Genomic DNA, 50483 nt, shown 5'->3' with positions numbered 1-50483 from the left:
CAGGCTGTTGCGCTACGCTATGTGTAGTTATGAGATAACAATACATTTCACATTTTTGACCAGCTATTTGATAGTATATATGGGCTATGTGATTGACTTTATAGTATAGTATATTAGCCTACATTACAGTCATTTAGCCGACGCTTTTATTCAAAGCGACTTACAATAATTGCATTTAACGTAGGAGTGTACTGCTTTTTTAAGGCAAAATGAAGAATAGCAAACAAAAAATACAATAGGTGCTTAACAGGGAGGATCCTGGTAGTAGGCCTACTTCTTGAAGAAGTGAGTTTTGAGCCTGCGTTAAAAGATATAAGGGCTATTGATTGCCTTTATAGTATGCGCTATGCCATTTGAAGTCTGGCTGCTGCGTTACTCGCATGATTATTTTTTTAATAGCTCACTGCCTACCCAGCCAATGACCTCACTGCACGTTACTGAGTGTAGGCCTACCTTATTGATCAGGTTACCAAATGACTGAACTGAACAGGGAACAACAAGGGGTCATTGCACTGTGCTCGCCTTGCAGATATTGCGTAAGCAGTGCCAACTTTGAAACATTAACAAGATTGTGTAAGGATGTGGTGTCGTCGGTAGAAAATGGAACATGCGTTGTTTGGATACAATTATGAGTCACTACATAGAACATTTAGTCAAAAACACTGATTTATTGACAAGAGGATAGGAAAATGGGCTATTGTACAGTATCAGAAAATATTTTCTTTTGGCTACTTTGTATGAGGTGGATTGCCATTACAAAGGCTATTCCTACACCTTATGTGACAGTTCTACATATATTAATCATGCAATGAATCCTTATTTTATTGCTGAACCAAACATGTCAAAATGGCTTTTTAATGACAATGGGGGCTTATGTAAATTACATTACTAGAAACAACATTCAGGAATTCTCTTTTATTGCAAATGTTCTTTGTAGATCAAGGACACACTCGGGGTGAAGTTGGAGGTGATGAAAGACTGTTGTTGGAAAAAAAAGGAAATGGACTTGATGTGAAATCCATATCTTATCAGTGTTGTTATACTAACACGGCACAGGTGTGGCCTTGTTGTTTTGGGAGTGGAAAATTTAAGGAAACAGCTTGTTCAATTTAGGTTTTATTCAATGGAAATGACATGACAGTGTCTGATTCACACTTAGATCAGCCCATCTTCGCTGAAGGAAGGGTGGGTGGGAAAATATTTGCCTTCCAGGAAGAGTATGTCCCACTGCGTATACAAACACCAACCACGGACCAGCGTTGAAGGTCTCGCCTGACCACTGACCAGAACAGCAGAGGAAAGGCAGGGCAATGTTAAGGCAGCATTGTCCCACAAACTGAAACCATCACCCTTCACTCTCAAACATTGAACATCTAACAATTCTGTTATTAGGCCTCTCTGGGTTTTAAAGATGACCTCACCGCACCCTCTCACACCTCTGGAGAGGGACTTCCTCAAAACCTTCCCCTCAATACAGCTCTTTGTTCTGGAGTTATGGGTGTATTTAAAAACAAATTTTTTGATGCACATAAAGTAGTTAGTCATCTAGTTATTTTATATACTGCGGCATCCACACATGCACGCGCACACACAGACACACATAACCATGCCCCCCCCTCTCTCCCTTCACACATAGGTTAGTTGACTTTGTTTTGATTTATTTTATCTTCTTTACTGTCTTTGCCGTTCTCATGTATTGTTTTGTGTTGACCCGGTGTATTTCTGTTTATATGTTTGTATTTATTGTTGCCGGGGCCTCTTGGCCAGATCATCATTGTAAATGAGAATTTGTTCTCAATTGATTTTATCTGGTAAAATAAAAAATACATGAAAGTATTGCTTTTATCACACATCATCTCTGGAAGAGCTGTACAACACACGCTGCCTCAGGAAGGCCTCCAAGATCTCCAGGGACCCATCCCACCCTGGGTACGAACACTTTGCTCGGCTGCCCTCGAACAGGCGGTTCAGGACCATGTTCGCAAGGACAAACAGCTTCTACCCCAGGGCCATTCAGGCCCTGAACACAGCAAAGACCTAGGTTCTGGGCCCTGGACAGTCTGGACGGATTGATGGCAGCTGCTGGATTGAAATCAGGTGTAGTGCTGAGGCACAAATGTGTACATTTCAAGCCTGCAAACTGCGACGCTTTAAATGAATGTGCAATAACACTATGTGCAATATGACAACCCTAGGGTACATAAGGTTGCAGAGAATAGGAAATGTTAGAATAGGTATAGCATAGCATAGAGTACAGCACAGTGTTTTATTTGTATAGTATAGTATAGTGGATAGTGTACATAGCCTTTATTTATGTAAACCAGCTCCTTTCCCTTCTTGTTTTTTTAGTTTTTTTCTTTCCTAGCACCAGGGGAGCCCCCCCTCCCAAATTTCGTTGTTTGGTACCTGTACTATATCAGACCAAAGACCATTCATTCATTCATTCATCATAACTTTGTGGCTTCCTTATAGATGTTGGAACAAAGAAACGTCTTTAGAGGTCTGTCCACACTAATATGCAATTTAGTCCCACTTTCCTACTTTTTTTTGTGGATAAGTTAAGGAACTTCTTTGTCCAAGATAACATCCTTATTGTGGTTAATGTATGGGTTTTGGTGACGTGCTGTGTCTTGAGTCAGGCCCCATCCCCTGAGGGAAGGTTTTGTTATCAGCGTCCCATGATCATCACCCCATTTAAGGGATTGTTAAAGCCCCCTGGGTTGTTGTGTAAATTAATAAGTGTATTGTTATAATGGAGACTGTGTATCCCTTTAGGGTAATTCAAGGGTTCTGCATTTATTTTCCTCATCAATGCACATTGCACAACTTTTGTTCAACCCAATTTATCAACCATAACAAAAAATAGATAAGAATTAGACTGGATTTTAGGGAAGCGAGATCTCTTTAAAAAAGGAAATAACTGTGCTATTTTCAACACTGCCGGAAACAAGGGTGTGTAGTCAAATATTTTGGGTAAATGTTTTAAAACACTTTTTAACCACCTACACCGGCACTCCCAAACTTGTGCGCTTTGCCTGGTCTTGTCCTTCTCTGGAGTGGGTCACGTGCGTTGGTGACAGTCTGTCAGAGTCAACGACGGAATATGATTGGTTCTCAGATTTAAGACACGGCCCTCCCATAGGCTGTCCGTGTGACGTGCCTCTGATCAGCTGTTAGAGCTCCACAACAATAACAAAGGGAACAGTCGGGACCTCGGAAAGGCTCGGAAAGTAACGAACTGTGCAGCTGAACTGATAGATAGATAGGTCCTTAAACGTTTAATTTCTTCTGCGAAGAAAACTTACTTTTTTCTATTTTGGGAAAAAAACAATCTACCTCAAAGTCTTAATAAGGATTTATCATCACTACAACATCCGTCCTTGACTGTTAACACATTTCCTTGCCGCAGGTGAGTTCTTTGGGGCTCTTTCTTTGTTGTCTCTTGTTCAAGAACATAAAGTTCTCTTGTGCAATAATAGTGTTGTTGATGGTTTTTTCAATATATTTTTTTTACAATAATGATTTAACACATACATGTATGGCTGCTGATATGTTGATTTTATGCACCAACAAAGGATTTTTCCGCTGAAAAAAAGATCTCAAGCGTAGCTATTATTTACTGCTGAGTTGAAGTGGAGGAAAGCAGCCGGACATTAGTTACATGGTCCAGTTGCCCAACTTCTACTGAACTGGCTTTCTGACGCTTATAGCTTATATTGGACAAAACGGAATATGACATTTATCCGCAATGTTGTCAGTAGTTGGCCGTTTGGAGATGTGGCCCACCCCAGTGGTGTAGGGTTACCCTCGGAACACCCTCCCTGTCCCCTTGTAATCAACAAACCCTCCATACATAACATCCTATGTTATTGCCTCTTGTCAGTCACTGTCTTAAGAGGCTCAAGGGTGCAGGAATCTTACAGTGACTGAGCACTTATTTTATATACTTTTCTGTGATTAGTTTGCGTTTTCAAAGCGCCATACCCTAACCCTAACCCTAAGTAAGATATTAGGGCCCAATCTTGGTAAGAACAAAATGACAAGAGAATATAGTACATATGACGTCACCTATGCGGCTGGAGTGCCTAGTAGTGTACCTGTCGACGGCAGGCCGCGATTTTAGCCTCATCATATTGAAACCCTCAGATCGACCGGTCCAATATAACATTTAGACCAGACGACGGTGTTCTGTTGTGCTGGGCCAGTACGTTGTCATATTTCATATTCTGCTTTAACTCGACGCCTCAGCCTCTTCCTTGTTTGTTGTCTGAACGGAGCCCGGGGGCGAATTTGCGGAACCTAGGATGGTAGGGGAAGGTCCCTGCTTCGCCAACCAATCAGGTAGCGGTATTGCCCTACCTTCCCCTACCATCCTAGGTATTGCACTACCTTCCCCTACCATCCTAGGTATTGCCCTACATTACCCTACCATCCTAGGTATTGCCCTCCTAGGTATTGTCCTACCTCCCCCTACCATCCTAGGTATTGTCCTACCTTCCCCTGCCATCCTAGGTATTGTTCTATCTTCCCCTACCATCCTAGGTATTGCCCTACCTTCCCCTACCATCCTAGGTATTGCCTACCTTCCCCTGCCATCCTAGGTATTGCCCTACCTTCCACTACCATCCTAGGTTCCGCAAATTCGCAGCCTGGGGCCTCGATAGAGACACACAATGCACCGAGGAAGGACAGGTGCAGGAGATCACTGCCTCTGGCCGGTCATCGAACCGGTGGCCAACTATGGATGAAACCACCGGCCCAGACAGATGCTGCCAGAGAGAAAAGCCCCTCAGTCTCTCGACCTCATTGACCAGCTGCTCCTGCTTTGTTGTCCACTAGAACAGATAAGAGGAATAAGAGATAGCAGGAATACTCTCCTTGTTGTATCAACAGTGATCTGATGAACGCCAGTAACCCAAAGACGCGTCTGTTATATTTGTATTCGCCTCTAACAACCGACACCAACCAACGACCATGTTTAAGATGATCTGATTGGGCTTTAAAACATATACAACCAACTATAATGATAGTGTGTGTGTATTGGTTATGCGTTTATCATTACACACTGTGTCTGTGTCTGTGTCTGTGTCTGTGTCTGTGTCTGTGTGTGTGTGTGTGTGTGTGTGTGTGTGTGTGTGTGCGTGTCTGTGTGTGTGTGTGTGTGCGTGTCTGTGTGTGTGTGTGCGTGTGCGTGTGCGTGTGTGTGTGTGTGTGTGTGTGTGTGTGTGTGTGTGTGTGTGTGCTTAATTTACCAGTATTCTCTTTTCTGCTTGCGCCACCTTGTCCTCTTTGAACCTTCTTGAAAAACTGCTGCCTCGTAGGAAACTCGCCATTACATGTAATCTTAACAACACATTTAGGCTAACACATAAAATGTCTATAACATCTTAATACTTTTTAGTAGTATGTATATCATCCAATTCAAGTTAAAGGGATCCATAGAACAGTGCAGGGCTATGTTGAAGTTACGGTCGCTAGCCATTCAGACCCCTAAAACACAGATTAATAATAGGCAGATTAAGCACGATAGTGTGTATTCTGTTAGGTTCTCCTTTTTAATCAATAGACAGACATATTGTTGTATACCATCATAATATAGGGTACAGGCTTAAAGAGATTTGGCAGCTAGGTGATGATGGGTCTATTTTCATAATTGCCCTTATGTGGGATGTCTGGTTGATAGGCAAATGATACCCACTACCTACCACCACGTCTGTCAACATTTGACCTTGGAGTTGGACGGATGATGCCTCTTAGAAAGTCTCTGAGGCACCTCTTTGATGTGGGTGCTTGCACTGGCTATGGCGGAGACATTAATGGGCAAAGAGCTCTACAGTTTGTCCTCTACATGTCTCACATAGTTACACAACATCACAACTGGCATTAGGCCTAATAATGACTCTTTTTCCTCCCACCCTCTCTTTCCCTCTCACAGGGCTTTTGTATTTTTGCACACGTTGTCCGGGACATCCAACTTCGAGCTATGACCGGCCTTTGCCCAGCTCTCCTCAGATGATAGAAGACTGTACCTCTTGGATGCACTTTAACACCTTTCCAGAGCCTTCCCCACACGGCCCCCGCAACTGATGACCAAAGTGCTTGTACCCCACCCTCACCCTCGGCCCCAGCCTTGCGCCGCCCCCCTTGGCCCCCCCACCACCCTCCAAAGATGTTCCAGAGGTTCGCCAGCGTCCTGTTTGGAGACGACATGGAGGAGGTGAGCAGACGCGGGCCTGGAGAGCAGGGTTTTGTCCAGAAGGAGGAGGAGGAGGAGGAGGATGAAGAGTGGATCTTGGTGGATTATCTCGGTGAGTGTCACTTATAGATTCAGTATGCGCAGAGGTAGTAGTTGGGAGTGCACTCGTTACTATAGACTAATTTAGCCAGGCAGTAGCTGGTAACCAGCCTCAGCAGTCCAGATTTTAACATATTTCACTAGAACAACATGTTTTCACTTCGTTTTAAAGGGGAAATCATAAAGTAGGCCTATATGATGGATAGAGCTTTCAAATCGAGATGTGTGACTGGCTCCTTACAACTGCACCAACTGTACATTCACTGTCTCATTACAGCGAAAATAAAGTGGACAAACTCATTAGCTGAACTGTGAACACAGCTAGCAAGCCGGCTATGTTCTTTGCTTAATCTCAGACAAAAAGTCTTCATTTGAGCCGCGGTGTGAGTATCCGTATCCGCGGCGTGAGTAAGTGGAATGCGATTACGTTAAAAATAAAGTAAACGTCAGGAGTGGATTTCTCCAAACCAGTGTTCAGTACTCTGTAACGGACTCTTTCTTGCTCACTATTGGGAGTTGAGACAAAAATATATATATATATTTTTTTTTTATGTTTGTCACGCATTTCATTTATTTATACATCTCAATAATGTCAGCACAATGATTATAAGAATAAACACCGGGTTTGCGGGCACACAAAATTGGTATTGCCACACATGCCTGTGTAAAGAAAAGAAGAATTTGAGCATGCATGCTTCACCTCCACTTCTACCACCTAAGCCTTATTTTGAGCCAGGAAAAACCCTGGGTAAATATATTTTTTCATAGGCTGAAATGTGGTCATGATTTTGGATACTGTAAAAAAATTAAGTAATACTACAACATACGCTGTCCTCACACGTGGTCACATGTAGACTGATTCAGTCAAAGACATTTTGGAAATGTCGTAGACGACAGACGAAATGTACATACCTGTACATACTGTATACAGACAAAACCTACATAGTGTGTAGGGTATAAACGCAGACTTCTTATTAGACAGACTAATAAGACACACAGACAAAAGTTACACACTCACGATATAAACACACCCACAAATGCAAAGCATTCACACACAGAACAGCAACATGTACCACATAAAAAGGAATAGACACGCATGTTCACGCAAATATGCACCTCACAGCCTATCCTCCAGCTATCCATGTACTCAAAGGTGTAGCGTTTCAGTTCAGAGAGTTCGACAACACAGTATATTTGCATACAGTGCATCCTGGCACTCACCTGCCTTATGGCATCAAAAACCAGTGCCATGAAATTCACTCTTACAAATGCAGACTCACCAGGATGTGAGATACTGTACGTTCTGGCTAAGGCCCCAGTATTTATCTATATACAGGCAAAAACACACACACACACACACTCACTCACTACCAGTGTCCCCCTTGCCTGGCTCTGAGACAGACCTGGCACACACTTGCACTTTGGGGGTTGAGGGGGGCATAGCCAACCGCTTACCCTATCCGTAGGTCCATCCATCTGTCCCTAAAGTCTCTTATTTCACCGGTGTGTGAATATTTCAGGTGTGAGAGAGGCCGGCTGGCACAGTTATGCCCAGGGGGGCAATGAGGGCATGTGGCAGTTTATGGGCAACAAAGTCAAACAACAAAAGCGTCTGAGGTTTGGGAGGGGGCGAGGGGATAAAAATAGTCTATGATAGAGTTACCGTTCTGGGGCTGAGTTGGGGTGTGAGACGTGTGGGCACGTAGCCCAGTAGAGTAACAGTCAGTGGAACAAGTCCATGAGCCGCGCAGGGCCACCTGTGTGTGAGGCGTCCTTCTATCTCTCCCTAATGAGACTTGCACAGAAGCATTCGCAATCTCTTGCGTATAAAATCTGAAATGTTGTTTTCAAACAACCATTGTGAGTGCATTATGGTCCTGGATGTGTTCATAATGCATTTCTCAGAGGTTGTGTAGAGACTAGAGAGCATTATACACCTTTGCTATCAGCATTTGTAGAGTGGTACTATAGCTCCTTCAAAACATTCGAACACACCGTAGGCTAATAACTAATTACCTGGTTAGAATTTGACATGATACATACATGTATGTATGTATTACAGGTGTATTAGTCTAAACTCTCTCTGTCATAATGCAGTAAAGATGATTCATTGTGAAAAGTGATTTCAACCAGGAACAATAACAGCAAACAATGGCCAAATCAGTTCACGTTGTTCATAATGAATTGTTTCCATGTACTTTCCATGCACCAGTTTTTTTTTTTGTTCCCTTTCCTAACACCAGGGGAGCCACCCCTCCTAAATTTCGTTGTTTGGTACCTGTACTGTAGCAATGACAATAAAGTCCATTCATTCATTCATTAGATAGTATGATATGATAGTACACTTGATAGCACTCCTCTGCTGCAGTTGCTAGTCTACCAATGATATCATCAACCCCCAAACTGATTCCCATTCACAGTGATGAACACACACACACACACACACACACACACACATACAAACACATGTTCGACAGTGAGAGAGGATTACAGGCTAATTAGCTTTACTGGGACAGTGATGAGGGGTGTGTAAGCCATGCTGAGGTCCTGCTGCCTTGCTTAGCAGTTAAGCGTGCTGCAGATTGCCCAAAAGATTTTGTGTCAGCACAGAGGAGATTTGTCTTGTGTTTTCTGTAAACAACAACACAACAGTGACACTGTGTTGACATGAGAATGATGAGGATTGAATGGAAACTGAAGTGGCCTTGAGAGTGGGTATTTTCTTGTTACACGTAGATGAGCACACACACACACACACACACACACACACACACACACACACACACAGTTTTGATCCAAAGACAGGCAGGCAGACAGACACAGTGTCACCTCTGCCCTTTGGCCAGGACATCCCTATTAGATTTCAGTTCTGTTCTGGCCTGCAGGACTATTTTTAGAGTCCAAACACAGTCTGCTGGCAATCATGGCCAGTCCAGTCTCACGTTGCTTTTTCCGTCATACTTATAATGTCAGTGAATTATTATGATTTAGTAGTGCAGTGCTGACGGTAAGACTACCAAAGTCTCAAAACAGGATGTGTTTTAGCCCCAGGCTGTGGTTTTCTTCAGCTAAGCCACCAGATTCAACTTGATTTGATTTATTATATTTTGAGAAAGTGTTTCCCCCCAAGACCATATTAGTAAGATCAAGAGGTAAGAGAGCTAGCTAGTTGGATAATGTGTTTTGGTGCTTTTGTGGAACAGGGCAAAGACTCACAGCCGCATGTGAGTGGGTTAAAGGTACTTAAAAAAATAAAAAAATAAATGTGAGTGACAGGTTTTGCACTTTTGCTCACTCAGACAGACAGACAGACAGACAGACAGAGACAGACACACACACACACACACACACACACACACACACACGGAGAGAGAGAGAGACACAAACTGTGGGTATTTTGGGTCAGGCATGCTATGCTGACTTGTTCGCAACAGGGTTGCATGCCTCTGTGGCTTTGACACTTCGGTGTCAGAGGGAGACATTGTTTTGTTTTGATCACTGGATCTGTTCTGTCAAACTTGAACCACAGCGCCCCCTCATGTCAGAGTATTGCATATGCATGGTCATCCAATTTCGGGCTCAAAGCACCATACATTTACTACTATAGAGGGGTTGTATCAGCATTCCAAATATTATGATTAAACATTACAATTTATAGATGTATTAAAAATGAATGTATCTATAGATGAACGTGATTTAATTATTTGTTAGTATACGTAACATTGTAGTGCAATGGTTTTAAAATGCTGTATGAATTTAAAACAAAATACATTAAGAAATGCTACTGCTTTTTTTTTGTAAAAAGCTGAATTTATTAGCTGTAATTGTATTTGTAAGTATCCCAAAGGTTGATGTATTAGTAAATGTATCCAATCCCCTCCCTCTTTACAGCCGAGGCCTGCTCCAGCCTGCATGGTGATGGCCACTCCGGGGTGGACCTCACCCCTGAGGAGGAGGAGGAGGACCTTGTGATGGTCCCCTCCCCCATCGCCAGCCCTGTCCGCTACGCCTCCTCCACCTCCCTCAACTCCACTGCCGACACCGACCAGGATGGGGGTCCTGAGGAAGATGAGGAGGACGAAGAGAAAGAGGAGGATGAAGGGGGCTTCCTTCGTCTGGAGGCCTGCTCCATGGAGGAGAGCTGGTTCGTCACCCCCCCGCCCTGCTTCACAGGGGGCCGGGGGAGCCGGCCACTGCTCCTGGAGACCAGCCCTCTGGAGAACCTGCTGATCGAGCACCCCAGCATGTCGGTGTACATCAGCAGCCCCCCGCGCCTCTCCCTCAACCTCAGTCTCAGTCTCCCGCCTGCTAGCGCCAACGCCACCGGCGCCGTCACTACGGTGGGCAAGGAGGCAGCCCCACGTCACAGCAGGTAGGAATCACAGTGGAAATCTCCTGCAAAATAAAAGCCTGACTAGGATTTTTTAAATGTATTTATTAATTGGCCATATTAAATAATGAACCCAAATGATGATTATTTTGATTTTAGCAAGTGCAAATTCCGGTAGTATCCCATAACCACTAAGGTAGACAATACCTCTACTTACTGTATGTTTATTAGACTAAGCGTTTTGTTCCCCACCTCCCTCTGTCTCCCCCTACAGGCCAGAGGTGGCAGTAGTCCAACGCAGAGCCAGCCTCCACTCTGGCTGCTACGCTGCTGCCCTCTGTGCCCGTGCTGGCCTCCTCGACCCGGCCCAGCAGCATGGGCGCCTGGCCCAGCGGGTCCGTGATGCCGCCCAGCGCCAGCCCCTCTCCTCTCGTAACGCCCTGCGGCGCCTCAACCTGTTGCCCCGCCATACCGGGGGCACCAAGCAGGCCAAGACCACCGCTGCATACCTGCACCAGCCTGGCCAGAGGCACCTCAACTACTGAGGCTGATCTGACCCTCTTCTCCTCTCCTCCCCCCTCCTCCTCCGTCACTTCTCCCTATCCCGCTCCCTCTTATCTCATCATCAGTCCATCCCTCCTTTCCTCTCTTCCTCCCTCTGTTCAGATGACTCCCTCTCTCTGTCCACTCATCCATCCATCTGTTCATCCCTCTCACTCTCTGTGTCTGCGGGAGGAGAAGGGGTGAAGAGGTCCCCCTGTACTGTGCTCTCTCTCTTCCTCTCCTCCCTCCATCCATCCGTTTTTTCCCATCTGTTGGGACGTTATCTCCACACTGGGAGACAGTGGTGTCGTGAAGACATCTTCTTCACAGACTCCCATTAGAATCAATGCCGTAGGTCACTTTACTCCACCACAGGTTCAACCACCACCCACCATCTCCATGGCAACCTGGAGAGACTGGTTCAATCAGACATTATACCTGTGGCAATGCTGTGTGATGTCATAGAATGGTTGTATTCTGTCATAGAGCGATTGTGTGATGTCATAGAATGGTTGTGCCTGTTCAAAGAGTGAGTGTGTGACGTCATAGAGTGATTGTTTCATAGATACTATGTATATGGGTTGTTTGCTATCACAGAGTGATTGTGTGATATCATAGAGTGGCTTGTGCTGTCATAGAGTGGTTGTACCCTGTCATAGTGTTGTTGTGTGGCGTAAATATAATGGCTATGTGATGTCATAGAGTAGGAGAGGGCATTTACAAAAAGAGCCATACAGCCTAGAATGAAGCCTATCTCGGTTGAATAAGCCTGCAGTCAGACAGATTAAACTGTCTCAACAAACCCCTCCTGTTAGAGGCTGCCTGTCTTTCAAGTGTTGAAGTGGAGATGCTAGGCTACGTCATACTCTGTGACAAACTAATGTAATTTCTCAGATGGCTACAACTTACTCATTGAAATCAGCAATCCCCTTTCCCTTAGCTGGCTCTGGGTGAACTTGCCTTTGACTTTGTAATTCAGTACTTTTCACAATATTTTTTGAAAAAAAATGATGGTAAAATACTGGGTTAAATATCACTAAACGCCTTGTTTTAATATTAGATTATTAAATGAAAAGAAATGAAAGAAATGAATGAAAAAATAAATAAATGTAAAATGTATTTAAAAAAACTTCCAAAATATTTTTAAAAGAAAAAAATGTATATTACATATCAGTATGAAGTTGGTATATGAGTGTATGTTATCTGCGTAGGTATGTTTGTAAGCAGAGGTTTGACTATGTTAGTGTGTGACTTGTTGCATGGTTGTATAGTGCTAGTCTCCAGATGGTGAAAAAAACAGAAAAAAAGTGTTTGTTATTTTATATCTCGTTGTTATCTTTCATGTTTGTTCTAAATCTGCAGTCCACTTCTCAGGGTCAAAACCAATCACCTTTACACTTTACTAAAATGCAGATTACTTGATGGCTGATAATTGTCTTTGTTCATACTGGATACCTTCCAAAATTGTCAATAGTGTGCTTTGCCTTGTGGAAATGTGTGTGAGCCATGATTGAATTTTTTCAAGAATTGTGTGTGTCTCGAGATATTTGAATCGTAACATTTGCTTGTCCGAGGACTGTGAAAATGAACTCTTACTCTCTCGATCGACTGTTAAAACCAAGATAGAGTGAAACTGTTAGTCTTTTATTATTTAGTTATATATTTGTTCAGTGTGCTTTCCATGGTTGTGAATGTTAGTTTTTTTTTTGCCTTGCATGTATTTTATTTGCTTAGTTACATATAACTTTTGTTATATTTGTTAAACTGTTAAATACATTTTAACCAAAAAGTAGCAGCAAACTTGACCTTGCAGTAGTAGATATTACTGTTGTTCTTTTGCTTTTGTATTTCTTTACTTTTCTTTTTAACAATGTTTGTAAAATGGAGACTTGTGACGTATTCTGACACAATTGAGTTAGTGACAAGATGAGTCTGTGTGCTTTAGTGGTCAGAAAGCACAGACACAACTCGAGAACACTGAAGTATTTAAGACTCACTCAAGGAAGTTGTCAAGTTCCTCTAATTGACTCAAGTCAAGTCTCCACAGGCAAGCTTAATAATTTATAATATTACCTAATTTGATCTATTTCTTTGTACTTATTGGGGAAAATACACAGTAATACTCTGTATTTAGCATGGTAGCATCAAAATGCACTAACAACATCTTGTTAGGCACCAGTATGGTTTTGTGTATATAGTTTTAAACTTATTATAGTGAAGTGATTGAAGCCTAGCAGTTGTGTGTGTTTATCTTTTTTTATTCTTAAATGACTCAGCTCAAAAAAGTGCATCTTTTGATGAGTCGATTTGTATTTTGTACTGCATTGTTGTGACACGGGCAACAGGACGAAGGGAATGGAGGAGATGGCAGGGTCTCCTGATTTTCGATGTGCGAAAGCTGGAAGGAGCCATTTTGTTTTTCATTTTGTGTCCTCAGCTGTCTCTCAGCTCTTGATGATGATAATAACAGGGATTTGTATTTTTGTTTCATGCCTTGAATTTGTTGTTGTGGATCACGTGCCTTCCAGGTTAAACAGTATAATGACAATGCATTGATGAAGAACTTGAACTCTTGTCCAAAGGGACATAAACACAAACAAAAGCAAATCAACTATGCACCATAGGAGCTATCTTATTTTTTCTCTGTGAACCATCCAGCCCATGTACAGCTTTTATACACAAATGTAGCAAAACGTTTTTCTCCTGTTTTCAAAGTGTGAAGAATATTTCGTGGCATTTTTTTTCCACCAAGTGTTAGAACTTTGCTTTTCATTTAGTTTACTGGAATAATACAGCACTTTGCCAAAAAGGTGTAGGAATTTTAGCATTAACTGTTATTTATCAACTTAACCAATCTCATTATTTGAATTTTAGACATAAGACAGATCAATTCACTCTGTTTCTATGGTCAGCAAAATGTGCAAATGAGAATGTGGTAGTTTGTTTTGAAACTGTAATACATATAGCATTATATGTTGTCATGATATGTAAGCCACAGTCTACAATAATAAATGTTTTCATACACATACTCTTTATTTTCTGTCTAAAATGTTCTCTACGTAATTACGTCAGTAACAGGTTTGTCTTTTCAAAAGGTCTACTATAGTTGCAGAATCTCAGTTTTCATAGTAGCAAGTGGTGTAAGACAGCTTTGAAAAATCCTGACATACAGTATAAACTTAGTGTCGGGAGCTCCACATTATCCATAGTAATAATGAGAATAAGGCAGCTCTGCAAAGCAATCTAAAAGCCTGATAAAACCGTTATAACGTGTTTGTTATGTCACGATAATCTACAGATGGGTTAGAAGATGTCATATGCGTAGAATTATTTACACACTTTTCTCAATTTAAAACGTATAACTTCCGTTCCATTATTATGGGCCACTTCATTTGCCCAAGGCTATGACATGTTTACGAAAAACAAATCTGGCGAAATAGGTACAATGTTGGGATGCACCCATTATGAATGTGATGGACAAAACAAGCCTCCCCATGTGTCTGCTGCGGTAATGTCCGACTGAAAAGGACAAATGCGACAACCACTGAATCGATGTAAATGTTTTACCATTCGTCTCTGTGTTTAAGTTGCCTATGAAACAAGTTCTCATATAAACCTTCTGGTGTTGACAGGAGCTCCACGTTGTCTTCTCGGTTTGTTGACATTCTGAGGAAAGGCCATGCTGTTTCTCCTGGCCTCCCGCTCATTGGCTTAGCGCGGGTGAAACCCCTCCCCTCGGTGGACCTGTAAATACGGAAGTGTTTCTCTTGGAGCGAAAAAGAGAGAAAAATAGCCCATAAATCGTAGGGTATAATTATGTGACCACCTGGAAATACTACCTGAATGACTACTCTACCGTTTAAGATTGACCGGAAGTTAAAGAAAGCACCAATTATTTCAAAAAACGATCAAATAAACCCTCTTAGCTCAATGTGGATCCGTCATGCAAGCCAGTCGATGAACAAAAGCCACCATAAATGGTCGAAGACATCTAAGTATAATGTGTCCTCGTTATGGTAAGTAATCCAGCGTGTAGTCTTACTTATTTTACATTAAATAGAATTCAGATTTGAACATTTTAGCGCGTTTAAATGAAGCAGGGATACACATGCGCACTCGCCGTAGAACGGTCAGATATAAAGATTGGCGCCGGCGCGCGCCAGCTGATTCATTCATTCTTCTCTGAGGGTAAGGAGCTGTGGAGGAGCTGTCTGTTCAAGTCGCTATTTTATACGAACATTTTCAAGTTTAACGTTGGTTTTTCCCGGAGTTATGGCAGAGACAACGTAGTTTATGGTGTAATCTGTTTCATAGGTGTTCTAAAGTTTGGTTTGACTGTCTGGAAAGGGAAGCAGGATCTTTAGCAAATTCAAATTGGTTGGTTTCGAACTTGCTGCAACATTTGGGCTAGCTAGCTTTGCTTTGAGAGAATTTCAAAATCTTCAACTCGTCATATGTATTTAATAATATGACTAGTTGCTTCCTCACATTGTTAGCTGGATGCTTTGTTTATTGTCGACATTGCTTGATATGTAAAGCAGCTCTGGGTGGGACGTGGTGTAAGGATAGCAACTTCGCTAGCATCGCTTTATCTGGCATATTATTACATATTTAAAGTGTCACGACACAAAATAGCCTGGTTTGTATGTCTATAGCTACGTTTTTGGGTTCCATGTCATTTAAATAACTTGTTTTTTTAGTTAAATTGGAATAGTTTGGCGGTCTGCTTTGACCAGCCATGGCTCCAAAATCCTCCCGCTTAGAGAAATTGGCGCGTAGTTGGGTTTCACAAACCTTCACATAGAATGGTCGTATGGTTGCTTTTATGAGCAATAACAATGCCTGTTACTACATAGAGTTGTACTCGTCCATTGTATTCGTGGGTTTTGTCATATTTGATCAAGTTGGGCCATGATATTTTGGTGGAAACGAGGAAGCGACGCGTCACCCCCTCACTCAGTTTAGCTTGCTAGCCATTTTTTACCGCCTGAAATAAACATCAGCCCATTATCAGTGATTACTATTGTCAACGTTTTTTAAATATTGCTTCTAGGATGTGTACATGATGCCTACGTCTGTTTCTGACGATGTTTGTGTGTTTTCTCTTCCAGTGGAACTCTGAAGCCTTCACAATCGACCATGTCTAGACGCAGGTATGGAAGGTTCTCCGTGGCTGTTAGCCGGCTTAGCTGTAGCTTGACTCAGATGCATTTGTACATTAACATGTTTACTAACTTGCGTACTTTGTTGTAACTATCGCACACTTCCCTGTCATTCCAGTGGACGCACCGCATTGCAAACAAGAGGTGAAAACATCCCAGAACAGTCTGAACAGAGCATACCAAGGAAAAGGAAATCTGAGGTTTGTCCAATGACTTGGTTACCCAGTTGGTGTTATTGAACGTTTGCCAAATGAGAAATCGATCTAATTGCAATGTCCTTGTATGTAATCCTTAAGCCATCCAAACAGATGTCACCCGCAGCGAAGACACAAAGCTACGAAATACAGGTCGGTTGGTTGCTTTTGCTTTATTGTCATAGTTAAGTGTTGCGTGCGTGTACATGTTGTTTTTGAATATAGATAGCCAAAAGGATTAATTTAATGTATAATAAACGTTGCGGCAGTATATACTTGTTGGATGTGTTGCTGTACTGGTTATCTGTGTCAGTGGCAGCGCGCGTTTTGTGTCCCTCCCTTTCCCCGCGGCCCGCCCAATCTGATTCATATCTTTGTTTGGCCCAGACGATGGAATTTAGCATTATAACCCCCCCCCCCCCCCCCCTCAAAGCTTCTGAAGTCACCGGGCATTTTTATGTTTACAGTCCTTGTTGCCATCATGTTGTATTCAATGACGGCCTCTATTTAATGAATGAAACTGACCAGAATGAACAAGTGAATTATTCGTTTTTTATTACCTTAATACCAAAAAGTGGACATTACAACATTGGGTTTGTTCTGATGGATAGGCTCTGAAATCGCTGTAATTTTACCTCTTTTAGAACCGGTGGTCCGAGGAAGGGGCCAGCCCGTGCGTCCTCATTGAAACGCCACACAAGGAGATGCAGCCGGCTGTTGACCTGTCGAGTTTCAAGCAGTTCAGATTCAAGAACCTCTTCATTAACCCCTCGCCACTGCCCTGCCTCAGGTTGTGTGTGTGTGTGTGTGTGTGTGTGTGTGTTGGTGTGTGTGTGCCTGCCTGCCCAAATGTTTTGCTTTTTTACACCTCAATAGGGTGGCAGTTCCTCCCCACTCATGCTGTTGGCCTCAGTCTTTGTCTTTAAATGCTTCCCCCACCTCACTAAGAACATGTTTTATTCTGATGGACGGTGACCTTCTTGTTGGATCACTTGCCTTGCCATTTGACAATGCACAACTGAATGTCTCTAAACCTGAGTTTACCCTCTACAGCTGGGCCAGTTCAGACGATGTATGGATTAAGATGCTGAATAAGGAGCTGAAGTATGTTCATGACAAGGGGTTCCTGCAGCAGCACCCCAAACTGCAGTCCAAGATGAGGGCCATTCTCCTGGACTGGCTGCTGGAGGTATGTGGCCATGCTCTTTCCTCAGTGGAGTTGTGTACTGAATGTAGTTCAAAGTATTTAGCATATTCACCGGATACAGGTTGTAAACGGTGCAATGAAATGCTTACTTACGAGCTGCCTGAACAGGGGCGGATTTAGGATTGTAGGAGATCCGGGGCTTAGCCCAGAGGGAGAATAAAATGTGCGCGCTCGGAAAAATTTGCCTTCAACCTTCAACTTACCACCACCTTAAAGCGGACAAAAGGCACTGGAGAACACATATACGTTCACACCCTTTAATGAAGCAAACTAATTGTGGTGGTTCTGGGCACAGAGGGAGGTCAGCACACGTAGCTCCCCCTGCAGGCCAGAACGAGCCATTGGATAGCAGCTGACCTGTATTACAAAATAGACAGTAAACACACACACACACACACGTCAGTCACCATCATTTATATTTGTATAGAATTACATAATTGATGGGCTGAGGCTAGTTATGTTACAGTATGTATATCAGGGCAGACTCTGTGCTCACCACTTATATTGTATTTAGAGTCTTGTCCTGTGTTATATGACGATATATTACATGTATTGTTGGCTTGTGTATAGTACTGTGAAATCAAATCCCCCTGGGACATTAAACAAACTTAGTTAGTTAGCGTTACATCTTAGGATAGATTTGAGTCATGTTCTGTATACATACATACTACCATAAGGGCATACTTAATGTGGTTACTCCATGTTTACTAGCTGTAACATTAACGTTACATCATTCTTTTTCACTTGTTACTCAGTCAACCAGAGTGCAGATATCAAAGACTATCAGCCTGTTATTCACTTTATTTGTACAAGTATTATCCTTTGTTTGATTTCTTACCATGTACCGTAACAGTACCTTGCTATGTTTCATTTTCATTATAACATAACGTTATGTTATGATAGCCAGCTAGCATTAGCAAACCGGAAAATTAGTGTCAGTGAGTCAGTCACCTTTCTAATAAGATTCATAAACCTGAAACATCATCTATGTCATCACTGCTGGTGATGTCATTGTTGTCAGCTGCTGATACTGATGCTGCAACAGTTCTTGGCGCTTGTTTTGTTGAAAAAAACTTTCGGATATCCATCCTTACACTTTTGCAAGTCAGGCACTGATTGAGATCACTTCTTCTTCAGGGCAGGGTAGGCTACGCAGTACGCAGGCTAATGTCGCGCAGCTGCTGCCTCTCTGTTGGACTCCGGTACTGCACGTTACTCACAAGAGTTTTTATTTTTTATTTTTTTATTAAGTAAAACATTCGGGGCTTTTCAGAAAACATCCGGGGCTTGAGCCCAAGTAGCCACCCCTTAGCCCCGCCCCTGTGCCTGAACAGTGCAATGGTATCAGAAACAAGTGTAACAAATATGCAATAAATGGGATGGAGTAATTCAAGCAAGTCAATTCTAATTATTAAAGTAGCAGTGTAACTGGTATAACTGGTAGAGAGAAGATGTGTAGGGGAAATTGCACTAGAATATATAGTGTATATATTAGAGATGCACCGATACCACCTTCTTTTTCTGACCCAGTACAAGTACTTACATGTAGGGACTTGCCGATACCAAGTACATATACGAGAACTTAATAATACCATTACAGTTCTAACAATGGCTTTGAAAAATTCCTTTTTTTTCATCAGCTCCTGTTCCTCACTTTCTGACTAACAAATGAAATATCTGGCAGTCTGCTGTTTTTACAGATTATGAAGGTGTGGATTGTAAAACTTTAAAATTGTGTCATACATTGAAATCTGAAAATAGTTGAAGAAGCTATGCTTATTTGAATGTTGGTACACTTCAAACCAAATACCGGAGAAAATCGCTCTTAATCAAAACAGAGGTGTTTGTTACCATCGCGTTGGTAACGTAACGGGAAAAGAAGAAAAACTGCTTTAAACTGCTGACATTGCACCTCCTCTGCCTACTTGCTACTAGAGGTTACGTTACCGTAAAGTGGTATCGGGAACGGATGTATCGGAGTAGTTTTACGAGTACATGAGCACAGTATCGGGTACGAGTACTGGTATCGGTGCATCTAGTATGTACTATGAAATGTGCAATGTCAGTTATATGATGGTTGTTTGAGCGAGCAGTACAAATAAATATTGTGTGGTATCTGCACATTCTCAGGTCCTTGTGTCTTTTTCTAGGCTCACTTTTTATTCCTCAGATTATTATAATTGTTTTAAAATTACTAGTTTGGTTTGGCGAAACGGCTGAGCACCTATAGGAATATAGCTTACACCTATCCCATGCTTGTAGTCATTTTACAACTGTGTGTCTTGACATTCAGAGAATGTGACGGTACAAAGTTCTAACCTGACCCTGTATGTTTCCCCTCTGTTCAGGTGAGTGAGGTGTACAGCCTGCATAGAGAAACATCCTACCTAGCTCAGGACTTCTTTGACCGCTTCATGCTGACACAGGAGGATATGGACAAAGACCAGCTGCAGCTCGTAGGAATCACCGCTCTCTTTATTGCATCCAAGATAGAGGTTTGTTCAAGCTCCTGCATTTTACTTAAGCTTATTTTATTAGTGGAGTTATTTCACTGTGCTGGTTCGTTTGACTCCTAAAGGCTGATGTGGTATACATGCCTACATGATAACATTTAGCCTGCGAGCTGCCTATTCTTCAGTCCTGCTTTCTGGAGGGTTGCTGTGTGTGGGTCTGGTTCCAGCCCAACACTAAGACAAGACCTTGAGTTCTGGCGTGTTGGGGCCAGGGCTGGCTCACAACATGCAGCCCTCCTAGAGAAAAGATCACTGACAAGTCAACCAAAACCAATTCTAGCCTCTGAGTATTTGTATACGTAGTGTGGTTTTCCTCAAGCCTAAATGTTCTCAATCCCATCTCAGGAAATCTACCCCCCAAAGTTGGGCGAGTTTGCCTACGTCACTGACGGAGCCTGCGATGAAGAAGAAATCCTGGAGATGGAAATCCTCATGTTAAAGGTTAGATTCCCATGAGGGTTTTATGCTCAAAAATGCATCCAAATGCTCTGCATGGGAGCAATACAATCCTGTTATTTACAACTTTACCCTCTTATTCAAATGGTCAACAGTGGATGCCTGGCGACTGGGAGTCCACTCGCCTGCTTTCCTCATGTGTATATCACATCGGTCAGTGATTGTAAGGTGGGACCTTGATGAAACATTTTCTCCTCAGGCGTTGGACTGGCAGCTGTGCCCTGAGACAGTCATCACATGGCTGAAGCTCTATGCTCAGGTGGAGTCCCTCAAAGACGACCCCAACTTCCTGGTACCTCAGTTCTCTCAGGACACCTATATTCAGATCACACAGGTGAGTCCACTAAGACCCCCCCCCCCCCCCCCTCAATGTCTCTCTCCCCTCTACCATTACGGGGCCTGTGGCTTTCTGGACCACTATGCCCCTCAAAGCAGACCCCTATTATATCTATGGTGCAATCTATTATATGGCAGATTTTTCCTCATGTTACCCCCCCCCCCCTCCCTCTCCCTCCAGCTATTAGATCTGTGCATATTGGACATTGCCTCACTGGACTACCAGTATGGGATACTGGCTGCTGCCGCTTTCTGCCATTTCTTCTCATTCGAGGTCGTCCACAAAGTATCAGGTAAGATGCTATGAGAATTCAGTCAGTCTATATGCTATTTACGCTATGGGCTAGAGCCCATAAAGGGTATGTTCGTGGCCTCCAGTTCAGCCCCCAGAAAATGTTTTGAACAATTATAGCCTCAACATTGTTATTGACACTCTTGGTGTTCTTTTTTGGTGTATAGGTTTGACGTGGGACAGCATCGCGCCCTGCGTTCGGTGGATGACCCCTTTCATGCGCGTGGTTAGTGCTTCACCCAGAGCGGAGCTGAAGGAATTTAAGAAAGTGACTTCAGAGGACCGACACAACATCCAGACCCACGTAGACTACCTCTCCATGCTGGTGAGTGAACTGGAGGGGGGTGGGGGAAGAAATAATGTTGAATGAATTGTTCATGGATGGCCGTGGATGGCCGGTTCATGCAGCAGTTTTGTTGGACTTATTACTGTCTCATTTGTTTTCGAAGGCTTGCTGCTATGCATTCTTTGAGTTTATGCAACTGTTCACAAATTGTTCTTAATGATCTTTTGTCTTTGTAGAGTGAAGCTCACCAGAGGCAGCAGGACAGCCAGGACCGACTATCCCCCGTCACCATTGGTGGGTTTTTGACCCCTCCCAAAAGCACAGAGAAGCCGACCAATCACTGACCCGTTAGGTCCCCTCACATGGGACCCTCTGACCAACCAGATGAAGAGTTCTCTGAACCACACCATTCCAGTTACACCGGACCAACCAGATGTTGGGAGCCGTCACGGCACCGCTGCCCTCATCCTCACTTGACCAAGCAGATGAGCCTTTGGCTAATGGATCACATTTGTGTAGCATCAAGCTCTTTTACTTTATATCAACTGCGTATCGGAGAATGCAGTACGTCTATCCAGGCATTTAGGATTTTTTGTAATTTTTTTAAGCTTTTCAAAAAGCCAAAATATTGAGATTGTAAGGACTATATAGAATATAGTTGCATGAAATGATTGCAACAAGGTCCCTAAAACGCAAACCTTAAATGTTTTTATTGAATTTTAAAAGTAGTTGACTTGCGCCAATTTACTTTTATATTTATGAATATCTGCTGCTCGTCCTTTTGTTACTTGAAGGTGATATTGCAAGGTATTGGATGTGTTTGATAGCTTTTCAGCTAAGTATTTGTTTGGTTTGCGTTGAAATGGTATCATACTGAAACAGTAAAGTGCCCCGCAACTCAATTTCTGCACATGAATGTTACGTTTTTAATCATGTTATCGGTGCTGTATAGTGTGGACCTGGATTCTCCTTGAAAAAGCTCTCTGCTAGCTGTTTGTTATGGTTACATATAATATATGCCACTTAGCTGACGCGTTTATCCAAAGTGACTTACATTGCAGTGTGCATACATTTCAATATATATGGTCCCAGTGGGAATCGAACCCACAACCTTGAGCAATGTTGGAGCAATGCTCTACCAACTGAGCCACAGAGGACCACTTATGAGCTATGGAAAGGACAGTGCAGTGTGAACAGCACTACAACTGTAAACCTCTGAACCCTGGTGTTTCTTGGACGCATCCGGTTCCTGCAACCCTCACAATGTTATGAATGACTCATTTCCACTCGTGCAACAGTGTAATGTAAAATACACTGCCACTGAACACATTCCTGAAAAACTTGACTTCAGTAGTTAGTGAAACATCTTTTTTTTAACCAACCTCCAACTGCGGAATTTCTAACATTGTATTTATTTGTTCATATAAGCCTTAGTATTAAAATGTTTGTCCACCTGTACAAAAAACTACGGCTATGAATTCAGTTGTATAACTCTGCCAAAGGCAAAATAATATTTAAGTCTCGGGAAGCATGTTATTTATGATTTTATCTGTTCAAATAAACAACCTGTGTAATGCAGTGAATGTTGCATAGTTATCCGCTAGCCTAGCTTGTCCCAGGTGCCTTAGTTAAAGTGAACTAGTACGACAAAGCAAAGATGTGAAAGACTAGAGGCTCACTTGAAAGGGCCCTTTTCCCTGTCGTCCAGCAAACTTTTGACTAAACTGTAATTGTCAGTCTTGGGGAAAATGTCCGCTGAGGCCGCAATGTACAAGGAACCATGTCAACTGTATAAAACGAAAGAGAATATGTATATGTTCATGTACATAAATGTAATGTTGAAATTCTTATATGTGAAATGGATGAACTAATAAATAAGATTGAAATAGCTTTTGTTCTGCTTTACGGCTATTGTATGTGATCTGATTGCTGAGTCATGGTATGACAGGAACATGATAACCATACCTTTATGCACAGTAACTTCCTATGGTCCATTTTTCATATACTTGCTGAGTTCTCTATTATGGGGAAAACTTGCTATAAGCTCTGGTGGCATATCTTTTGCCAGCATTAGGAAGAACACAACACAATTCTTCCTAATACTGACAGTTTATGAATTGTGTTACATGTTGGGTGTCTTGAAAATAATGTTATCCCTGCTTTTGATAGCCTTAAAAACATTTCCTAAAATATAATGTATGTCAAACATTGGTGATTATTTGATATTTATAGATGGACACACAATCACACTGAATGGCCAATAGGGTAGGAGAGTTTACAGGCTGGCTATTACCAGGAAGAAACTGATCTGACTTGAGTAACAACCAAGAAAGAAAAAGTTTCAGCCTTTCCCATGTGTTTCTTCCATCGACACAGGATCTATAGCCTACCTACCAAGCCCTCCCCCCCCACCTCCACACTGGATGGTCAATTATGTGGGGATGGAAGGAGAGAGGGAAATCTAGTGTCAAACAAGGAGGTCGTAGTCAGAGGACGGTTTTATTGTAATCCACCCATGGCACGACACAAATGGCTGGATTGGAGAGTTTGGACTCCAATGAAGGTGAGGTGTCAGCTTCACACCTGAGCTTCCTCAGCCACAGACTACAGAAGCTAATGTTCACAGGCTGAGCAGTAGTGAGTGAAGGTGAGAGAAGTAAAGGGGCTGGAGAGAGCAGGAAAGAGACTGTAATGTGTCAGCTGTCACACTTTTTAGGACAGTGAAATTTACTACAATATACAGTCTTCATGAACATCATCTCTCAAAGAAGCCTTTCTATATTTCCAGGACAACTTTAAATGTTATGTACTTGAAACTGTGCTCTATGTCTCTAAACAAAATCGGGATCAATGTTACCCTGAACATATGCAATCATTTTCACTCATTTTCAACCTACACTTGTTTCAGATAGCGTTGAAAAAGCGTAAAAAATGTGTTGTAGCTATACAAAAAGAAAAATAACAGCAAGACATTCTCTTGTGGAAAACATTTTAAATTCCTTTATTTTAGTGGCTATTGCAAAACAAGAAACAGAAAGGACTCACCAACACGTTACAGCTCAGTTTGGCCTTTCTCAGGGTGCAAACTGTAACTTTGGTTGCTACCCTGAAACACAACCCATGTTATAATGATAAGTATGTCTGCCCTAGAAGTATTATCTTCCATATTATGCACTAGAGTTCATGCTTGTGCATACAATCAGACAGTGGTGTGCCGTCAGGGCCAGCAAGGCCTTCTCTGCTGGCCTAAACATCATCAGAATATACATTTTATTTAATATATTTTTTCCACAAATATGTATTAATGATTCCCCATAGTCTATTCTCTTCATTTCATAGCTTTCCTCTTGGTTGCGCTGCTTCCAGTCTCCAATTGAGATTTGGAGGGCTGGCCTTTATGTTAGAGCTTTTATCCAATCAAAATGTGTTGCTAGGGGGCTCCCAAATCTGCCCGCCTTCACAACAGACAGTGCCGCGAATTCGACCTGTAACTTAACGTTGGAACGAGAAAACCTGTGGCGTTCCTAGTAAACCTACGTAGATGCGAGCAAAATCAACAACGGCGCCTGCTGGAAGGCTCAATCTGATGTCAGCACCCAGCACGTCTTTTGATTGGATACGCACTATTGAGATGCGTAGCAAGGTAATTTGCGTATCTTTATACCGTCTGCAATCAGCTACAATGGCGGAAGGGGGAGAAGAGGCAGATGTGGTGGCAGATCTTAAAACAACGCCATTGTCTAGAAGAACTTTCCAGGAAAAGATAGACATTATCAGAGAACGGCCAACCCCGACTCTTGCGAGCCTTTCTCAGCGGGGAAAAGGGTTTGTCCGGCACTTTCAGATCGCTAACTACGAGCGGTACCCCTGGCTCACAGGCTCCGAAAGGCACTGCAAATTGTACTGCTGGCAATGCCTGCTATTTGCAACAGATCGATCGGGTGTTTGGGAAAGAAAGGAGGATGGATTTTGTTTTCAAATGAAGTTGTTTTGGTGAGTACAAAGCATTTAATTTTTTATTTTATTTGTATATATTTTTGTCATTTTATTTCGTTATTTCATTTTATTTTCGTTTCAATATTAACGAATTAATATATAGGTAATTAAAATTCATTTTATTTTCGTTTCAATATTAACGAATTAATATATAGGTAATTAAAACGACAAATATAGGCTTATAAAATAAATGTTTGATGCGTCTGTTGCAGGTTGCAAGAGATGTGGAGATTACGTGGGTGGCGCACGTGAATCAGCTGTGCAGTAAAAGTACTCAAGGAGACTTGTTGAATTGTTTTGTCACGTTTCTTGACGATAAAAGTGCCTTTTATTTAAAAGTTTTGACAGTATCCAAGCGAAGCGATCTTAAAGATCACACTCTTCATTGTAAATGCGGATTTATTGATTAAAAATGCTTCGGAAATATTAATATAACTCTGTTGTACTTGTCTGATTATGTTAAGGTGATGCAACGCCCGGTTATACTGTGTTTCTGTCTAGTTTCTAGAGCCATGGCGTCATAATGATGGTATTAAGAGGTAGAATAATTCAGGTAGGACTGTGTCGGACATCACTGAAGGCCTAGGTGTGAAATGCACCGCCCGCCACTGCAATCAGAGTGTATGCAAACTGTATCTACTGCGGGGGCAAGAAGGTAGCTTCAACACTTCACTGAAGAATGTCATTATAATAAAAGTTTAACGATGCCTTTACCATGAGTGTGTCAGAGTCAGCTCTGGTGGGGGTGGAATCACAATTTAGTGTTAAACCCTCCAATAAGAAAACACCTCACACACTTTAAAAGAGACCAGAGCGAGAAAGAAAACAACAATTTACCATCGGCTGAATGAAACAAGGAAATGAGAATGTTAAAAATGATTTAACAATAATTTATTTTTAAAAAAACATGTGGTAAATGTGTGTAAAAAGGTACAATAAGTATGTGTGCTAGCCATTAACCTCATCTTATCCGCCTAATTTTTCTGGTTTTCTGCTCGAAATGACATGCTCACAGTGAATATAGAATATCTCCACAATCACAAGGGCCTTCATAATGATCTTGTTATCAAATGAAAGCTAACACCTGTGGGGTGGCTGTAGAAGTGTCAGAATCAAAATCTATGTTACTGTGTCAGAGCAAATAGAGCTAGAACATTATAAAACATCTCAAATTCAGTCTCCGCCTAAAAAAACAACAGCTTTTACAGTGAATATCACCTTGGAAACCTGATGAATAAGCCCAAATCATCTAGGAATCAGTACTCCAGGGTCTTATTAGTACTTGTGCCAAAGTCGATGCTAGTAATGTGAGCAAATGCAACTTTGTACCTGTTTTAGTACAGGTATGTTTAGGTGGACACCTATATGTTTAGGCCATTTCGAGATATGTTGGCACCACCTTTGACCTTTCTCATGTATCAGATTTTATTTTATTTATTTTTTTGGGGGGGGGGGATTTTTTTGGGTTGGCCGACCAATGGTATGGAAATTCGGCTTTGAAACCGGACATGACACATTCTCCAGTTGGAGAAAACTGGATGTGACTTAGGCCGTGTTTACCGTCTCTGGGAAAAAATGGTGGCATCGTATAGCATGCAAAGTTGTGAAAAAAAAGTGATATCTTTGAAGAGAATTGATCGAGGTAAACTCTTTATATCACTTTGGATGCCCATGGGGGTCCGTTGGCTCCAATGAGGTTAAACTCTGGAATTACAGTATGTATAGAAGGCAAGGCAAGGCAAAGCAAGTTTATTTGTATAGCACATTTCATACAACAGGGGCAATTCAAAGTGCTTTACATACATTATTTAAAAATACAGCAAAAGGAGCATAGTAAAGAAAAAGAAGAAAAAAGTAAATAAGTTTGTCTGTTGGATTAGATTAGCAACATCTCCCAATTTTGGACTTAGCCAAAGACTTGGGAGATATTCCACCATTGCAGTATCATCGGAACAAAAGGCTTCAGCCTCAAGCCTGGGGCAGCTGTCTCCAAGTACTACTTGACATCAGAGTACTGCAGTGCCTATCTGAGGCCCAATCACCCAGACTTATAGCTGCCCAGGATCAGAAGAGATGAGGCTGACATTCAGTCCATTATTGATATCCTGGAAAACTGGACTCAGTCTAGACCAATATGAGTTGCAGGAAATCACATGCCGCATGTATGTACCCTCTACGCACACTACAGTTGTCAACCTTCTTTTCTGCACCAGACATGGGGTCCAGCCAGCTTCCACAATGTGAGGATTGCTTATTCATGCATCCCATTCGTGCCAACTATCAGGCTGCAATCTGGAGACGGTCTCATCAAATCCAGCCATCTCTACTAAGCTCCAAGGACCACAATGCGCCGTGGACCACAGACGATGAGGGGCAGCTGGAAATCCAGTGGATGCGCACATCTTCAATCCACAACAAACACCTGTAATAAAGAAACCCGGCGTAATAATGTTAACAGTGTCTGTGTGCATCTGCAGGTGGACTTTGAGTTGGTGGACCACTTCTTCTGTCCTGAGATCATGTCTGTACTGTTCCTGTTTCTGCTTCTGATGATTTTTTTTTTTATCAAAACATAACTGAGGAATTAAAGAAGTGTGTGTTTGAAAGTGATTGTGTAGTGATTTAAAGTGTTGGGCATGCATACAGTATGTGTACCAATTCATTCATTTTGAAAGGTCTATTTGGTGAAAAGTACTTGAAAAGCATAATGTTGGTGTTTGAATGAATGAATGAATGAATGAATGAATGAATGAATGAATGAATGAATGGTCTTTATTGTCATTAATACAGTACAGGTACCATACAACGAAATTTAGGAGGGGGGGCTCCCCTGGTGCTTGGAAAAAAGACTATTGCACTATTGACCTGAATTGTTGCCTCCTTTTTCCTCTCACACTCATTACTATGGTATGGAGTAATAAAGACTGCAATCGTGAACATCTGGAACAAAATTAATCACCAATGAGGTCACAATTGTGATATTTCCTTTGAACTCTAATTTTCCACATCAACAAGTGTTTTGAGTAATTTGACATCCTCTTGGATTTTTAAATCCTATATATGAGCAATGTAGCCATGCAGCTTACTCACATCATTCATTGTCTTCGACTGACACTCTATAGTTGAGACGCAATCCCCGCTTTCACTGATCTACACTATTTTTCATCAACATCTGAAACTATTTGTTGTTTTTTCTATAATGTGATAAATTCACTCCTATGAGAGGGTACTACTGATAAGTCACAAACATGTATATTCTTGCTGTCAGCAATCGTCAAAAATGTCATCTTTCCAAAGAGCTCAGGGTAAATTCCCGCGTCAGCCTGTCCCAGATTGCACAACCCTCTCCATGACTCACTTCCAGATCTGGTCTTTAAAAGGAGTGGCTTGCTCTCCTCAGCGCTAGATTCAAACTCCAAACAGAAGGAGACGACAGAGAGTCAGAACCAGTAAGAGCTCAACCTAAGATTGGATAAGAAGACTTCCAGCAAGGCTAGTAGTGTACCTGATCAGCCAGTTACTCCAGCTCTTGTTAAACATGAAGATGAACAGCAGAACCGTAGTCAGCTCTGCCATCATGCTCCTGGCCTTCCTGACCATCTCTGAAGGTGAGTTTGACCATTTCTATCTATCTATCTATCTATCTATCTATCTATCTATCTATCTATCTATCTATCTATCTATCTATCTATCTATCTATCTATCTGTCTATCTGTCTATATCCATAGATCCATGTGTCTATATATCCATAGATCCATCTATCTCTGTGGTGTGTAATTGAGTGTGTTTCTGATGGTCACAGGGATGAGTCTGACAGGTCTCGGGGTGGACTTGCGTTGTCGCTGCATCAACACAGAGAGCCGGCGGATTGGTAAACTCATTGAAAAGGTTGAGCTGATCCCTGCCAGCTCCCACTGCAAGGACACTGAGATCATGTGAGTCCTTTCACCTAACTAGTGGCCCATTACTCTTACTAAGACTGACTTTAGAATGATAGCAATTCTAAACAGTTCTGTGTGGGCCCTGTTGTGTATCCCCTTAGCACAAATTATTTCTGGATATGTTATTGTAAGAGCTAGTTTAGTCTCTGTCTTTGTTGAGTTTGTGTCAGGGTTAATTCTGTTTTTGTGAGAATTCTATGAAGGCATAGGTGGTTGTGGTAAGATAATAGTGGCTTGGGGTAAGGTCTGCTCTTGTTCTGATAAGGTTTTAGTGAGGTTAGTTCTCAAGGCTTCGTAAAGTTATGGTAAGGTAGACTCTAGGTGTTACCCAAGAGACATGAACCGGGAACAGGAGCAGTAGCATTTAGTAGTAAAATGTTATATAGTAACTGACCAACTGCTCTTGTTCTACACCGCAAGGTAGCTGTATAAACTATGCTCTCTAGTGGCGACAATGGGTAATTGTCTTTTCAATCTCACATTACATCAGTAAGGTAGGTTCTATATGTGGCATAGATAGCCTGGTTGTGGTGAGGTTCTGACCGTGTGTCTGTGCTCCCTGTCTCTCTCTGCAGTGCCACTCTGAAGACTGGTGAGGAGCTCTGTTTGGACCCCAATGCTGCCTGGGTCAAGAAGGTCATCGAGAGGATACTGGCCAAGTAAGTAGAGGTCACTCACACACAGAGATGTAGACAGAAACAACAGAATTATGGCATGTCTGCCACTAAATAATACAAAATTATATGAATTAAAAGAATGTGATCACACAAAAAAAGAAACAACAGAACTAGACTCTGGGTTTGGGATGGAGAAAAGGTCTGATTGATAGAATTAGAAATAAACACTTACATATTGGTAATTCTTCTCACATGTGATAACCAAGTCACATGTGAACATCACCAGGTTCATCAACCACTCTTGATTGGATATTACTGTATGTTTATTGTAGTAACACCCACGTCTCTTTTCTCAGTGGCCAAAGGCGTTGAAGACAAGAAGAGAAGAGGTTTTATCCACACTCTGGGATTCTAGAATATTACAATTTACAAACCAAAACGTATTTATAAGATGATAAGCTACACAACATCATGTTTTCCTGTCAAATCTGTGAAAATATATACTTGAGAACTAGTGATAACTGAAGTTACACTTTTTAAAATGAAAAGAACCTCAACATGCACTCAGGAAATGTATGTAAGAAATATTTTGCTTTTTTATTTCTTTGATCTTGGACTCTGATCTTGGATTTCCTCCATTGTCACATAAGTTATGTCACATATATACTCTATTTATGAATGTATTTATTATGTTGCATATTTATTTATATTCAACTGTATGGTCAGGTGGATCAGATGTTTATCAATTAAAAATGAATGTGTGATAAAAGGAAATGCATTGTTTCATGTTGTTTATCTCTATATCTCTCTCTCTCTCACACACACACACACACACACACACACACACACACACACACACACACACACACACACACACACACACTCAACTTTTATGTGACCTGTTATGTGAAAGTGTTTCATAATTCCATGAACAAATTCATTACAGTTTTTTACGGTCGCTAAGTCACAGTGTTCAATACTGAAGTCACAGAGTCACAACTCTTCATGCAGTCAGCAAAGCAGAAGCCCATGTGAACAAAACTGTGACTCTTACTCTGTGATTTGTGCATTGCTTTCATACAAAATGCATTCAATGACCACGTTCTCCAAAATCCATAACACTTCTCTCATTCAAACTCCCCCACCTGTAAAACACTATGTATTTGCAACACATTTTTTCATTGTTAACATACTGTGTTCAAAACTCTGAAGAACACATTCAAAACAGAATGATTTGGTGCATTTTTGCAGTAATCATATTCCTATCATATATGACAGAAAGCTCGCAATAAACTGTTTTTTTGCACAGTGTTTGAGTGCAAAATATTGCACATGCCTCCCTTATTAGTGAGGAAAATGCAACAATGAGTCATGTCTTCACGTAGGGGTCAGCGTCATGGTAAACCATAGGAAGTCTTCACGTAGGGGTCAGCGTCATGGTAAACCATAGGAAGTCTTCACGTAGGGGTCAGCGTCATGGTAAACCATAGGAAGTCTTCACGTAGGGGTCAGCGTCATGGTAAACCATAGGAAGTCTTCACGTAGGGGTCAGCGTCATGGTAAATCATAGGAAGTCTTCACGTAGGGGTCAGCATCATGGTAAACCATAGGAAGTCTTCACGTAGGGGTCAGCGTCATGGTAAACCATAGGAAGTCTTCACGTAGGGGTCAGCGTCATGGTAAATCATAGGAAGTCTTCACGTAGGGAGCAGCGTCATGGTAAACCATAGGAAGTCTTCACGTAGGGGTCAGCGTCATGGTAAATCATAGGAAGTCTTCACGTAGGGAGCAGCGTCATGGTAAACCATAGGAAGTCTTCACGTAGGGGTCAGCGTCATGGTAAACCATAGGAAGTCTTCACGTAGGGGTCAGCATCATGGTAAACCATAGGAAGTCTTCACGTAGGGGTCAGCGTCATGGTAAATCATAGGAAGTCTTCACGTAGGGAGCAGCGTCATGGTAAACCATAGGAAGTCTTCACGTAGGGGTCAGCGTCATGGTAAACCATAGGAAGTCTTCACGTAGGGGTCAGCGTCATGGTAAACCATAGGAAGTCTTCACGTAGGGGTCAGCGTCATGGTAAACCATAGGAAGTCTTCACGTAGGGAGCAGCGTCATGGTAAACCATAGGAAGTCATAGGAAGTCTTCACGTAGGGGTCAGCGTCATGGTAAACCATAGGAAGTCTTCACGTAGGGGTCAGCATCATGGTAAACCATAGGAAGTCTTCACGTAGGGAGCAGCGTCATGGTAAACCATAGGAAGTCTTCACGTAGGGAGCAGCGTCATGGTAAACCATAGGAAGTCTTCACGTAGGGGTCAGCATCATGGTAAACCATAGGAAGTCTTCACGTAGGGGTCAGCATCATGGTAAACCATAGGAAGTCTTCACGTAGGGGTCAGCGTCATGGTAAACCATAGGAAGTCTTCACGTAGGGAGCAGCGTCATGGTAAACCATAGGAAGTCTTCACGTAGGGGTCAGCGTCATGGTAAACCATAGGAAGTCTTCACGTAGGGAGCAGCGTCATGGTAAACCATAGGAAGTCTTCACGTAGGGAGCAGCGTCATGGTAAACCATAGGAAGTCTTCACGTAGGGAGCAGCGTCATGGTAAACCATAGGAAGTCTTCACGTAGGGGTCAGCATCATGGTAAACCATAGGAAGTCTTCACGTAGGGGTCAGCGTCATGGTAAACCATAGGAAGTCTTCACGTAGGGGTCAGCGTCATGGTAAACCATAGGAAGTCTTCACGTAGGGAGCAGCGTCATGGTAAACCATAGGAAGTCTTCACGGGGAGGGTAGTGTTCCTTTAACAATGTCCTCTTCCTCCTCCTTGGTCACTGGAGCTGGCATCTCTTGCAGTCGTTGTCAGGGCTGGTGGTGTTAGATGAGTTAAGACTGTCCTCCATCACTGGGAGGCAGAGAAGACAGAGGGGGGGGGGGGGGGGCAGAGAGAGAGAGGGAGAGAGGGGTGGGGGTCAGAGAGAGGGTTGGGGGTCAGAGAGAGGGGGGGCAGTTGTAACATCCTATCATATTCCTTGTTGTAACATCCTATCATATTCCTTGTTGTATCATCCTATCATATTCCTTGTTGTATCATCCTATCATATTCCTTGTTGTAACATCCTATCATATTCCTTGTTGTAACATCCTATCATATTCCTTGTTGTAACATCCTATCATATTCCTTGTTGTAACATAATATGGGAAGATAATAATTGGGATCCATAGAGGTTGCAGGTTTTCCCTTGTTACAGTTTTTTACGGTCGCAATAGCAGTCACACCAAAAATGTCTCACTCCTGAGGGTTTTGGTCCACCCTCTGGTCTGCATCTGGTCACATCTAATGTCTTCCCTGGCAATGCATCTAGTCTATTTCATTTCATTGTATATATTCTGCTAATATTTTCTAGACATTTCAATATGATTACTGCAAATAGTGAAAATACCACCGCTCATCCGTTATCAGACTTTGTTGAGGTTCTGGAACTGAAGAGTATCAATAGAGTGCAAAATAACAGCATCTGCACACTTGTTCTGCACTCTTGTTCTTTTTCTAACATTCCCCAAGCATGATGGCTTTCCAACGCATGATTGACTCTCAGTAGCATGGAGTGAGTGATACACCTTTACGCTTCCCCTGTCTGATTTCACATTTATATCATGTTTTATATCACTATTTGCACTTCTGGTTAGATGCTAAACTGTGTTTTGTTTTCTGGTACTCTGCAATGACAATAAAGTTTAATCTAATCTAATAATGAATGTCTGAATTTGTCTTGTTTCGGTGCTTACTGTAGGTCTTACATGTCAGTGATATTACATCGGCACGGAAAGACCTGCACACAAAAATAAAATGAAAGAAAATAAATAAAACCTTCTTAGAAAATGTATCTTTTTTTTTTTTTTACAGTACTGTCTCAGTTTCAACAGGGCATCTCAAAAAAGTGTATAAAAGGCAGGTGCAGAGTACAGCAGGGTTCGTTATCTCTAGTAAAGTCATATTTGGAGAGAATTTACCTATTGACCTGAACTGTTTCCTCCTTGTACAGTAACTCATCATTGCATCTAGACAGATTCCTCTCACACTCATTATTATGGTATGGAGTCAAATAGTATAAAAACTGCAATGGTGGAGCAAAATTAATCACCAATAAAGTAATTGTTTTAGGCAGTCTGTCACAAATGTGATATTTCCTTTGAACTCTCATTTCCTGTGTGGCACAATGCATTTCTCACAGCGGCACAGAAGTTTTCCACATCAACATGGTAAAGTGTTGGGTAATTTGACGTCAGATATTCTTTCAAGTGAATTCCTCTTGAATTTTCTAATACCTGTGAGCAATGTAGCTTGTGCAGCTTACTCATATCAGTGGTAACATATGTAGATATAACATCAAGAGTCTCACACCTCAATACTTCAAAACATTGTTCACTGTAATGTTTAAGAGGAAGTCAAGAGTATACTGTAGTGCCGGAGGAAAAAGGAAAGACGTAGGCAACGTAATGATAACTGTTTAATCAAAATAACAACTTGTACACTCCGTACAGGACCAGGAAATCGATCACCAAAACTCTTGTATCTAAACAGGAAGTTGCAACGTTAATAATCCTCCCCTCTGCCCCTAGTGCCAGAACTGGTTCCCTCCCACTACACAACCAACAGTAAGAGGAGAACATGAACCCATAATGTAGTCACTACACCAGCCCCCCCAGTGTTCACCTCAATATTGGAAATCCTCACGGCGAGGAGGGCGTATGGCCCGGCCCCTACGATCGTAGGTAAAGTCAGGAGGTGCGGGAGGCGGTGTGACATCGCCCATCACGTCCTCCTGCAGGGAAGGACGGGGGGCAGTGACGACCGGGGGCTCGCGAGCTGCGGGGGGTTGTCGGGGTCGGAGGGGGGAATGGCCAGGGCGCTGCAGGGGAGGTAGGACTGGAGGCCGGCCTCTGCGCGGTGGCAGGGCCAAGTCCAGGGGCAGTTCAAGGTCCAAGTGGGCCGGTTTGAGGCGATCAACGGACACACACTCAGGCCTACCCCCCATGTCAACCATGAAGTTCTTGGCTCCGGCCTCGATGACACGGAAAGGCCCGTCATAAGGAGGACGTAGTGGAGTCCTGTGGCCATCATGACGAATGAAAACGAACCTCGCCGAGTGCAGCTCCGGGGGCACCCTCGAAGTAGGGACACCATGCTGCGTAGTCGGGACCGGGACGAAGGTCCTGGCGCTGTCCAGCAGGGAGGCGCGCTGAGCGGCGGCGGACCAGGGCTCCGTTGACTTGGGAATGAAGTCACCGGGGACCCGCAGCGGCTGTCCAAACACCAGCTCAGCGGACGACGACTGGAGGTCCTCCTTAGGCGCTGTCCTGAGCCCCAGCATGACCCACGGCAGCTTGTCAAGCCAGTTGCTGTCCGTGAGGCTGGCTCGAAGGGCGGCCTTCATGGATCGATGGAAACGCTCACAGAGCCCGTTCGCCTGCGGGTGATAGGCGGTTGTGCGGTGGAGCTTGACCCCCAGATTCTCCGCCACCGCTGCCCACAGCTCTGAAGTAAACTGTGAGCCACGGTCAGAGGAGAGATCAGCAGGGGTGCCGTAGCGGGAGACCCACACCGCGATGAACGCCCGGGCCAGGTCGGGGGCTGTCGTTGAGGAGAGCGGAACTGCCTCCGGCCAGCGAGTCGTCCTGTCCACCATGGTAAAGAGATAGGTGTATCCGTGCGAGGGGGGCAGCGGCCCTACCAGGTCCACGTTTACATGATCGAACCTCCGCTCAGGCACAGAGAACTGCTCCAGGGGGGCCTTGACGTGTCGATGCACCTTGGCGCGCTGGCAGGCGATGCACGTGTCTACCCAGGCCCTCACATCCCTCTTGAGCCCATGCCAGACGAATTTCTCTGACACCAGCCGCGAGGACGGTTTCCTACCAGGGTGAGACAAGCCGTGTATCGCCTCGAAGGCGGGGCGCCTCCAGTTGGCGGGGACCACCGGTCGTGGCTGACCCATGGAGACGTCGCACAGGAGCGTGGCCCCTGCGTCACCGAAAACCACCTCTTCTAGGCGCAGTCCTGTGTCCGACAACTTGAGAGCCTGGACGGCGGGGTCGGCGGCCTGGTCTGCAGCCATGCGCGCGTAGTCCAAACCCAGTTGGACCGCACCAACCACCGCCCTGGAGAGACAATCCGCGACCTGGTTGGACTTCCCAGCAACGTGCTGGATGTCTGTGGTGAACTCGGATATGTAGGCGAGCTGGCGCTGTTGGCGGTCGGACCACGGCTCCGCCACCTTGGACATGGCGTGCGTGAGTGGCTTGTGGTCCACGTAGGCCGTAAACTCGCGGCCCTCCAGTAAAAAACGGAAGTGTCTGACAGCAAGCCACAGCCCGAGGAGCTCCCTGTCGAATGTGCTGTACCTTTGCTCTCTGGGAGACAGCTGGCGGCTGAAGAATGCAAGAGGCTGCCAGGCGTCCCCAACCCACTGTTCGTACACCGCTCCCACAGCAAAGTCAGAGGCGTCCGTGGTGAGAGCAGTGGGTGCCGAGGGCGAGGGGTGGGCCAACATGGCAGCGCGGGCCAGGGCCGCCTTGGTGTCCTGAAAGGCTTTGACACGCTCCGCCGTCCAGTCCACCGGCTGCTTCAGAGTCTTGCCCTTCTGGGCATCGTACAGAGGCCGCAGGATGTGAGCGATGTGGTGGAGGAAGCGATAGTAGAAGGTTACCATCCCGATGAACCCCTTGAGCTCGCTGATTGTGCTGGGGCGCGGGAAAGCAGCGACAGCTTCCACCTTCGAGGGGAGGGGGGTCACCCCCTCTGCGGAGACCCGGTGCCCGAGAAAGTCGATGGTGTTCCGTCCGAACTCACACTTCGCCGGATTGACAATCAGCCCATGTTGGCTGAGCCGTGTGAAAAGGGCCCGGAGGTGGGACAGGTGCTCCTCCTCCGTGGTGCTTGCGACGAGGATGTCATCCAAGTAGACGAAGAGGAATGGTAGGTCCCGGAGCACCGAGTGCATGAGGCGTTGGAAGGTCTGCGCCGCGTTCTTCAGGCCGAACGGCATCCGCAGAAACTCGAAGAGTCCAAATGGCGTGATTACGGCCGTCTTAGGGACATCCTCGGGGTGCACCGGCACCTGATGGTACCCCCGTACCAGGTCCACTTTGGAGAAGAAGCGTTTGCCTGCCAGGTTCGCTGAAAAGTCCTGGACATGTGGGACCGGGTAGCGGTCAGGCTTGGACGCGTCGTTGAGGCGGCGGTAGTCCCCACATGGGCGCCACCCGCCGTCTGACTTAGGGACGATGTGCAGGGGAGACGCCCAGGGGCTGCTCGAGCGCCGAACGATGCCCACCTGCTCCATATGCGCAAACTCCGCCCTGGCGATGGCCAGCTTCTCCGGGTTGAGGCGCCTGGCCCTGGCGTGGAGGGGAGGCCCCTCGGTCTCGATGTGGTGCTCCACTCCGTGTTTCACCGTGGGCGCGGAGAAGGTGGGCTTGGTAAGGTCGGGGAATTCGGCGAGCAGCCGAAGGTACTGGTCACTTTCGGCGAGCGCATTGGACCACCCGCTGTAGACCGCCTCCCCCTGCGTACAGGCGAAGGAAGCGAAAGTCTGTGAGTTGACCAGGCGCCTGTTCCCCACGTCCACCAACAGGTTGTGGGCGCACAGAAAATCCGCACCAAGGAGGGGAAATGTGACAGCCGCTATGACAAAATCCCACGAAAAGCATTGTCCTCCGAAGCACACGTCCACCGCCCTAGTGCCATAAGAGCAGATAGGTGTGCCGTCCGCGCCTGCCAACTGCGGACCACGCTCCTCCTTCGCCACATCCGATCTCTCTGCCGGAATGATGCTCCACTGGGCACCTGTGTCACAAAGAAAACTGCGACCAGAGGCGGTGTCTTGTATGAAGAGCAGCCTGTTGGTGACGCCAGCGCTCAGGGCCACTACTGAGTGCCGGCCCCGCCGTTTCCCGTCGGTCCGAAGGTGCAGGGTGAGCGGCACCGTTTGGCCTTGGCGCCAAAAGTGGCGTGGTAGAAACAATGGCCCGCAGCGTTACCCTGCTGGCCAGAAGGTCTGGCGTCATCCTTCGCTCTCCTGCGACGGTCGGGTGGCGGGGCGGCCGCGGGAGCGAGCAGGTCGGGGGACCGTTGAGGCATGGCCAAGACGAACCGGTCCGCCTCCCTGGCCAGGGCGCGGGGCTCCATGATGGCGGTGTTGGCCAGCGCCATCCTAACTTGAGCTGGCAATGTGCGCATGAACAGCTCTGTGAAGAGGATCATGGGGTCTTCTGTACCGAGCAGGTTTAGCATCCTCTCCATGCGCGCAGAAGGCCTCTCGTCACCCAAGTCCGACATGGCAAATAGGCGACGCACCCTCTCCGCAGTGGACAGTTCAAATGTCTCTAGAAGCAGGGCCTTGAGGCGCTCATATTTGTTCGTCGTCGGGGGAGCAGACAAAAAACCTACCACTCGAGCTGCGGTGGAGCTGCCCAACATTGCCACAGCATGGTTGTACCGGTCGTCGTCGTCATCGATGTCACTTTTGTTAAAATGTGCCTCTACAATAGCAAACCATGCAGCAGGCGTTGAGTCCCAGAACTCTGGTAGCTTGAGAGTGGGAGTGTGCGCACCACGCGTTACCCTGACAGGGGATGGTGATGGCTGCCGCTGGTTTGAACGTCTTCCTCGCCCGGACATTTTGCAGGATTGTAATGTTCGCTCGCTGGTTTTTGTACACAATCACGTTAACAAAAATCCACGTCGGGGGTCACCAGTGTAGTGCCGGAGGAAAAAGGAAAGACGTAGGCAACGTAATGATAACTGTTTAATCAAAATAACAACTTGTACACTCCGTACAGGACCAGGAAATCGATCACCAAAACTCTTGTATCTAAACAGGAAGTTGCAACGTTAATAATCCTCCCCTCTGCCCCTAGTGCCAGAACTGGTTCCCTCCCACTACACAACCAACAGTAAGAGGAGAACATGAACCCATAATGTAGTCACTACACCACAATATTTAGTTATATTTGTTGCCAAACTACAAGGGGGTTAATGAGGGGTGGTTGTGGGGTTCAAGGTTGACACTGGTTTGTGAAACTGGCCCGAGGATGCTCTGTATGGAACACAGATTCATAAGCAAAACTCTAAACATTCAGTGTCTCCGTCTGACACTCTATAGTTGAGACGCAATCCCCGCTTTCACCGATCTACCCTATTTTTCATCAACATCTGAAACTATTTGTCGTTTTTTCTATAATGTGATAAATTGACTCCTGTGAGAGGGCACTGATAAGTCACACACACATATCTTCGTGCTGTTTGATTGATTGATTGAAAACTTTATTAGAAGATTTGCAGAAGTAGGTACATGAAAGTACATATTACATACAAGGTCAACTAACAGGATAAAAACCCAAGAAAGCCACTGGCTTATTTCAATTGGGGTCCTTGATTCTCAATTCATCGTTACATGTAAGACAGACAAAAAAGCTAGTACTATCTACAAGATAATACAGACAAATAACTATTACTATCTACAAGATAAACACACATTCATCATGGGAAGAACAATACAACAAAACATAAGGTATGTACAGCGGGTAGGACAGGTGGGGACATACACCACAGGTGGGGGCGGGGGACAAAACACAAAGTATGTACAGTGGGTAGTTCGGGTCTTTTAATCTGATTTTTGATTTAGAGGGTCCAGTTACGGATTGCAGCCTCCTGTAAATGTTTTTTGAGAGTGGTTTTGAAGGTGGGCAGTGTTTTGCACTCCTTTAAGATTATAGGAAGGGCGTTCCACATTTTTACTGCATAGTTTGCAAACGAGTTTAACCCCTTGTTTGTGGTGCAACGCGGTTGAACGTGGTTCGTGGAGCTTCCTACTACTAGCCTGTGACGTCACTGTCACGTGCTGTAATCTTCCAAAACACTCAGGGTAAATTCCCGCGTCAGCCTGTCCCAGATTGCACAACCCTCTCCATGACTCACTTCCAGATCTGGTCTTTAAAAGGAGTGGCTTGCTCTCCTCAGCGCTAGATTCAAACTGCAAACAGAAGGAGACGACAGAGAGTCAGAACCAGTAAGAGCTCAACCTGAGATTGGATAAGAAGACTTCCAGCAAGGCTAGTAGTGTACCTGATCAGCCAGTTACTCCAGCTCTTGTTAAACATGAAGATGAACAGCAGAACCGTAGTCAGCTCTGCCATCATGCTCCTGGCCTTCCTGACCATCTCTGAAGGTGAGTTTGACCATTTCTATCTATCTATCTATCTATCTATCTATCTATCTATCTATCTATCTATCTATCTATCTATCTATCTATATCCATAGATCCATGTGTCTATATATCCATAGATCCATCTATCTCTGTGGTGTGTAATTGAGTGTGTTTCTGATGGTCACAGGGATGAGTCTGACAGGTCTCGGGGTGGACTTGCGTTGTCGCTGCATCAACACAGAGAGCCGGCGGATTGGTAAACTCATTGAAAAGGTTGAGCTGATCCCTCCCAGCTCCCACTGCAAGGACACTGAGATCATGTGAGTCCTTTCACCTAACTAGTGGCCCATTACTCTTACTAAGACTGACTTTAGAATGATAGCAATTCTAAACAGTTCTGTGTGGGCCCTGTTGTGTATCCCCTTAGCTTCAATTATTTCTGGATATGTTATTGTAAGAGCTAGTTTAGTCTCTGTATTTGTTGAGTTTGTGTCAGGGTTAATTCTGTTTTTGTGAGAATTCTATGAAGGCATAGGTGGTTGTGGTAAGATAATAGTGGCTTGGGGTAAGGTCTGCTCTTGTTCTGGTAAGGTTTTAGTGAGGTTAGTTCTCAAGGCTCTGTAAAGTTATGGTAAGGTAGACTCTAGGTGTAACCCAAGAGACATGAACCAGGAACAGGAGCAGTAGCATTTAGTAGTAAAATGTTATATAGTAACTGACCAACTGCTCTTGTTCTACACCGCAAGGTAGCTGTATAAACTATGCTCTCTAGTGGCGACAATGGGTAATTGTCTTTTCAATCTCACATTACATCAGTAAGGTAGGTTCTATATGTGGCATAGATAGCCTGGTTGTGGTGAGGTTCTGACCGTGTGTCTGTGCTCCCTGTCTCTCTCTGCAGTGCCACTCTGAAGACTGGTGAGGAGCTCTGTTTGGACCCCAATGCTGCCTGGGTCAAGAAGGTCATCGAGAGGATACTGGCCAAGTAAGTAGAGGTCACTCACACACAGAGATGTAGACAGAAACAACAGAATTATGGCATGTCTGCCACTAAATAATACAAAATTATATGAATAGAATAACGTGATCACAAAAAAAAGAGAGAACATAACTAGACTCTGGGTTTGGGATGGAGAAAGGGTCTGATTGATAGAATTAGAAATAAACACTTTTAATCTTACATATTGGTAATTCTTTTGACATAATGATAACTAAGTCAATGTGAACATCACCAGGTTCATCAACCACTCTAGATTAGATATTACTGTTTATTCTAGTAACACCCATGTCTCTTTTCTCAGTGGCCAAAGGCGTTGAGACAAGAGGAGAAGAGAATGTATCCAAACTCTGGGACTCTGGACTCTTACAATTAACAAACCCAAAATTATTTATAAAATGATAAGCTACACAGCATCATGTTTTCCTGTCAAATCTGTGAAAATATATACTTGAGAACTAGTGATAACTGAAGTTAGACTTTTTAAAATGAAAAGAACCTCAACATGCACTCAGGGAATGTGTGTAAGAAATATTTGTCTTTTGTTATTTATATGATCTTGGACTTTGAGTTTGTATTTCTGATTGTGTTGTGGAGATTCTGGATGTATCTTTGTTATCATTCTGTTGTAATTTCCTGTGGAAACTTTCTCCATTGTCACATAAGTTATGTCACATACATACTGTATTTATGAATGTATTTATTATGTTGCCTATTTATTTATATTCAACTGTCAGGTTGATCAGACGTTTATCAATTAAAAAGTAATGTGGGATTAAACATGTTTCATGTTGTTTATCTCCATCTCTCTCTCTCTCTCTCTCTCTCACACACACACACACACACACACACACACACACACACACACACACACACACACACACACACACACACACACACACACACACACACACACACACACCTCTCTCAACCACTTTTATGTGACCTGTAATGTGAAAATGTTTCATAATTCCATGAACAAACTCATTAATCTCCATAGATTGAACATTACTGAGGATGTTCTGTTGTAAATCTCAGTGCCAGATCACGTTACCGTGTTTCAACTTTGTTTCTCTTTCTAACATTCCCCAAGCATGATGGCTCTCAGTAGCATGGAGTGGGTGATGGAGTGGGTGATACACTATAATTGCTGTTAAATCTGCACAGGAAGGGTTTTACATACGTTTTTGAAGAATGCACTTGTTTTTGGATAGATTTTCCTGTCAATCGGAAAAGCTAGATGTACAAATGTAGATGTAATGCCCACCAGTAGAGTCAAAGATGTCATCAGGAGTTTTCTGTGATGGTGAAACTGTCTTACTTTTTAACATAGTGCTTTGGTGTGATTACCTCCCATCCTGTGACATTTGTAATGCAGTCTTGTTTTCGTATTTTCCATTTCACTTAAACATTTCCTTTCCTTCGTGTTCGGTAGCTATAGTATTTAATTGAAAATGAATAAGAATCTTGGTAATTTTCATTTTTAGTTGTATTGTCTCATCAGCATAAATATTTTAAATAGGCTCTGACTGTGACCCAATATTCAATTTCACCATAAGAGGGCAGTCTCTCCCCATGCTAAGACTAAACACACACACACACACACACACACACACACACACACACACACACACACACACACAGCTGCACCATCTCACAGTCAGGTCAGTCTGACCAGGAGTCAGTTGAACTCATTCATTCTGAGTGAGCTGCTAATTGACGTCTGATTGACATGACTGATGTCTGCCGATGTCATGTTTGTCCTTGTCAAATTAATTGCACAGCATCACAGCTGGACAATGTTTGATGTCATCTTCTGGTTCATTTAGCTAGCATAACATAATCCATGTATTATATTAGAATGGATTCTTAATAGGACTGGTTGTTAAAATCCCTAAATATTCAGCACAACAATTGAGTGGAGTTGGAGATGTCCTCTTGGGTGGAGTGGAATTTGGCAATGATCACGTGGTGCCACCAGTACGACACATCTTCAGTTGTGGTCCCCGACCTCATTGGGTGTTTCGGCCAGTTATCACAAGACACCCTCTGCCGAGGTTGGCCCACCACAGGCTGATCAGGCCTGGGTGTGTGTCGCACGGTGGCACCACGTGGTCATTTGGGAGCCCATGTTGGGTCCCTACGTTTCAGCCACAGCCAGTGACTGCTCCGTTCTGCTGCAGTGGACAGTTCTCTGATTGCCTTCCGTTGGGCCTGTCCTCTGATCCCTACTGCCCTCAGGAGCCTTGTGGTGGAGCTGGCTACAAAGCCTCTGCAGCCCACCTCCACTGGCCACACCTTCACGTTCAAGATAGTATGAGTTTAGGTGATCAAATTGAACAAATTAATTCAGGACATAGTCATTGTCTTTACCATTGAAATATAAACTCACATGAACTCAACACTCCCAGATGGTGGGTGAAAGATAACTACACAATGTGGAAGAAAGAAAATGACTAAATCAAATGGCATTGCCTTGAGGAAAAGTAATTTTTTATTAAAAGTCATATACAAAAGGGATATTTGACGTTAGGTTGCTATAAAACGTACATATGTACATTGTATATACATAATAACATGGGGCAAGGGCCTTGATTCCCAAATACAATGGGCAGGAGGGAATGTTGGTTAGTTGTCGAGGTACAAAGAGTGGGGGTCACTTGCAGAATAACACAAATAGTGTTTGCAGGTGAATGTGCGTGTGTGACTGTTTATATGAACACAGCCATGTATACCCATTATAACTGGAAAAAATGCAATAATAGGAATTTAATTGAATCCCTTGTTATTGAACCATTTAAGGCTATGGAGCAGAAACCAGCAAATAATTGGCACCACCAGTAACTTGATTTGGATACATAGCTTGAGTACAGTTTCTAGTAGTGACACTTGAATTTTGGATAGTGTGAGCAGATGTTAGACTGAGGGGATTAAAAGCGTGTTTATCAGTGTTTGTGTGTGTAGCGCAGTATGTGAATGTGTGTGTGCGTGTGTGTGGTAAATAATGTAGTAATTTCCCCTCAGTGCATCACAGTACCTCTACACGGATGGACAATTATTTGTACAGCTATCCACTACATATAAGGAGCAATCAAGTTCTCTCTCGTTGTGCAATGGCCAGACAACCAGTTTCTTTTAGACTTGTTTTCAACATTTTTTTTCAACATTTTTGGAGAGCTTGTGTCTTGGGTTTCTCATTAACCTATAGCAACAAAAATAGAATAATAAACTATTTAAATGAGGCCATTCGAGACAACTGTAGGCAAATTGAATATATGTGATTGTACTATTCGCCTTTTCTTTGATAACTCCCAACCTTTTATGTCCCAGCATACTCCTGTACTTGTATGGACATTTCCCTGGCTACTTTAGCACAATTACATTCATCAGACGTTGTCACAACATTGTGGGGACACATTGTCCTCTCATCTCCAAGACGATAGACACAGGAAGTGTCAGAAATGATTGGCATCACATGCCACCACAACCTTCGTACCAACATAGAGCTAGAAATAGAAGAAAATAACCCACCACCCACCACGTCCTTGTACGACACATCAACACAGTGCACAATCAGGGGTGAACTCAACTAGATTCATGATATCTAGTATATTGGAGTAGAAAAATAATTTGTTTCCTATATCTTAAACCTATCATCATATTCTATAATACACGTTTGCATTGCCAAGAAACAGTTTTTGACCAGGCATGCCGACTGGGCTTTTGTTGTTTTCAGCATTTAAATGTTTGTACTTATTTCTTTTGGCAAATGGATTCCGCAGTTCCATTGACGGGACTGAGAATCATCCACTAGTGCAATTGGACCTAAAAGGGAAGGAAAAGTCAAAATACTGTTTTTGAGTGTAGTCTTGGCTCTGTCTCAACAAAACATCTGCTGCCTATAAACTACCTGTAACTCATATACTGTATATTGCGCAGATGTGGTTTTGATAGATTTCAAAATGTCAAAACATGTTCCCTTTTCATAAATTGTTCCTTGTATATACCTCAAACTCCCGTTGTGTGAAGACAAATACAGAAGGAATAAAATGGCGGCCCAAATTCTCACTGGACAGAATGTTGGAAAAGAAAAAAACCTGGTGAAACCTCTCTGATAAGTCTAAGAATGACATCCACGTAACCATTCCTCGTGACTTATAGTCATCATCTAATAAGAAGTCTGAAACTATAACTTTATAACACACCCAAAAATAATAGGCTTAACTTAGATTGAACCACCCATGACATTGAGTTAAAAATCTTCCATATGATGTAGAAGAGCCTTACTTGAGACGATAAAATAAATACAGTCCATGTAATGCCAATAAATAAACCTCCTCATCTCAATGTGACGTTCAACCCCCCTTCTAACCATATAAAGCTTATACAAACCCATCACACATCAACAGGAACCCATTTTCTATGTGCTTTGGTCACTCACAACCAAGCGGCACTGACGCACCACACACAGACATAAACAAGTATTACTGTAAGTCAGTTAGGGTTTGCTGTGGATGGTGATGGCGGTTTACAGGGTCTGGCAGGTGGTCCTGACTGTGGCTCCTCCTCTGGCTGGAGCTCACAGCGTCCCTATACGTCAGTGCCAGCTCCGGACGCTCGTACATCTCGCTCAGCGCCTCGAACTTTGACCCCCAGTGTGACAGCCGATCGTAACTAAAGCCGGCTTCTCCGTCCTCGCTGTTGCCGTGGGAGATGGCCGAGCCCAGCGAGCTGAGGCTTCCCACTGAGGAGCCGGCGCCCTCGATGCACCACACGTGGTAGCTGTCCGGCGGGAGCACCTGGCTGTCGTTGTCCGCCTCCCAGATGATGCGCGCCACGTAGCTCTTGAAGTCCATGGGGCAGTGGCCGGCGCCGCCGGAGCTAGCGTTAGCCTCGTTCGAGTACTTAGCCTCGTTAGCATAGCTAGCATTGCTAACATGGTGGTGGTGGTGGTGGTGATGGGGGATGTGGAGGTAGGGGGCCCCCGAGCTGCAGGCTGACCCGGCGGGGTGCACTTCCTCCTGGGAGCCCTGGGAGGACTTGATGAGTGGGGCAGTGGTGCAGGAGGAGGACTGGGACAGGCTGGAGCACAGGGGCCTCTTCAGCTCTGTGATGTCATAGGCGTTCTAGAGGGATGGAAAGGTGTAGAATGAACCAAATCTGAGTCAATATATGATTCTCTGTAAAATGGCTGTTGGGGATCAAAGATTGTGTGAGAATCAGGCTAGTGGCAATATTCAGCCATTTTTTAATTAAAGCTCAAAGCTAGTTATTTGTCTGTATTATCTTGTAGATAGTACTAGTTTTTTTTTTTTGTCTGACTTACATGTAACGATGAATTGAGAATCAAGGACCCCAATTGAAATAAGCCAGTGGCTTTCTTGGGTTTTTATCCTGTTAGTTGACCTTGTATGTAATATGTACTTTCATGTACCTACTTCTGCAAATCTTCTAATAAAGTTTTCAATCAATCAATCAATCAATCAAAAACACTTTCAAACAATAATTTAAACATTTTTTAAAAAGCCAATGATGCCACCAAGTGGTACATTTTGAAACTACACTCAATGTCCAATAAGCCAGGCACTCAAACTAATGTTAAGGCCAATGCACACGGCGTGCGATTTTGTCGCACGACAACATTCGATTCTCAATTCACGCCAATGAATGAATGAATGTGAATGGAGAATCGAATGTTGTCGTGCGACAATATCGCATCGCACGCCATGTGCATTGTCTCATTGAGATGGATTCAAAACAATGGAATCGAATTTGGCGGTGCGACAAAATCGCACGCCGTGTGCATTGGCCTTTACTCTTAGAAAACATCTGGCCTGACGTGACAACGTCTGGCCTATGTAGATAGATAGACTTTATTTGTCATTGTTACAGTACAGGTACCAAACAACGAAATTTAGGAGGGGAGGCTCCCCTGGTGTTTAAGAAAGGAAAAAAGAAACACATTTTGGAAAAAGCATAGATGCATAAAATCACAAGAAGATAAAGAGCTGGTTTACATCAATAGAGGCTATGTACACAATCCACTGTACTATACTGCACAGATAGTCAACTACGACTACGACGATGTGTGTGTGCTTGTTTGTGTATGTATGTGTGTGTGTGTTCGTTTGTGTCTGTGTGTGTGTCTGTATGTGTACCTGGTCCTGCTCTCCCCCTCCCTCTTCGTTGTAGTTGAGGATGTTCTCTCGGATGTCCTCCCAGCTCTCGTGTTCGGCAGGGATGTGGTAGACGCCTCTCTTCTGGAACTTACTATGGCTCCCCTTCTGGTTCCACACTGTCACTGCTACTAGAACAGCTACATATATATATGAGAGAGGGTTATGAGCCTCATACAACAAACCCTTTTCCGCTTTCAGTTTCTTCCCCTCTCCTTGCACATGATTTTGTTTGACATTTTTGTAAACAAACAAAACAAAACAAAACAAATAAAGTTGCGGTCTTTACCGAAGAAGACGAGCAGACACATGCTGATGGCTAGGATGGAGCTGGGGCTGAGGGCGGCCGGGCGGTGGGCGTTCACCTGACCCACCTCGCACCGCTGGCCCTTGAAGCCCGCCGCGCAGCGACACTGGTAGCTGTCGGTGCCCAGGGCCTGGCACGCACCCCCGTTGCGGCAGGCAGAGGGTCCACAGGGCGAGGGGACGCAGCGCTGGAGGCCGGACGGCTCGTCTGTCACTGTCACCTGACTGCCGGGACACCTGGGAGGAGGAGGAGAAAGTAAAAAAAAAAGTGGAGAATGCAATGCTAACATTAGCCTATTGTGGCCATGGTAATGAGTGTATGTGTGTGTGTGTGTGTGTGTGTGTGTGAATAGGTGTGTGTGTCTGTCTCGGAGAAAGAGTGAAGTGATGTTTGAGTGAACGTGTAAGAGTGAGTGTGTACAATATGTGTGTGTGTGTGTGTGTGTGTGCGTGTGCGTGTGTGTGTGTGTGTGAATAGGTGTGTGTGTCTGTCTCGGAGAAAGAGTGAAGTGATGTTTGAGTGAACGTGTAAGAGTGAGTGTGTACAATATGTGTGTGTGTGTGCGTGTGCGCGTGTGCGTGTGCGTGTGTGTACCTGCACTGGTGTTTCCTCCACAGGTCCACACAGTAGAGCGGGCTGCGGCAGGGCTTGGCGCTGCAGGCGTCTGAGTGGCAGCCTGAGGTCACCCCCCGGCGCTCCAGCACCGTGCTGAACTCTGTACTCTGACCGTCCAGGGGGAGAGAGTGTCCGTTCAACCGCACGTCCCGCAGACAGCCTGAGAAAGGGAGGGAGGGAGGGAGAAGGGGAGAGGGAGGGAGGGAGAGGGGGAGAGGGAGGGAGAGAAAGAGAAAAGGAGAGGGAGAGATCTTTAATATGCATTTAGTACTGAGGGAGAGAGGGAGAGCGAGAGAAGGAGGAAGGTAAAAGAGAGAGACTTTCACTTTCGCTGCCCTTTACTCACACTAAAAGGTTGGAGGAAGAGAAGAGAGGAGAAGAGAAGAGAAGAGAGGAGAAGAGAAGAGAGGAGAAGCGGATGGCACGAGACGAGAGAGACGAAAAAGGGACAAAAAGACAAGAGCCCCACTCCAGTCACTACTCTGGAAAAAAAGAGTAGAAATGACAGAAGAAGAAGAAGAAGAAGAAGAAGAGGAGGAGGAAGAAGAAGAAGAAGAAGAAGAAGAAGAAGAAGAAGAGGTGGAGGAAGACAAAGGAGCCTTTACCCTGGAAGTCGGCATGGGGGAGCCCCGGGCTCAGGGCCGCGTTCCCCAGCAGCACGCTGGACGGGTGCACCAACATCTCCCACCTGGTCCCCAGCCGAGCCCTGACCTCCCGCGAGCCCCCGCCCTGCTCCAGACGCAGGCCGAACACGTTGTCGTGGCGATGCAGGCTGGCTAGCACCCATTGGCCGCCGTCCACCCGCTGACTCTGCAGACGCAGGGAGTGGGCGCCGTCCCCCAGGTTGGCACGCACGGACAGGTGCCCGTCTACGATCTGAGAGAGAGGGACGGAGAGAGAGAGGGACAGAGAGAGAGAGGGACGAAGAGAGAGAGGGACGAAGAGAGAGAGGGACGGAGAGAGAGAGGGACAGAGAGAGGGACAGAGAGAGAGGGACAGAGAGAGAGAGGGACAGAGAGAGAGGGACAGAGAGAGAGAGGGACAGAGAGAGAGAGGGACAGAGAGAGAGGGATGGAGAGAGAGGGATGGAGAGAGAGAGAGAGGGACGGAGAGAGAGAGAGATGGACAGAGAGAGAGAGAGAGGGACAGACAGAGAGAGAGAGAGAGAGGGACGGGCAGAGAAAGAGAGACAGAGAGAGAGGGATGGAGAGAGAGAGAGAGACAGAGGGACAGAGAGAGATTCATCAATCACTCCAATCTTATATAATTGTATACTTACTGTATACATGACATATATGTTCTATGATTTTAAGAAATGTGTCAAAAATTCAAGGTTGGCAGTGTCGAGGACAAATTCAGTGATGTTCTATCCTGTGTGAGTGATCAAATCGAATCAAGTTTTATTTGTATAGCGCATTTCTCACAAGATGTGACTCAATGCGCTTGTGATGTCATAGGACACTGACCTCCAGGATGATGTACTCGTTGGCGTCGCGGGAGGTCATGGAGAGCAGGGTGCCAGAGGAGGAGCGCGTGCGGAGGAGGAGTTGGATGTGTGTGCGGCGGGGGCTCCCGCCCCCCCTCAACTGATACCGCAACATACTGTCTCTGCCAAAGGACCACTCTGGTAGAGCTAGGGGGGAAGAGAGGGGAGAGGGTTAATACACACACGTACACTCACACACACACACACACACACACACACACACACACACACACACACACACACTGTACTCCTCGGTCAAAGAGGAAAAGAGCAATCACTCTAGAATAACTTTACACACACAACCATACCTGTACACCAACACATAAACACAACCAGACGTACACACACACACACACACATTCACATACTACCCATCCGAAACACACAATCTACCCCAAAACTCACACAGACACAGCCTCCAAACAAAAGGTTTCCCATAGAGCCCCATGACTCACCCTTTTCACACTTGTGCCCGCTGTACCCAGGGTGGCAGTCGCAGCTGAAAGAGCCCCACTCG

General features: G+C 44.3%; 4 protein-coding genes across 4 annotated transcripts in view; 3 read left to right on the top strand and 1 right to left on the bottom strand.

Annotated features, from left to right (window-relative positions):
* The first annotated feature begins 3238 nt into the window (after positions 1–3238).
* Positions 3239–14159, top strand: tp53inp1 (tumor protein p53 inducible nuclear protein 1). Its single transcript, XM_080540613.1, has 4 exons — positions 3239–3409; positions 5936–6308; positions 10187–10667; positions 10900–14159. Exons 2-4 carry the CDS (start codon positions 6170–6172, stop codon positions 11168–11170), a joined length of 891 nt encoding a protein of 296 aa, XP_080396739.1. The 5' UTR covers positions 3239–3409; positions 5936–6169; the 3' UTR covers positions 11171–14159.
* Positions 14160–16307: 2148 nt separating this feature from the next.
* On the top strand, positions 16308–21958 carry ccne2 (cyclin E2; the record flags this gene model as incomplete). Its single annotated transcript, XM_080540953.1, has 11 exons — positions 16308–16321; positions 16449–16530; positions 16627–16677; positions 17169–17314; positions 17578–17713; positions 20080–20226; positions 20590–20685; positions 20900–21034; positions 21218–21329; positions 21496–21653; positions 21851–21958. The coding sequence occupies 11 exons, from the start codon at positions 16308–16310 to the stop codon at positions 21956–21958; spliced, it is 1185 nt and encodes a 394-aa protein (XP_080397079.1).
* An 18378-nt stretch (positions 21959–40336) lies between these two features.
* LOC308166623 (interleukin-8-like) lies at positions 40337–41374 on the top strand (the record flags this gene model as incomplete). The annotated part of the gene is made up of 3 exons (XM_080540952.1): positions 40337–40406; positions 40573–40705; positions 41287–41374. The coding sequence occupies 3 exons, from the start codon at positions 40337–40339 to the stop codon at positions 41372–41374; spliced, it is 291 nt and encodes a 96-aa protein (XP_080397078.1).
* Positions 41375–45866: 4492 nt separating this feature from the next.
* Positions 45867–50483, bottom strand: part of LOC308166622 (putative neural-cadherin 2) — a gene marked incomplete at both ends in the record, with an annotated part of 139282 nt that continues 134665 nt past the window's right edge. Inside the window, 7 exons of the mRNA XM_080540951.1 lie at positions 45867–46508; positions 47541–47698; positions 47848–48101; positions 48460–48640; positions 49086–49356; positions 49947–50113; positions 50422–50483. The exon at positions 50422–50483 is cut by the window's right edge and continues 119 nt beyond it. Of these exons, the coding sequence (XP_080397077.1) occupies positions 45867–46508; positions 47541–47698; positions 47848–48101; positions 48460–48640; positions 49086–49356; positions 49947–50113; positions 50422–50483 (1735 nt within the window). The remainder of the gene's footprint in view (positions 46509–47540; positions 47699–47847; positions 48102–48459; positions 48641–49085; positions 49357–49946; positions 50114–50421) is intronic.

Source organism: Nansenia antarctica (genome assembly GCF_963989245.1).
Source record: "Nansenia antarctica genome assembly, chromosome: 10".
Taxonomy (NCBI): Eukaryota; Metazoa; Chordata; class Actinopteri; order Argentiniformes; family Microstomatidae; genus Nansenia; species Nansenia antarctica.
Note: the sequence above shows the minus strand (reverse complement) of the source record. Positions and strands in the feature narration are given on the sequence as shown.

What these genes read in the sequence shown, in the direction of transcription:
- tp53inp1 (XM_080540613.1), top strand. Translation starts at nt 6,170, where the DNA reads ATGTTCCAGAGGTTCGCCAGCGTCCTGTTTGGAGACGACATGGAGGAG. An exon ending in GATCTTGGTGGATTATCTCG is followed by an intron (nt 6,309 to 10,186) that starts GTGAGTGTCACT and finishes CCCTCTTTACAG; the next exon opens with CCGAGGCCTGCTCCAGCCTG. An exon ending in GCAGCCCCACGTCACAGCAG is followed by an intron (nt 10,668 to 10,899) that starts GTAGGAATCACA and finishes CTCCCCCTACAG; the next exon opens with GCCAGAGGTGGCAGTAGTCC.